A 72,089-nucleotide genomic window follows, 5' to 3' on the forward strand; every position below is an offset into this window, starting at 1 on the left:
TATATGTGTAACAAGCCCTGCAGGCATTGGCCTAATCAAACAGTGTGCATATTATTAAGGGGCCCAAAATTTAAAAAGAAGTTGTGTATGTCCATTGACATTGGGTAATCATTAGCATGGCATGCATTACTTTGCTTACTGAGCCTTAGGCTCACAGTTGTCTTATGTTGCAGGTAGAGAAAGAAATGAGTGAATGACAAAGGAGAACTGAAGCATGGTCCTGACCCTGATTTGTACATATGAACATATCAACCTTTTGTGGGTTATTTCAGTTTATCAGTGTGTTGTTTGTTATGAAGTTTGGAGTTATGTTTTGAAAACAAATTGGGTTATTTAATACTTATGTATAATATGTTTGAGACACACTTTATGTTTAATGTAACTAATGTGAAATAAGTTTAAAAAAAAATCCAGACATCCGGTGAAAGTAATTATGATATAGTTTTAAAACGTAACACCTCAGATATGGTTTTAACTAAAATAAGTGAGAGTGTTACAGGTTCCTCCCCTTCCGGTTCAGAGGTCACCATTCTTCGCGTGCAGTTTATCGTCGCTCCGTACTTTGACAACCAATCTATCCTCATAATCATATCAAAGTCATCCATCATCAGTTCAATCAGACCCACTGATAACTCCCTACTATCGATAATGCTCTAACCCACCTCCTAGAGACTACCAGTTCCCCAGTTGGCAACAAAATCCCGAATCCCCTAGCATACAAATCACTAGGTCTACACAAACGACATATCACTCTAGGAGATACAAACAAATGAGTAGCTCCCAAATCAATCAATGCAGTAAATGAAGAACCAGCACTAGAAATCTCACCTGTCACGACTGAGGGACTAGCCTCAACCTCGGTTTGGGTCAAGGTAAACACTCTGGATGGAGTGAGGCTATCACTCTTCTTCGGTTCTTCCTTTTTGGCTTGTGGTCAGTCCTTCCTCAAATGACTGATGCTCCCACAGATGAAGCATGCTCTAACTCTACACTCCCCCAGATGTCGTTGCCTGCACCATGGACACTCAGAGAAGCTTCTCCAATTATCTCCCCCACCCTGACGACCACTGAAAGAACCTCGTGCCCTCCTATCTGAACCAGGAGGAACAAAAGTATCTGGGGCCTTTCTTTTCTGCTCACTAGGGCCATTACCCCGGCTATAACCAGTGAAAGGAGGCACCGTCCTATGAGCATCGCGCCTTGTGGTGCCCTCTCTCCATGTCTGATCTTCAGCCCCCTCAGCTGTAAGGGCCTTCTCCACTACCTAGGCATAAGTGGTAGTCCTCAGATCTAATGTTATCTTAAAATCACAGGCTATCATGACGTTCAATCCTCGTACAAATTGATCCATTCATGCCATATCAGTTGGCACCAAGTCCGGCGTGAACTTCACCAATCGGTCAAACTTCAGTGCTTTTCTGTAATAGTCATTCTATTCTGAATCAGGTTAATAAACTCATCCACCTTTGCAGCTAGGACTACAACACTGTAGTATTTCTCGTTGAAAACATCTCTAAATTCATCCTAGGTCATAACGGTCACATCCATTCTCTGGAACACAACTTCTCACCAGATGCGAGCGTCTTCTCTGGCATAGGCCACCCTCTCATTCCCCTCCACCCTCATAAAATCCAGGATGGAAGAAGTCATATTCATCCACTGCTCTGGACCACCCAGGGTGTTGTTTTCTAAACCTTTAATACAAAGGCTCCCACCTGTTCTCCATCACAGGCTGGGCTGGTACTGGTGTCACAGCCTGTAGAATCCTAGAATGTTTACTTAGTTAGCTAGTTAGTAGTAGTTGTAGTATTTTAGATTTCGTGGAGTTTGGTGCAAACCGGGACTTAGTTGGAAACTCCTAGCAACAGTTATGGATTTTATAAGTTTAGCCTATAGTTTAAGAATATTAATTATAACATAAGGTTTGATTAATATTGTTGGTCCTAAATATATTATTTATTATAACCTAAGGTTTAGATAGAGCCAATAAGAATATGACATTTGTCATAAGCATGATTATTAAGGAATTAAGTATTTTGGTGATAAAATAAAGAAATAGCAGCTGTAGTGCCTACCAGAAACTGTTAGGGTCGCATTTTGACTCAGTCAAAACAGTTATCCAACCTTAATTATGCTAAAAAGTGCAATTACGTGTTTAAAATATTCACGTATGCCGATATATCAAAGCTGGGAGCTGATATATCGCCTGACGAAGGATACGGAAAACACATTGACGTTGCACGAACGTACGAACGAAGGCTCGGGATTAGGGCAGAGCCGATATATCGCCACATAGGGGCGATATATCGCCCTTAGTAACATTTTTTTTTCTTTTGTTTTAATTTTAAAAATAAACCTTAACTACTTAGACCTACCTCTGAACGTTTTGACCGAGTCTTAAGCATCTGATTGACGAATATTCAAATATTTACAATTATATTCATTATTTTTATTCAAATCAAATGGGGTTAGTTTCACTCCTTACCTCTATAAATAGGACCTAGTACCCAACCCTTCCTCTCATTCTTCAAGCTGTGATCAGAGACTCCAAGGTGCTAGTACTACCATAGAGTGATAAACACTTGGGTTGGGAAAAAAGCTTTGTCATTCTTAAGCTTTATAAAATACTTGGGAAGTGAGGTTTAGTGTATTTCGGTATTGAAGTTAGACCAATCCATAAGGTCAACTAAGGTATTCCTATTCTTTAAGTCCAGTTCTTTAAACTACTTTAGTTTTTCTTTAGTTCCTTTTATTCAGATCCTAACTTTTGATATTGGTTTTGATTAGGTTCTTAAAATTTAAAGATCTTTCTTGGTAAGTTTCTTCTTGAAGGTTTAGTTTCCACATTTATTCATTAATTTTTAGAAATACTCACCATCCTTATTGTTGGTTTTAGAAGTGTTCAAAGTCCTGCATTTGTTCTAAAAAATCCTGGTTTTGGTAAGGAAAATAGGATGGTTATTATATGCTTATATGTTATGATTATGCTATAATATGTTATGTTATTATGTGTTATGATATATATGTTTTTGGGGCTTATAGTTGCTTAAATAGCAAACCCCAACACTTTTATGTCTCTTGGGGCTTATAGTTGCTTAGCTAGCAAACCTCAATGTATTTTGAGGCTTATAGTTGCCTAGCTAGTAAACCCCATTATTTACCATGTACATGGGTTAGAATTGTGATATATATTTTATAGTATATGTTTTTGTTATAGTCTTACGTTTACGTTTTATGTTATATATATGTTAGTAGATTTTCCTTGCTCGGCATTAGGCTTACTCCTTTATTTTTAGTATGATGCAGGAAACTAGATACGGAGGCGGGAGGATTCTTGGTGGCTTGACTTGTGTATTGGGGACGAGTGGAATGAATGGGTTGCGAGTCGATCGAGGATGACGTTATTGCAGTTTTTTTTTAAATCATGTTCTATGTATTTTCCACATTTAGTTTTTTAAACAATTTTATTTAGTTTAAAATTATGTGCCCCTCAAGTGATCGAGGATTGAAAGATCCTTGGTCACTTGCTACTTGACCGAATATGTTCGAGTAGTTAATTACTCGTGAAACACATAGAATATATGGAAAATATTCGAGCAGTTGAACACTACTTGAACGTACTGAGCAGTTGAACACTATCCGGTTTTACCGACCAGTTGAACACTGTTCAAAAAATTAACACACATGCATATTTGTAGCAAGAATCGACCATGCTGTGTGTAGTCTCTTTTATTACTCGTAAATTAAAAAAGGACAAAACGTGTCTAATAACGAGTCTTAAACAACAAAAATTGTTCAAAAAATAAATGACTGGTTAGCAAATAACCAGCTTATAAACCAAACTTAAATAACAAGTTAAACAACTTGAAATTAAGCTATCACTCTGAAAGCAGTATTTAGTGATAATATATCCATAGACGCTTGCCATTCCAGTGGTTCCTAATCAAGCTTTGTTCACCCATTCTCATCCTAGCACTCCAGCTCATGTCGAAATGTCTGGGCATACCTCTCCCTTTCTTTGTTACTATCCCTAACCAAGCGTGGACCTCCACATATAGTGTCTAAGGTAAAGTCCACAGGCCCGGGTTACAAGGGTGGAGATCTCTGTCATTTGAACCCAGGATTGTTGCTGCCTCCTTCTCCTTGGGGTTTCTCTGCCTGGTACTTTTTCAACTTTCCCGACCGGAGAAGAAATTATATCTCATCCTTGAGGTGATTGCATTCATTCGTATCATGACCATAATCTCCATGGAAACGACAAAACTTATTCATGTCTCTCTTACTCATCTCTTTCCTGATGGGTGGAGGTTTCTTATCGAGATATCAAACTTATTCATATATTTCCGCCCGACTGGCCGAGAGAGTGGTGTAATTAGTGAACTGAGGCTCATACTTGGTTGGCTTTTCATTTGAACTTGACTTAGCCTTCTTTTCTTCATGGCGGTCAAAACCGTTATTCCCACGTTTCTTTCCACCATTTTGACCGTTTCCACCATTCTTAGGAGGGTCAATCGATCTGCCCGGATTGTTTATGCCATTCTCCTCTTTCTCGATTGCATCATCCAATTTCATATACTTGTTCGCTCGGCCAATAAATTGTTGAAGTGTTGAAATTGGATTTCTATGTATACTATCCCACAAAGAGCTCCGGTAAGTGATTCCAGAGGATATGGAAACCATCTTCCCCTCGTCTCCTACAGCAGTTGCTCTATTGGCTTCTCTCATGAATCTCTATATATAATTCTTAAATAAATGACTGGTTAGCAAATAACCAGCTTATAAACCAAACTTAAATAACAAGTTAAACAACTTGAAATTAAGCTATCACTCTGAAAGCAGTATTTAGTGATAATATATCCATAGACGCTTGCCATTCCAGTGGTTCCTAATCAAGCTTTGTTCACCCATTCTCATCCTAGCACTCCAGCTCATGTCGAAATGTCCGGGCATACCTCTCCCTTTCTTTGTTACTATCCCTAACCAAGCGTGGACCTCCACATATAGTGTCTAAGGTAAAGTCCACAGGCCCGGGTTACAAGGGTGGAGATCTCTGTCATTTGAACCCAGGATTGTTGCTGCCTCCTTCTCCTTGGGGTTTCTCTGCCTGGTACTTTTTCAACTTTCCCGATCGGAGAAGAAATTATATCTCGTCCTTGAGGTGATTGCATTCATTCGTATCATGACCATAATCTCCATGGAAACGACAAAACTTATTCATGTCTCTCTTACTCATCTCTTTCCTGATGGGTGGAGGTTTCTTATCGAGATATCAAACTTATTCATATATTTCCGCCCGACTGGCCGAGAGAGTGGTGTAATTAGTGAACTGAGGCTCATACTTGGTTGGCTTTTCATTTGAACTTGACTTAGCCTTCTTTTCTTCATGGCGGTCAAAACCGTTATTCCCACGTTTCTTTCCACCATTTTGACCGTTTCCACCATTCTTAGGAGGGTCAATCGATCTGCCCGGATTGTTTATGCCATTCTCCTCTTTCTCGATTGCATCATCCAATTTCATATACTTGTTCGCTCGGCCAATAAATTGTTGAAGTGTTGAAATTGGATTTCTATGTATACTATCCCACAAAGAGCTCCGGTAAGTGATTCCAGAGGATATGGAAACCATCTTCCCCTCGTCTCCTACAGCAGTTGCTCTATTGGCTTCTCTCATGAATCTCTATATATAATTCTTAAATAAATGACTGGTTAGCAAATAACCAGCTTATAAACCAAACTTAAATAACAAGTTAAACAACTTGAAATTAAGCTATCACTCTGAAAGCAGTATTTAGTGATAATATATCCATAGACGCTTGCCATTCCAGTGGTTCCTAATCAAGCTTTGTTCACCCATTCTCATCCTAGCACTCCAGCTCATGTCGAAATGTCCGGGCATACCTCTCCCTTTCTTTGTTACTATCCCTAACCAAGCGTGGACCTCCACATATAGTGTCTAAGGTAAAGTCCACAGGCCCGGGTTACAAGGGTGGAGATCTCTGTCATTTGAACCCAGGATTGTTGCTGCCTCCTTCTCCTTGGGGTTTCTCTGCCTGGTACTTTTTCAACTTTCCCGATCGGAGAAGAAATTATATCTCGTCCTTGAGGTGATTGCATTCATTCGTATCATGACCATAATCTCCATGGAAACGACAAAACTTATTCATGTCTCTCTTACTCATCTCTTTCCTGATGGGTGGAGGTTTCTTATCGAGATATCAAACTTATTCATATATTTCCGCCCGACTGGCCGAGAGAGTGGTGTAATTAGTGAACTGAGGCTCATACTTGGTTGGCTTTTCATTTGAACTTGACTTAGCCTTCTTTTCTTCATGGCGGTCAAAACCGTTATTCCCACGTTTCTTTCCACCATTTTGACCGTTTCCACCATTCTTAGGAGGGTCAATCGATCTGCCCGGATTGTTTATGCCATTCTCCTCTTTCTCGATTGCATCATCCAATTTCATATACTTGTTCGCTCGGCCAATAAATTGTTGAAGTGTTGAAATTGGATTTCTATGTATACTATCCCACAAAGAGCTCCGGTATGTGATTCCAGAGGATATGGAAACCATCTTCCCCTCGTCTCCTACAGCAGTTGCTCTATTGGCTTCTCTCATGAATCTCTATATATAATTCTTTAGAGACTCGCCCTTTCCTTATTTGATATCTTCCAAATGGTTGGCATAAACTGGTGGAGTCCGGGCAGCACTGAATTGTCTACAAAACTCCTTCGTGAATGTTTCCCAAGAGGTAATGGAATTTAGCTTAAACATCCAATACCACTCTTGGGCAGTATCTGACAATGTAGTCGGAAAAACTCTACACCGATAAATGTCACTTACCCCGAGCAGTTACATCTGGTCCTCAAATTTCCCAACATGTCTGATGGGATCTGCCTTTTCTGTATATATTAGCAGCACTGGTGCTTTATATTTTGTCGGCGGCTGGGCTGCTTTGATTCGAGCACAAATGGACTGCCTCTCCTGTGGTCTACCACATCAATCCCGGAAGGTCATTTTGATAAACCTTGCACTGCAGCCATTAGTGCGTCAAGCTGGGCTTGGATGGCTGGTGCATTTGACGAGGCTCCAAAATTTTGACTTCCCAGTCGAGCATTTCCATCTGGTGTAGTATCGTTAAGTATTTCTACTTTATCAATAGGGCGGGTCAGATCTTGCCCTTTGACTGGGACGGTCTTCCTCTTGTTGGTGATAACGTCCCTTAGATCCTTCCGGGAAGCATGTTCTCCTACCAGGTCAAACACCGTGCTCTTAGATTTTTCAGAAGGCTTACTACATGGGACATGCTCTCTCCCACTACGCTGCTGGTCGGGATGTAGTGACGGCTTTTTGGTATGGCACGGGCAGTCTTTTCCTCCTTGCTGTTCAGTGCCTTCCTTTTCTTTTTCTTTTGACAAGTCGGTCTGATGACTGTCCCCCTCGTCTCGACCATGTCCATCTTTGTAGCTAGGAGTTTTTTTTATCTCGAGGAGCTTTGCTTTGGTTGTTTATGGGCGGAGTGTGCTTACTATCCGACCGGTAACTCTCTGATCGGGAGGTTTCCGACTGGTGACCTCTAAAAGGGGTTCTGGAGTTCTCCCTTTGTGTTGATGCAGTTCTAGAGCGAACTCCGTCATCTGCCCGACCAGTCTAATTTCTTTGACTCCAGTCAGGTCCCCGAGAGTCTGTCCTTCTAGTAGGGGACTTCTGACTAGCGTTGTCCTTTCGTGCTCCCTAGATAGCTGCTCGTGCCGCGGCTTGAGCATTAGCTTGGGCCAATTGCGTACCCACTTCTAGAGCAAGTGCTGCTTCATGATGTCTCTGGTCGACTTCCTCCTGTCGTTGTCTAATCTCTTTGCTTATGGCCTCCATATCGCACCTTTGCTGTTCTAACGCAGCTCTCTGTCTAGCCATCTCTTCAGCGAAAGACTCTTGTCGGACGTTAAATTGCATCATCTCCTCCTGGAAAGCCCCCATGGCCTCCTGGAGTTGTTCGACCTCTGGAGTTGTCTCCTAAAGAAAGACCTTGGGCTCAGTGTCAAGGTTCTCAGATGCAGGACCTTCTGGTCTAACAATTTCTTATGCAGTTGACGTACTGGGCTTCCTAGGCGCCATATTGGCAGGATAGTAGTGTGTTACTTCTATTCAGGCTCTCAATGAAAGCACCAAAAATGTTGACCACGATTTTGGCCAACTACAAGTAGACGCATGATATCGCCCAATAACTCCTAAGCGGTCGCAGTAGTAATCGGGCTATGTCGTATCCACAGAGAGATAAAATACAAGTAAAAAGAAATATTAGTAAATTAGAAATAATAAAATTTGAAATAATGTAACTTTGAAAAAGAATATATATTTTAAACAGTAAATAAACAAAATCGAGGAATTAGAATCAGAAAGAAAATATGGAAGGCATAAGTCTCATTCATGCAAACATATATATATTTTAATAAAATTGATTCATTCTACGCAACTATAATTCTACACCTTAAAATATGTTCTTAATTAAATTATACTAACTTCTAATTTTAAAAACCTGTCATATTATATACCTTAGAGCGACAAAATACCAATGGCAGAATGCAGTAAAAAACATATAATATAACAAATATCCTAAATTAAATCAAGAGCCTAAATTACATAAGAAGAGCATGACTAGACTTATGTAAAAGACACTAATAAATTTAGAATAAAAATTAGAAGAAAATAAATTTAATTGTAACAAAGATATAGAAATGAAGAACAAAATAAAGAATCAATATATTAAAAATATAATGTGAAACATGAACTTCACTCTAGCCTTTCCACAAGAGAATTTAGCCTAAAATAGGCATTGTTTTCACTCAAAGAAATGAAAGAAAAATAGGAAAAAGAATGTTTTTCTCTCTAATTATACTCTCCACCTTAATTCCACAATCTCATACCCTTTTCTTCTCCATTTGGCTCTCTATTTATAGTGGAAATATGACCCAAAATCGTGTACAAAATAGTGGGAAAGTGGCATAAAAACTGATGGAAGTGAGGCAAGTGGTGTTGAGCCGTGGGGGACATCTGGGCCATGTGGTGGAAGCTGATTGGCTTGGCAGGCGGCATGGCAGGCGCGTGGGAGACAACTGCAGGCGAGTGGGACAGGTGGCGGGCTCGGGTTGCGGCAGCTGGCGCGTCAGGCATGGCAGTGGAGTGCGTCAGGCGTGGTAGGCGCATGTTAGGCGGCTTGGGCGACTCTGGCTCGGCTGGCTCGACTGGGCTGCTGGTTGTTGAAGACTTTGGGCTTGGGCTCCATTTTGGGCCTAATCTTGTCAAAAATGTCATTTTCTTCATGATTTCTTCAATTTTTATTCTTTCTTTCTTCTTTCTTTTTCTTTATGTCAAAATACATTTTATTTCCTGAAAATTAAACACAAATTAAATTAAAATTAATATTTTCAAATATAAAATATATGACAATAAATATATGATACTTTTGAACACTAATCACAATCCCCAACCAGCTTATTGCTAGTCTCTAGCAATTCAAGCGCAATTAGAAATGTCAACATGATATATTTCAGGTAAAAAATTATAAAAGAACTTAAGTATTAACACAAAATTTTAGTAACAAGTCAACAAGAGTTATCAAAAATTACTTTGAATAAATCTAGAGTTGTGAGTGTGTGCACCAAACTTGAACCTTCTTACCGCAAACCATAGCACATAAAGCCTTTGAAATTATGCCAAGTAAAAGTCTCAACTCCATTAACCTCTCATGTAATTGAAACTATTTAAAGTTAAGGATTTCTCTCATGGAGATGGAAATAAAGAAGTAAGCACTCATCAAATGGATATATATTTAAGACAAACTTTTAAATAATCATTGAAACGAAGATAGGAAATAAATTATTTGGACAACCACCATAAAGAGTACCACAAAACCAGTTTTTCGGGAATTCTAAGTTAAATAGACAATCTTTACATTTATTCTAAGAGCCATAAAATAAAACATGAAATTAATAAACACAACTTTTTTTTTCTTTTTGGACACAAGAGACAACATAATTGAAAATGATAGAACTATTGCTCTTGTGTTTTTCTTCTTTTTCTTTTTTTTTCTTTTCTTCTTTTTTTTTTTAATTTTTTTTATGAAAAACATAATAAAAGGCTCTCTAATAAGATTTGTCTATAGAAAATATTATCCCTTAAACATCATCCATTCATACCACAATACCTTGTGCAAATAATTATAACCATTTCTAAGTATCAATAAAAAAAAATTAAGTTGTTTTCTCAAGTCTCGCCTCTCACAAAAAAAATGAATTCTTAAACATGAAAAATTTCTAAGCAAATATGTGCTAACAACCATCTTACCACAACGTTTGGCATGTGCATTAGGTAAGTCTAGAGAAACTCTTAGTAATACAGATAACAAAAATTGACTCAAAAGTAACATTTTGCAAGAATAAATAAGTCATTTTAAAAAATTTGACCATGAAAATATTAGTATGACAAAAATCAACATGAACGTGCATGAATGTGCTCACCACCCCCAACCAAAATCTGACAGTGTCCTCAATGTCTCAATATATAATAAATGTAAAAGAGCAGGGAAAGAGAACACCTGGATAGCGAGCGTTGAGTGATAGAGCGAATATTGATTCTCTAAAATATGAAAAACTGAAAACACAAAATGATAACAAATAAAAATGACAAAAGGGAAATAAACAGAAAACAAACCTATGTACAAACAATTTTGAAACACTACTCAGACTTGGTAAACCGGTTCCACGAGAGTGACTTCTTCAAGCTGGGTCACCCTCTCTATTTAGTGTTTCAGTCGTTGGCCATTTACTTTGAATTCTCTCCCATCAGTTGGTCTATGACCTCAACAACACCATTGGGAAAGACATATTTCACAACATATGGGCTAGTCCACCTTGATCTCAGCTTGCCAGGGTGGATATGCAGACGAGAGTCATAAAGATGCACTCGTTGGTTTGGCTCAAATTCTTTTCTTAGGATCTGCTTGTCATGGGCCACTTTTATTTTTGCCTTGTAGATCCTAGAATTTTCATAAGCATCGTTCCTTAACTCTTCAATTTCTGACAACTGAAGCTTACGATTGAGTCCTGCCGCCTTGAGATCAAAATTTAGGCTTTTAACTGCCCAATAAGCTTTGTGTTCTATCTCAACAGGAAGGTGGCAGGCTTTACCACAGACTAGCCTATAAGGAGACATACCAAGCTGAGTTTTGTAAGCAGTGCGGTACGCCCAGAGAGCATCGAGAAGTCGTGAGGACCAATCTTTGCGGTCAGGATTAACCGTCTTTTCTAAGATTTGCTTAATTTCTTGGTTGGCTAACTCAACTTGGCCATTTGTCTGTGGGTGATAAGGCAATGCAACCTTATGAATTACACCATATTTTTGCATTAAGGTCTCGAAAGAATAGTTGCAAAAATGGGTGCCTTGATCACTTATGATAGCACGTGGTGTGCCAAACCTAGATAACACATTTTCCTTTTAAGAATTTTACAACAGTTGTGTTATCATTATTTCAACAAGGCACAGCTTCTACCCATTTTGAGACATAGTCTATGGTGAGGAGAATGTAAAGGTAGCCAGAAGAAGGTGGAAATGGTCCCATAAAGTCTATCCCCCAATGTGGATGCAAAAAATCCACCAAGAAAAAAAAATAATAGCAAGTAAACACACGATCCCGTGTTGAGATGAGTAAGGGTCTGCGAAGATGAAAGAAGTGACCCAACGAGCAGAGCAAGCTGAGTTTTAGAGATCGGGCTAGCCTAGAGCCTAAAGCCTAGAATGAGGATAAGCCGCATTGTGCAAAATGACCCCTGATGTAGTCCCAAGAGGCCACGGGTCAAATGATGGAACCTTCGATCCTCACGATATTGGCTACATCCCATACATGCCCATCTCACACATATGCACATGTTGCACCATGCCTCGTGGGGGCGTCTCGCGCGCCTAAGGGCCTCGTCCAGGTGCGTCTCACGAAGCTGTCTTGCGCGCCCAAGGGCCTTGCCTAGGTGCATCTCGCGTGAGCGTCCTCGTGGCCTCGCCCAGGTGCATCTCGCGTAGGCATCCCCATGGCTGCATGCCTCACGCAGCTGTAGCCTCCGCCTCATGGAGCCGTCTCGCGCACCTAAGGGCCTCGCCCAGGTGCGCCTCGCGTAGGCGTTCTCAGGGCCTCACCTAGGTGCATCTCGCGTAGGCATTCCCATGGCCTCGCGCCTCGCGCAGCATGGGCTCGCGCCAAGCACCCCTCAGCCACGCACCTAAGGCCTTACATCATGGGTCTCGCGCCAAGAACCCCATGGCCTCGTACCAAGGGCCTCATGCACCCATGTGCAAGGGCCTCGTGCACCCATGTGCAAGGGCCTCACGCACTCATGGTCCCGCAGCCCCCTAAAGTGTCTCGCGCCCCTAGGGGCCTCGCGAGACATGGCCTCCACTAAACACCCCTCGGCCACGCACCAAGGGCCTCGTGCACCCATGTGCAAGGGCCTCGCGCACTCATGGTCCCGCAGCCCCCTAAAGTGTCTTGCGCCCCTAGGGGCCTCGCGAGACATGGCCTCCAATAAACACCCCTCGGCCACGCACCAAGGGCCTCGTGCACCCATGTGCAAGGGCCTCGCGCACTCATGGTCCCGCAACCCCCTAAAGCGTCTCGCGCCACCAGCCTCGCACACCTGGGCATCAAGGCCTCGCACACCCATGTCCAAGGGCCTCATGCCACCATGGTCACGCGGCCCCCCAAGGTGCCACGTACCAACATAACCATCAGATACAAAGTACCCGTACGTGTACGGGTGCAGGACATACGACCATGAGGAGGACAGAAGCGTGACCCTGACATCTATATCACGCAGGTGGTGGAGGTACAGATTGGTACTGAGAGTGGAAGCACTATGTTCACACCTCTGACAACATACCAGGCCGACACCATGGCCTTCTACTCCATCACGACCTGTGCCACTACCCAGACAATGTACAGTCTTGTCCCCTGGGACCACAATGTATGAGGAGCCATTAGAGCTCCAATATAAATAGATCATTACCCCTCCAGAAAAGGGGTTGGAAAACTCATTGTACACTCAGGCTATTGTGCAATTTACAAAGGCTTACTCCATTGTTGATTTGTTCTTACTTTTCCTTATAGTTTATTCTAAGTTCGTATCTAAATATCTCCATACATATCTTTGAGTTTTCGATCTAATTTCGTTGACGAGATTTCACCGTCAACACCCAACAATCGAATATTTCTATTACAAGAATTAGGTTTAATGGCATCATATGTCGCCAGGATAAAGCACCTAATTTCTGACACCTTTCACATGATCGACAGAAATTGTTAGTGTCTTTGAACAAAGTGGGCCAATAAAGACCACACTGTAAGATTTTTGCAGTAGTCTTTTTCATAGAAAAATGACCACCACAAGCTTCATTATGACAAAAGTTCAGGACACTAAAAATTTCATCATCTAGAATGCAACGTCTCATAATTTGGTCGGGGCAATACTTAAAAAGATATGGATCGTCCCAATAGAAATTACGAACCTCGACCAAAAATTTACGTTTATCTTGTGCATTCCATGCAGTTGGAAGTTTGCCAGTCACTAAGTAATTAACAATATGAGTGCACCATGGCAACTTAGTGACTGCGAAGAGATTTTCATCAGGGAAGTCATCTCGAATGGCTGGGCCATCAGCGGAATCAAAAAATTCAAGACGAGATAAGTGGTTCGCTACCACGTTTTCAACTCCTTTCTTGTCCTTTATGGTTAGATCAAATTCCTGTAATAGAAGGATCCACCTAATTAAACGTGCCTTAGCATCTTTTTTGGAAAGGAGGTATTTTAAGGCGGAATGTTCCGTAAAGACTATGATAGGTGAACCAATCAAGTATGAACAAAACTTGTCAGTTGCAAATACTACAGAAAGTAACTCTTTTTCAGTAGTATAATAGTTCATCTGAGCATTGTTAAGAGTTCTACTTGCGTAATAAACAACGAAGGGCTTCTGTAACGCCCTGGATAGCCAAGACCGCTACACTGTGTATTTGTAAAGGTGCAGGACTTGCTAATCAAGCCAACCAGTTAAAAACGAGATTTCTAAAGTCATTAATGTACTAGGGTTAAAAGGTTTTGGTCTCAAAAGATACTTTCCATATAATTAAACATTTACACATGGGATCCCAAAAGAAATAGCGTTTAAAAGTCTGTTTACAAAATTTCCAAAATATAGATAACCACCAGCCTTTCTAAAGGCAAAACAGAAGTTTATGGTTTTCCTGTCCCTGTCTCCCCTCAACCGTGGCGGCTGAGCAACTGATCATGTACATTCTGCTCTTAGAGCTCTCCAAATCAGGGCTGATCAAGCTTGCCCTTGCCTTTACCTGCACCACGAAGCACCCGTGAGCCAAGGTCCAGCAAGAAAACATATCATATTATATAACAAACAACAATAACATTTGGATAACCCTTTAAGCATGTTCATACACCTAACATACCATAATAATCACAAAGCATGAAGATTCAACCAAACAGTCAGCTAATCATCACCCAACTATACAGCATAACAATCCACCAATCAATAATATCAAACAAATCACATAATAATCAAGGTCGACACCTTAGGTCCCACCCTCTGTTTACCCCACTGACTCTGACCCACTTAAACCGAGCTCAGTGCATAATAAGCTGTCCTCAGCTACTAGTGGCCGAGTCGCGCCCTATGCGCTAGTGTAAACTTTAGCATTCTTAGGCCGTTGGTTTACTGCTTACATGGCATGATACCATCCTTTACAAAGCATACAAGATAGGGAACCCTTAGTCCCATTATAAATCCACAACCGGATGCAATTTTCTTACCTTTAATTTCCAAGTTTATAGATTATGAGCGATGCTCCTCGAGCACGATCCGCTTCCCAAGCCCTAGCGAAAAACTTAGTCACAACCAAGATAGGGAGTACCATTAACAATCGCATTAATATTTTTGGATAGAGTTCTAGCTTCTGGGACATCGAATTTCACCAAACACGGTGATGGAATCGATCCCGAGCACCCTTGGTTAAGTTTCCGCTCTTAAAACCTCTAAAAGATCAAGATTACCCTTAAGGGTTGCGGCCCTTGAAACCCAGCCGCAACCCACCCCTGAAATAGAGGCTAGGCCTCACTGAAGACAGACACGCGCCGCGGCCCTGCCCTGAGGCGCCGCGGCGCCACTGCAGAGCCTCCTTGGCTCTTCCTCGCTTCGCAAGGCTGCAGCGCTCTAGAACAGAGTCGCGGCCCAACCCTTCGTGCCCAGAAAATCCACCATTCCTAACATCCTAACCTTGTTCAAAACCACCCCAAAGCACCCTAATTCCAAAACCCATTGATCACTAGACTTTTAACATGATTATAGCAACCTAATCCAACAGAAAACCTAGCTTAAAAACTCATTAAAATCCCATTTCGATTTCTGAAACCCAGTAGCTCAAGAACTCTAAAACCAGTCATGAAAACTCAGAATTTAAACTCTAAACTATGAATTGAAGCTTACCTTCTTTGATGAACCATTCCTTAACAATTTCTGAGCTAAAACCCAAGCTTCTCAGCTTCAATTCAGTCCTTAAACATCAAAACCGTAAACACTTTTAATACTCAGCCAAAACTCAAAATTCTAGTGCTCAGGAGTGAAATTCAGTTCTTACCTTGGTCCTGGTTGAGTTTCCCTTAGTTAGAACTGAGCTAATCTATAACGCCCTGGATAGCCAAGACCGTTACACTGTGTACTCATAAAGGTGTAGGACTTGCTAATCAAGTCATTAGTTTGGAAACGTGTCACTAACCATGTAGGTTCTAAGGTTAAAAAGGTTTTGGTCTCAAAAACTCATTTCATATATTTAAACTGTAGTAAACATGGGATCCCATACAAAACAAAGTTAAAACAAGTTTACAGACTCCCAAATGTACATGAGTAACCACTAGCCTTACTAAGGCAAAACAGACGGTCTTTAGGTTCCACGTCCATGCCTAGACCTCAACCGTGGCGGTTGAGCACCTGGCTATGTACATTCTGCTCGCTGAGCTCTCCAGTTAGGGTTGATCTAACTTGCCCTTGCCTTTACCTGCACCATGTAGCACCCGTGAGCCAAGGCCCAGCAAGAAAACATCATAGATATCTCAAACAATGATCACAGACAAATAGCTCAATAAGCATGTATTCTCATCAGATAATTAACAACAGATATTCAGCGTAAACAGTCTAACACAAGATACATTCTATCATGTATAACATTCATATCGCATGATATTCAGGGCCGACGACTTAGTCTGCACCCTCTGTTTAACCCACTGACTCTGGCCCGCTTAAACCAAGCTCAGTGCATATTAAGTTGTCCTCGGATACCAGTGTCCGAGCCGCGCCCTGTGCGCTAGTGAGACCCTTGGCACCCTTAGGCCGTTGGTACACTAAAATGGCTTGCATGGCATAATACCGTCTTTTCAAGCATCTACAATAGGGAGCCCTTAGTCCCGTCACATATATTCAACCTGGTGCAGTTTTCTTACCCTTAGTCTGTACGGTTATCGAATTACGAGCAACGCCCCTCAAGCATGATTCGCTCCCGAGCCTAAGCTTTTATCACCTAGCCACATCCAAAGCATAGGGTTTCATAAATAATCAAATATAGGTTTCCAGTTACAAAACTAACTCCCGGGACTTCTAATTCCACCAAGCACGGTGGTGAAACCAAACCCGAGCACACTAGACCACTTCCCCATACCTAAAACCTCCAAAATCTCAAGTGTGCAACCAAGGGCTGCGACCCTTCCCCAAAACAGAGCCTACTTCCTCACTGAACCACACATGCGTCGCGGCGCGTCCCCTTGGCCAAGCCTCCTTGTCTTATTTGCATGCTAGGGCCGCGGCGCTCTAGAACAGAGCCGCGGCCCTCCCCTTCAACCCCAGATTTTTCACCATTTTAAAGCTCAAAACCTTACCTCAAACCATCCCAAAACTTCCCAACTCTTAACCAATTAACCCCCATCTTCTCTAGCATGATCTAAACAACATAATTCCCAAGAAAACACAGCCTAACACACCCTAATCTCTTCCTTTCAATTTCTGAAACCCAAATGCTAAAACACACACAAACCAGCCATCAAACTCAATGAAAAACCTCTAAACCAAGAGTAGAGACTCACCTTTGATGTAGTATCACTTTGCCAAGCTGTGACCAAGCTAAGCTCCCAAGTTTCTCCTCTTAATTCTGCCTTAGAACATCACAACTAAACTTGTTTCAGCACTTAACTAATACCCAGCTAAAACCCATAATTCAACCACAGAAAACAAAGTTAGATGCTTACCTTAATCCCTGTTCTAGTGCTTGATAACTCCCTGAGCTAGACCTCCAAATTCTCACCACCAAACTCAGAAATCCCAGCTAGTTTCCCTTGGTTTCCTTTGTGTTTCCTTGAGCGTGAGAGAGAGAAAGAGCCTAAGTGTTTAGTCGATTTATTTTTCTTCTAAAGGCTTCCTTAAGTCTAACTTATCTATTAAGTTAATCCCGAGGCTCGGGGTGCCGGAACCGTCCCCGAGGCCAAAATGGTAAAATCCCCCATTATTCCCACCTAGACATCCTAACCTCAAATATATCTCCATATATTTATTTTCATGTCCCGGTAACCCAAATCACTATCCGCCATCTAAAAATACCCCCGACTTCTCCAAAGTCATAACTTAAATCTCATTGTGACTTTTCCCGCTATCTGACCCTAGAATCGTCTTGAGTCATGCTCAACGAACCTGCCCACATAATAATGTGGTTCTCACATATATCACATATCATATTACCACATATTATAGTTAATTATCACATAAACATTATTAAACATATAATTACTCATTAAATCACAATTATTCCATTAATGCCCTCCTGGCACACTAATCAAGGCCCTTAAGCCTTATTAGCGAATTTGGGTCGTTACATAATCTCTCAAAAATTCAGCTCAAATCTCTGAGTTCCAGCTGAATCTCCTTAGGTTCAATAGCTTTCTTAAGAGAGAGAAGAGAAGAGATGAGAAGAAATGTTAAAGGGTCGGTTTGGGTTTTTTTTCCACTGGTTTCTATTTTACTTAGTCTAACCTTAGTTAATTAAATCAATCCCGAGGCTTGGGGTACCGGAAACGTCCCCGAGGGAAAAATGGTAAAATTTCCCAATATTCCCGCCTAGGCTTCCTAACCTCAAATATATCTCCATATATTTATTTCCATGACTCGATAACCTGAATAATCATCTAATACCCGAAATACCCCTTGATTGGCCCCAAGTCAAATATTAAGCCCCGTTGTGAATTTCTCGCTAACTAGCTCCCTAGGTTCGCCTCAAGTCGCACGCTGCAGGTTTACCCACATAATAATGTGGTTCTCACAAATATAACATATAATCACATTTACATTCATATAACCATACAAGCATGTTTATCATATAATCACACGTTAGTTTAGTAAATTCACACAAACCAATTATGCCCTCTCGGCACACTAATCAAGGCCTTTAAGCCATATTAGTGATTTTAGGTCGTTACAGCTTCCCTTCCCTTCTTTGACCTAAGACGGCCCCTATAGCATAATTGCTAGCATCACGCATGACTTCGAATGGTAAGTTCCAATCTGGTGGCTGAATGATAGGGGCGGAAGTGAGTTTTGCAACGAGCGTTCAGAAAGATTCCTCACACTCAGGTGTCCAACTGAACACAACATCTTTTGCTAGGAGGTTTGACAAAGGGCGAGCTATTGTTGAGAAATTTTGTATGAACCTCCTATAGAATCCTGCATGCCCAAGAAAAGATCGAATGTCTTTAACAATCTTGGGGGTGGGCAGCTTTGATATGAGTTCAATCTTTGATTGATCAACCTCAATTCCTCATTCTGTCATGACATGCCCCAAGACTATGCCTGATGGCACCATGTAATGACATTTTTCCCAGTTGAGTACCAAGCCTTTCTCTTTGCAGCGTTTAAGCACAGACTCTAAATTGAGAAGGCTTGATTCAAAGGAATCTCCAAAGACTATCAAATCATCCATGAATACCTCCATACATTTCTCAATCATATCACTAAATATGCTCATCATGCATCGCTGAAAAGTGGCTGAAGCATTGCACAGGCCAAATGACATACGCCGGAAGGCAAAAGTACCAAAAGGACAAGTGAATGTGGTCTTATCTTGATCTTCTAAGGCAATCCCGATTTGGTAATACCCTGAATAACCATCGAGAAAACTATAGAAAGGATGACCCGCCACACGTTCCAATATTTGATCGATGAATGGAAGTGAAAATGGTCTTTGCGGGTGGCTGCATTTAATTATCTATAATCAATGCACATGTGCCACCCAGTTGTGACCTTGGTAGGCACAAGTTCCCCTTTTTCATTTTGTACCACTGTTACCCCTGATTTCTTGGGAACAACCTGAGTTGGGCTAACCCATTTATTGTCAGCAACATGATAGATTATGCCAGAATCAAGAAGTTTCAAGACTTCAGTCTTAACTACTTCCTTCATTGTTTGGTTCAATATTCTTTGAGGGTCACGACGTGGTATAGCCCCATCTTCCAATTGAATGTGATGGGAGCAAATTAAAGGACTAATACCTTTGATGTCAGCTATCGTCCATCCTAATGCATCTCTTTGTTCTTGTAACACATTGATGAGTTGGCACTCTTGTGTGGCATTGATCTTGGAAGATATTATGATAGGAAAAGTGTTGTCAACTCCCAAGAAAACATGCTTAAGACCCTCAGGAAGTTGGGCCAACTTTGGTTAAGGAGCTTTTTCAATGGAGGGTTTTGGTGTTTCTCGATCTTGAGGGAGTTCCTCAAAGATTGGATTCCAAAACATGGTTCTTCTAGCCTGTGAGTGTTTGAAGATTTTAGGGTTTATTTTAGACTCATCAGGCTCAAAACTTTCTAAAATTTGGAAGAGGTGATTAAAATTATTATATGTGTATTTCGCTTCGACCTCTTCCGAAATAAGTGTACCGATCAGATATGATTGGAAACACTCATCGTTATCAGGTGGTTGTTTGCTGATGTGGAAAACATTCACTTCTAGATACCAAGTTGTAACGCCATGGGTAGCCAAGACTGTTACACTGTGTGTTTATAAAGGTGCAAGACTTGCTAATCAAGTCATTTAATTAGAAACGTGTTACTGAAACTACATTTGAACTAGGTTTAAAAAAATTTGGTCTCAAAAGCTACATTTCTTATAATCAAACATTTTCTTTTACATGGGATCCCAGAAGTAGTAAAGTTATAAGACAGATTACAAAATTTTGGGATTAAAATACAGTTACTAGACACTCTAAGGCAAAACAGACAATTAGGCTTTTCTCGTCCTGTTCCACTCCTCGGCCGTGGTGGCCGATCAGCTGATTATGTACATTCAGCCCTGAAGTTCTCCATCTCAGGACTGGTCCAACTTGCCCTTGCCTTTACCTGCACCACGTAGCACCCGTGAGCCAAGGCCCAGCAAGAAAACACAATAACATAGCATAATCATCAAGCAAACAACCAGATAACTCATACAGTATAAACATGTACTCAACAGTCCAAACATTCATGTTATTCAAGTATTCAGCATGCCAAGTACATCATTTCATATCAATAATCAATTCACATATGATAACCAGGGTTAACTCCCTTAGGCCGCACCCTCTATTTATCCCACTGACTCTGGCCCGCTTAAACCGAGCTCAGTGAATATTAAGCTGTCCTCAGCTACTAGTGGCCGAGTCGCGCTTTGTGCGCAAGTATTATTTACGGCACCCTTAGGCCGTTTATCACATGTCCCATGGAATAATACAATCTATGACATCATACAGATATAGGGAGCTCTTAGTCCCATCACAAACACATAATCGGGTGTAGTTTTCTTACCTTTAGATTTCGATAGCTTTGTTCAATTCGATCCTCAAGCATGATCCCGTCTGAGCCCTAGCGTACACCTAGTCACGGTCACAAGTTAGAACCAACTCCAAACTTCAATTCCAAAACCTAGCCTCGGGACCAATCCCGAGCCCTCGGGAAGCCCTAATTCCACCAAACAGTGGGTGGAATCAAACCCCGAGCCCCCGCGCAAAAACCCTAATAAATAACCCATAAACCCCCTTTCTAGGAACAGGGTAGCGCTACAACACCCTAAAGTGGGCGCTACAGCGCTACGTCATGTTCCCGAAAGAGATTTTCATGAGACCATTCCTACAGTTAATGAGTGCATTTGCTATTGTGAGGAAAGGTCTACCGAGAATGATGGGAATTTTGGACTCTATACTCACTTCAGATTGAGTGTCCAAGATGAGAAAATCAACAAGGTAATAGAATTTTTCAATTTGAATCAGAACGTCTTCTACTATTCCCCGAGGTTTCTTAACTGGTCGATCGGCCAGTTGTAGCACCACAGATGTGGGCTTGAGTTCTCCTAGACCTAATTTCAAGTATATTGAATATGGCATGAGATTTACACTTGCTCCCAAGTCTAGAAGGGCTTGACCAAATTCTTGCTCCCCAATTTGGCATGAGATGGTGGGACAACCAGGATCTTTGTACTTAGGCGGTGTCTCGCAGTCAATTACCGTGCTAGCTTGTTTTGCCAAGAATGCATTTTTCTTGACATGGTGCTTTCTTTTAACGGTGCACAAATCCTTGATAACCTTGGCATAAGCCGGCACTTTTTTGATCACATGCAACAATGGCAAGTTGATCTTCACTTGTGTTAAAAGGTCTAGGATTTCACAATGATTTTCCAGTACCTTTCCGGTGGATTTCAAAGCTTGAGGAAAGGGTTCCTTTACTGGAATGCTTATTGGCACATCATCATCTGGAGTGGGCATTGACGTACTCATTGTCTAAGTTAACGGTGAAACCGTACTTTGACCACTTCGAGTAGAGATGTCATTAACCTCTTTGGAATTTGTATCTGGAGAGGAGGAGGCTTATGCCATGTGTTGCCCTTTTTGATGGATTAGAGGTTGAGCGGGAAGTCTACCATGCTCTTGATTTTCCAAAGTAGTGTTTAGCTTCGACATTTTGATTTTTATGTCTTTCATTTCCTCTATCATTTGTGTGAAACAAGATTTGAGCTCTTGAGTTGAGGCTATTTGTGTTTGCGCAAGAATTTGCAAAGTATTCTCAAGAGAATTACTTGACTGCATGTTATTTTGAGGAGCAATGTATGCTTTTGGCGGTTGTTGCTGCTCAGGCCTCCATTGACTCCCAGATGCTTGGTTTGAATCCTTCCAGCTGAAATTTGGATGGTAGCGCCAACCGAGATTGTAAGTGTTTGAGAAAGGGTTATAAGGCTTCTTGTAATCCCCTAAAGCATTGCATTTTTCCTCATTTCCTCCTCTTAACTCACCAAGAGTTGGGCACTCTTGCAGTTGATGTTCCACCTCTCCACAGATGAAGCATGGATCTCGTATCTCTACCTTTGCAGCCATGTGGATTCCTATACCTTCTTGAGATTTGAAAGCCTCGAATTGTTGTCTCAATGATTCAATTTGGCTTTTGACGTTGTTATCTTCCCTTAATTGGTATATTCCAGTTGATCGTGGCTTGTCCATAGGACTCGGTCCATTCCATGTGTAGGACTTTTCAACGAGATCGTCGAGGTACTCGAAAGCTTCATCGGGATCTTTTTGAAGGAATTCGCCATTGCACATCATTTGTAGAAATTGTCTTTATCCGGTTGTGAGATCGTCATAGAAATAGCTGATCAGATGCCAGCTTTCGTATCCATGATGTGGGCATTGATTTATCAAATCTCTAAACCTCTCCCAGACCTGATGGAAAGTTTCATGGTCTTTCTGGGTGAAGGTAGAGCTTTGCCTCTCAAGGCTGCTAGTCTTATAAGGCGGAAAATATTTGGCAAAGAATGCTTTTGTCATTTCGTCCCATGTTCCGATAGATCTAGGCCTTAAGGAATACAACCAACTTTTTGCTTTGTCTTTGAGAGAGAAAGGAAAATTTTCCAATCTCACAATGTTGGTGACATAAGCTCGGTTGTTGAATGTAGCCACCACCTCTTCGAACTCCCGTATATGCACGTACAGACTCTCATTTTCCAACCCATGGAAGGTTGGTAAGAGGTTAATCATGCCGAGTTTGAAATTGAAATTTGGCATATTGTTGGGATACATTATGCATGAAGGTATGGTTGTACGCATAGGATGTAAATAGTCATGTAGCGTTCTTGGTTGGACTTCATCTTGATGAGTCATCGTGGGTGGTTCAGGAAGTCTCGGTGAATCGGGAGAATTTGAACGAATGGAAGAAAACGACAAACTAGGAGAGTTTTCTAAAGCTTCTACTTGTTGTCTCACGAATCTCCCTAGTGCGTCTCTATTTCATGACTTATATATATATATTTAAGTATTATAAACGCAAGTGTGTAATAGTGTAATAAGTATACACCAAAAATGTTCCCAGGCCAATTGGGAAGGCTGCCAAGGTACCACTTTAGGCCCAAGAGCTTATCTAGAACTCCCCGATGTTCTTAGAAAAGGTTGGAGGGTAACGCTAACACAGATCTTATTTAAGAACCAATTTTTCTAAGACAAAACAAGTTTGGCTTTTACTAATTTCCAAAATTACACAAATGTTCTCAATACTTTGTTTTTTTTTTTATGATTTAAAATTTTATGCTTTTTTTCGGAAAAAAACCTAAATCTAGAAAATAAATTCTAAACCTAAAAGTAAAATAAATAAAATAAAACAATAACAAAAAAATTAAATGAATAAATAAAAAAATTACTAAGGAAAAATAAAATAAAAGAGAAATAAACAAAAAATTATACTACTTTTTTTAAATAGAAAAAAAATTCATTTACTATGCAAACCTTTAATTGTAGAATTACCTCCCCAGCAATGGCGCCAAAAATTGATATCGCCCAATAACTCCTAAGCAGTCGCAGTAGTAATCAGGCTATGTCGTATCCACAGATAGAAAAAATACAAGTAAAAAGAAAGATTAGTAAATTAGAAATAATAAAATTTGAAATAATGTAACTTTGAAAAAGAATATATATATTTTAAACATTAAATAAACAAAATCGAGGAATTAGAATCAGAAAGAAAATATGGAAGGCATAAGTTTCATTCATGCAAACATATATATATTTTAATAAAATTGATTCATTCTACTCAACTATAATTCTACACCATTAATTATAGTTGGAAAATATATATAATAAAGCTCACCTTAAAATATGTTATTAATTAAATTATACTAACTTCTAATTTTAAAAACCTATCATATTATATACCTTAGAGCGACAAAATACCAATGACAGAATGCAGTAAAAAGCATATAATATAACAAATATCCTAAATTAAATCAAGAGCCTAAATTACATAAGAAGAGCATGACCATACTTATGTAAAAGACACTAATAAATTTAGAATAAAAATTAGAAGAAAATAAATTTAATTGTAACAAAGATATAGAAATGAAGAACAAAATAAAGAATCAATATATTAAAAATATAATGTGAAACATGAACTTCACTCTAGCCTTTCCACAAGAGAATTTAGCCTAAAATAGGCATTGTTTTCACTCAAAGAAATGTAAAAGAAATGAAAGAAAAATAGAAAAAAGAATGTTTTTCTCTCTAATTATACTCTCCACCTTAATTCCACAATCTCATACCCTTTTTTTCTCAATTTGGCTCTCTATTTATAGTGGAAATAGGACCCAAAATGTGTAAAATCATGTACAAAATAATGGGAAAGTGACATAAAAACTGATGGAAGTGAGGCAAGTGGTGTTGAGCCGTGGAGGACATCTAGGCCACGTGGCGGAAGCTGATTGGCTCGGCAAGCGGCATGGCAGACGCGTGGGAGACAGCTGCAGGCGAGTGGGACAGGTGCCGGGCTCGGGTTGGCTCGGCAGATGGCGCGTCATGCGTGGCAGTGGAGTGCGTCAGGCGTGGCAGGCGCATGTCAGGCAGCTTGGGCGGCTCCGGCTCGGCTAGCTCGGCTTGGCTCAGTTGGGCTGCTAGTTGCTGAAGACTTTGGGCCTGGGCTCCATTTTGGGCCTAATCTTGTCAAAAATGCAATGTTCTTCGTGATTTCTTCAATTTTAATTCTTTCTTTCTTCTTTCTTTTTATTTGTGTCAAAATATATTTTTTTCCTGAAAATTAAACACAAATGAAATTAAAATTAATATTTTCAAATATCAAATATATGACAATAAATCCATGAAAATATTAATTAAAACTTAATTAATTTTAAACTTTAAGACTAATAAAATGATACTTTTGAACACTAATCAACGCAAAAACGACAATAAACCTTGAATATAAAATAAATAACACAAGTAATTTTATAGTGGTTCAGCCCCAATTTGTTGGTAGTAGCCTAATCCACTTGGAGTTGTGATATATGTATCCTACACTTAAGATCAGATGAACCTGAGCCAACTGAGTTTCTTAAGTATAAGTAGAAAAATACAGAATTTCTCTCTCTAGAGAATACAAGCTTTCTCTCTCTAAGCTCTCTCAGAAAATGCCCCAAGAATGCCCCAAGTAACAGTCCCAAAGTCTCAAAATTAGAGAGTCTCCAAAAGATCAGATCCCCCCAAATGATGCCATGAGCCATTTATTTATAGGCTCATGGATCGTACATGAGAAATATCCCATTTTGACGAGGTCCTTGGTTGTTTCAACAAACTTTAATTAATAAATAATAAACAAGTTTAAATTACAACAATATAGCTACTACTTCGGGATATTTGAGAGATTCCTGCAGTAGTTACGAGCGATTCGGGTTGAAGTTGTTACTGAGGTTTTACTGAAGAGTCACTAGACGGTTAACTCCTGAGATTTTGATCCGTCGATCGACCAAATCCATTCCCCGAAGTGACTGGTTGGCCAAGACACCTTACCGGTCGGCCAAAGCACACCACTGGTTGGGTAAGGCACACCACTGGTCGGGAATGTCACATCTCTGGTCGGGCATAGCACACCACTGGTCAGGCATGTCATATCTCTGGTCGGGTATGGCACACCACCAGCCGAGCATGGAAAATCACAACACTAGTTAGGCATGGCACACCACCAGTCGGGCATGGCAAATCACACCACTGGTCGGGCATGGCACACCACCGGTAGGCTAAATTTACTTCCTGACCAGTAATATCACAACTCTGCAGGTCAACTCCCAAACTTTTCACTACTTTAGTCAACACATCTATTGACTATTAATGTGTCATTTACTGACCATGCATTGCCACTTGTCCCATCCGATTGCCACGTCATCGAATGAAATTTTGGGGATAACATCCATGAGTAATAACCATTGAGAAGTCTTTCATATATGTATATACATATATTTAGAAATATATGACTTGCGAAAGCCTATGAATAGGCAGCAAGTCAAATAAGCAAATAAGATATTTGTTTTAGACGATTTCTTCTTGTTTGCTTTAACTTCGAATATCACAAAGTTCAGTCTTTTAATCCAACATATTTATCCAAAACAAAGTGAGTTTAGACAATAACATTTAGAAACGATTTTGTAAATGTAATTATACTGAATTTCTTCAATTTGGCAGCATAACTACATTTAATTTATTTTTTAAGATTTATTATATCCTCCATGGCTATATCTCACTTTTGGAGACCTTTTGAGACTTATAAAGTCTAGGTCAAAGTGGACCATAAAGAACATAAAAAATCTATTTTGATTTTTAGGAAAATTTAACTAACATATGACATGGAGAAATAAGATTTTCTTCTTTCTCCCTTGGCTATATCTCACTTTTGGAGACCTTTTGTGGCTTATAAAGCCTAGTTCAAAGTGGACCAAGAACAAAAGAAGAGAATCACTGGAGAAGAAAAGATGCTTGAAAAATTGAGAAGAAAATAGGGGCAAGCCCTAGTACTTACTTTGTAGAGCTCCCTGAAGAATGAAAACTTAATTTTCTTTCCTTGTGTCTGATTTATTTCCCCATTTTATAAACTCTATCTTACATTAAGTGGAAAATATAGTGGAGAATGCGAAGAGCAATGAAAGTGGAGATATTTCTCTCTACTAATTTGATTGATATCACCTCTCTTTTTTTTATAATAATATATTTAGTAATAATTTTTTTTTCATTCAACAATAATTTAAACCATAAACTTTATTTCTTAATACACCCCTTTTCAACGCATTTTAGTATAATCATTAAAAAAAACACATAATATCAATTTTAAAATATAAAAAATGTGCAAAATATAAGTATAGGTGAACATATTATAAATGTAGAACATTGTGATTTCAATAGCAATTCTTATTTTAATGAGATAATATTTTTATTTGATTGTATATTTCGTTCCAGCTCAATAATAAAAGTATATGATAAGAAATGATAGTATATCCTAATTTTGGATACGTATAAATATAGTCATGAGATTTTTGCAATTATATGTAAAATATATGTATATGTAAATATCTTTTTTATATAACAGGTTATGACTTTTACTATTTGAGAGTAGAATTATTTTTACCAACTAATTATGATTATTGTTTTTAAGATATTAATTTTATTATTATTTTAGTTTAGAATATATAAATAAGTAAATATTAGATAAGAAAATTAATAATGGAGAAAGAAGTCTTTTTTCTTAAAGGGGTAATTTTGTACTTCTTGAAAATTTAAGAGTTGAAAATAATGTTTAATTAGAACAGATGGGTCGAGAAAAAATAATGGAAAGACAACTTATTTTTTATACAGTAGTCTATATAAGTTAATTTTGTAAATAAAAATAGTACCATTATTTCTGTAAATAAATTTGAAATAGCATCAGAATATGTAAATTGCTCTTAAAATAATGGCCGAACAATTACTCGGTACATCTGCAAATGAAAAGATAGCTGAATATCAATATTTTCAGCTACACATAATAAAGTTCCCGATGATGCATCTGTTAGTCTATAGAGTTCCACCGTGTCTATAAAATTCGGTAGGAAATCAAACCATTTATAGTCTCGACAACAAGCCGATCCATGCGTACAAGCAGCAGCAGATAAGACCTCGTCTTTGGCCCTGTACCAACAAAATTAAGATTACTCATGAGTGTAATCTTAATGAAACTGAACTATTCCTGATTACTCATTAACTATATTTAAAATATAAGGTTTTGGAAAGAAATAAGTATGAACAGAACCCATGATAGATTATACTTGTATCCTCCGCCTAAAATCTATATACTCGTTCATGTATAAAAAAATATATGTTTTGTAATTCACTGTTAATTTGTAATTTTCACAGAGCTACTAGCATGAGATCAGAAGAGGTACTCACCCAACCCCAGTGATGAAATTTCATCTTGGCCAAAGAAATTACTTCCATTATTTCTCTGATTCAGGCTTGAATTGATCTTGTCAACAGCAGTGAGCAAATCCTTGGAGATCATAATGCAAGATATAATATTTTAGACAATGTGCGTTCAAAATTATCTTCACAGTTAGAAATCAAGTAAAATGCAAAACATTATGATATAGTCGAACTGTCATATATCTTCTGGAAATTCAATACCTCAATTTGATGCATAATATGAAGGCTATTTAGGATTTTGATCTATACACTATTGTCCCCTGACTTTTTTAGGTTCTTATAATTTCCCCAAAACTTCCACCCAATTCCGTCTAATGTGACTAACGACATGTTGACGTGGTTCTTTGTTTGCTTATATGTCTTAGCCTGTTGAACCATCTCATAGAAAGTCCAAAGAGGTTCTAGAGGAAGAGTGAGATGAGAGTTAGTTAGAGCCGTTAGAGCTGATCTTGTTATGACAGCTGGCTTTTGTAACTAATTCTAACAGCCTTCCTGGTTTGTAGTAGGCTGACTGGATTTCTGTTGTTGTGTATAATCTCACTCTTGATCATATATATAAAGACCTCAAGGTCAATCCTCTGATTCATTCGATCGGAGCTTTCTCTCTCAAACTCTCTAAAATTCTCTTTTGCTTCTGTTCTCTCTTGGTATCAGAGCAATGGCGTCCAAGCTTCATCCGCTTCAGCTGGAGCTTCCTCCTCCTCTGCTGGAGCTTCTGCAACTCGATTGCAAGCTGCGTTTCAGTCGACACTGAGCACTGTGATTTCCGTGAAGCGTCATCGATCGAACTACGTCGTCTGGAGATCTCAGGTGGTTCCTGCTGTGCGAGGATATGACCTTGGAGACTACATCTTCGGACGGAAGGATTGTCTAGCGGAGAGAGTCGAGATCACTGACGAGAAAGGCGAACGGATTCTGATCGAAAATCCTGAGTTCAGTCTCTGGATTCGAGAAGATCAACTTCTCATGAGCTGGCTCCTGTCGTCGTTGTCACCTCCGATTCTCAACTAGGTGGTGCGATGCAAAACCAGCAACGAGGTCTGGATGACTCTCGAGCATCTCTTCTCTTCAAGAAGCAGAGTGAGAGTAATGTCTCTCAAGAACCAGATCCAGTCCATGAAGAAAGGATCTCAGTCCATCTCTGACTACATGGCACAAATGGAGAGCTTATACGATATCCTCATGCTTGCCGGAGTGGAGATGACTGAAGATGACTTGATTATGCACATTCTCCAGGGTCTGCCAATGGAGTATGATGCAACAATCTCAAGCATTCTGACTCAACAGAGTTCTGCATTGAACTTGCAGGAGGTTCAATCGCTTCTCCTCAGCTAGGAAAATCGCCTCGAGTGTTGGTCTGCTTCAGCTACTATGGATCTTCATCATCCTTCTGCTAATTTTGCTCAGATGAGCACCAGAGGACGAGGAAGTCGAGGAACTAACCGTGGACATGTTAGTCGTGGCCGTGGAGCAGGGAGAAGCAACAGCGACTTGCCTAGAGGCAACAACTCCAACACCAAATTGATCTGCCAGATCTGTGGAAAGCAAGGACACACAGCTTTGAGCGGCTGGCATCATCTTGATGAGGATTTTCAGTCCAACAAATCCCCCACATCTGAGAACCAGAGCAAGAATGCCTTTCTTGCAACACCAGAAACAATTGGAGACCCTAGCTGGTATGCTGACAGTGGAGCTACAGATCACATAACTGCTGATCTCAACAATCTCAAGATGGCAACCGAGTACCATGGATCTGACCAACTCATGGTAGGAAATGGTAAGTGTATACCTATAACTCACACTGGTTCAACAATTCTTTCATCTAAGTCCTCACAACATTTACTCAAATTGAAGAATGTTTTATGTGTTCCTACAATTAGAAAAAGTTTGGTTAGTATTTCTAAACTAACTGATGACAATGATGTGTTTGTGGAATTCCACAAATCTTTTTGCTATGTGAAGGACAAAACAACAGGAGCTCTGCTGCTGGAAGGTGAGCTTAGGAATGGATTGTACAACCTTTCTCCACCATCTGTCAAGTCAAATCATCCATCTGAGTCAAGTTCACATAAGTACTCCAGTTTCAATAGTCATTGTTACAATTCTGTAAAGTCTAATAACTCCATTTGGCATAGGCACCTAGGCCATCCAAACTCTAGAGTTTTAGCTTCTTTGTCTAAACAGATTCCTGGATGTACTCTTTCTTTTAAAAGTAATAAAGATTTGGTTTGTTGTGCTTGTCAATATGGGAAAAGTCATGTGTTACCATTTGGTAGATCTGAAACTAAGACAAATAAACCCTTACAAGTCATACATTCTGACCTATGGGGGCCATCACCAATTGAATCCAATGATGGTTTTAAATATTACATTCAGTTTCTTGATGATTATGATAAACCTCCTATACGGTACACCTATGCTAGGAGTAGGGGTGGCAGTTCGTGTTATCGTGTCGACACGATTAGAGTAAACCCGTACACGACACGATTATCTTAGCGGGTCACACGTGTCGACACGATAACACGTTTAATAAATTTGTCATTTGACACAAATCTAAAACTGACACGATTAATACACAATTAAACGTGTAATGACACGACACGAAATTGACACGATTAACATAATATAAATAAATTAAAATGTTTATATAATCTTAAACGTGTCTTAAGCGTGTCATTTTCGGGTTAAGCGGGTTGACCCGAAAATGACACGTTTAATAAACATGTTAAACGTGTCGACACGATTATGACACGAAAATTAAACGTGTCACCCAAACCCATTTATTTCGTGTCGTTTTCGAGTCGTGTCATCGTGTCGTATCGAAAATTGCCAGCCCTAGCTAGGAGGAAACACAATTAATGGTCAATGGCTGGTTGAATCTTTATGGAAGTTTAGTGATTTGGTTTGATTTTTATTTAATGGCTATTTCTATTTTAATAGTTTCTGTTTTGGGTTTGTTTCCTGTTTGGGATCAAGCGTGTTTGGGTAAGTCAGGGGAATAAAAAGGGATGAGAATGAGGAGTTAGGCATGTTTGATTTTGTGTAATTGAGCGCTAGCTCTTGGAGAGAAACTAGGTCTCTTGAATATCCTGGATTGTTCTTTGTTATTTCAATAAAATTCTCTCATTTTCCTCATTCTTGTTTTATATTTTCTGTGATATACTATCAGAGTGTATCAAGTGGCGCCGTCTGAGATTCGAATTCATGGTTCTTACTAAGATGGAAACTCGTATGGAAACAGTGGAGGGTTTAATCGCCACAGAAAAATTGAAAGTATTACCTGAGTTGGAACAAGGAATGGCCACGGTGGTTAGTCGCTTGGATCAGTTGATGCATCGCCAGGAAGACCATCGACTAGAGAATATTGTGGACGGACGTGAGCAGTCTTCGATTTCTGGGACAGCAATTGGGGTTGCCGAGGCGGCAAGAGTGCTACCTAGGGGTAAGTTAGTTGAGATTGGGGGCAGTAGTTGGGATTTCGGTGGACAACGACATCCACCGGCCACCCCGAGATGGGATATTCGACCACGGCGAATTGAGCTTTCGTCCTTTGACGATGATAATCCAAATGGATGGATTCTCAAGGCAGAGAGGTATTTTTCTATTCACCGTATGACTGATACCGAGAGCTTAGAGACAGCCGTCATCAGCCTGGAAGGGGAGGCGCTGATCTAGTTTCAATGGGAGAATCGACGTCAGCCCTTCACGTCTTGGAACGAATTGAAGAACCAAATGATACGACGGTTTCAACTTCTTCCTGCTGGTTTGATGTATCGCGAATTTCTCGCTCTTAAACAAACTAGTTCTATTTGTGACTATCGTACACAATTTGAACTATTGGCATCATCACTTGAGGGCATTTCAGAACAGGTTTTGGAATCCACTTTTATTAATGGGCTCCAATCTGACATAGGGTATGACGTTACTGTTTTCGGGCCCAATGGGCTGGAGCAAGCTATGGAATTAGCCCAAAAAGTTGAAACAAAGTTGCTGACCCAACGTCCCAAGTATTCATGCAACCTCGGTCAACCGTCTGGTACCTCTTTATCGCCATCACCCAAGCCACTTTCTTCTCGTACGATCGCTGCTCAAGAGAATTCTGGCTTTCGTCGACTATCTGAGGCCGAATTACAACTCAAACGTGCCAAGGGCTTATGCTACAGATGTGATGAGAAGTTTTCTCCTGGTCATCGTTGCAAGAAAAGGGAGTTGCAAGTAATTTTGTTGCAAGATGGTGACCATGATGAGCTTGAAGAGACCAGTGATGAACCTGTTCTGGGAGATGAAGATTCGGCGCCAATTAGCCTTGAGAATCGAGTGGTGGAGGTCTCTATTAATTCTGTGGTGGGACTTACGGCTCCAAAAACTTTCAAATTGGTTCGGCAGGTGGGTTCTCAGCCAATAGTAGTCCTCATAGACAGTGGAGCAACCCATAATTTCATCTCAACTGTCCTCATTCGAACCTTGCAGCTTCCTGTTACGGAGACAACACCTTACGGGGTTGTATTGGGCACTGGCCAAGCTACTAAAACCTAGGGAATTTGCAAAGGAGTGGCTGTGACTTTACAAGGAGTTGAAATAATTGAGGATTTTCTTTCTTTAGCATTGGGTAGTACTGATATGATTTTGGGTATTCAATGGTTAGAGACTTTGGGAGTCACCCATATCAATTGGAAGTCTCATTCTATGAAGTTTACAATTGGGAACTCATCAGTGACACAAGACACTGGTTTCCCTCAAAACCATGATGCGCACGTTCCAACATGACGATGAGGGGCTAATTATTAAACTTGGAGCGGCTTCGATTTATGAGACTAAGGAGGACGACTTACCTGCTGGAATTGCTATGGTTTTGCATGAAGCTCAGGATGTTTTTGAGATGCCACTGGAATTGCCACCATTGAGAGGTCGGGAACACTCTATCACCCTGCGAGAGGGCACATCACCAATCAGCGTACGCCCTTATCAGTACCCACAAGCACAGAAGGATGCAATTGAACAATTAGTAAAGGACATGTTGATTGCTGGCATTGTCCAACCCAGTACAAGTCACTTCTCAAGCCCTGTGTTGTTGGTCCGTAAAAAGGATGGGAGTTGGCGATTTTGTGTCGACTACCGCGCTTTGAATCGTGAAACGGTCCCTGATAAATTTCCTATCCCTGTCATTGATAAGCTGTTGGATGAACTTCATGGCGCTACAATCTTTTCGAAACTTGACTTGAAATCTGGCTATCATCAAATTCGTGTTCAGCCTTCGGATGTGCATAAGACAGCTTTTCGTACTCATGATGGACATTATGAATTTCTTGTGATGCCATTTGGTCTCACCAATGCTCCGGCGACTTTTCAGTCTTTGATGAACGAGGTATTTCGCCCTCATCTTCGTCACTTTGTTTTAGTTTTTTTTTATGACATTCTCGTGTATAGTCGCAGTCTCGACGATCATGTTCGCCATTTGTCCACAGTACTACAACTACTCTCTCAACACAATCTCTATGCCAATCGTAAGAAGTGTTCATTCGCTCGTGAACAGTTGGATTACTTGGGCCATATTATTTCAAGGGAAGGGGTCGCGGTGGATCAGTCCAAGGTGCAAGCCATGTTAGAATGGCCTGAACCTAGAAACATCAAGGCTTTGCGGGGATTTTTGGGTCTCACGGGCTATTACCGCAAGTTCGTCAAAGGATATAGTGAGATAGCATGGCCATTGACGGAACAACTTAAAAAAGATAGGTTTGGATGGAATGAGGCAGCGACGGGAGCATTTGAGACTCTTAAACGTGCAATGACTCAAGTTCCAGTACTTGCACTTCCAGATTTCAATCAACCCTTTTGTGGTGGAAACCGATGCTTCGGGGTATGGGTTGGGGGCTGTTTTGATGCAAGGGCAACGTCCAATAGCTTTTTATAGCCAAGTTTTGGGTCAACAAGCGCGTCTCAAGCCTATTTATGAGAAAGAGTTGATGGCAATTGTCTTTGCTGTCCAGAAATGGTGTCCTTATTTGTTGGGACGACGCTTTGAGGTGCGTACGGATCAGCAAAGTTTGAAGTTTTTGCTAGAACAACGTATAGTCGCTCCGGAGTACTAGCGTTGGATGGCCAAGCTCATGGGCTATAGCTTTGATATTCAATATAAACCAGGGGCTAGTAATAGGGTGGCAGATGCACTTTCGATAGTCAATCTACCAGCTGAATGTAAGAACCTATTGCTTTCTCAAGGCATAGATTGGGAGGCTTTGCAACAAGAGCTGCAACAGGACATGTTTTTGGCTAAACTTACTTCTGATTTGCAGCAAGGACAACAAAGAGCTGCTAGATTTTCTTTGGACCATGGCAGATTGTTGTATAAAGGGCAGTTGATGTTGTCGAATGATTGTTCCCTCGTTTCTACCATTTTACGAGTGTACCACAATTCTCCTGTTGGCAGCCACTCGGGAGAGGACAAGACTTTCAAGAGAATTTCTGCTGATTTGTATTGGGTGGGGATGCGAAAATCAATGGCGAAATGGGTACGTGAGTGTGAAATTTGTCAAAAGAATAAGACTATGAATCTGTCCCCTGCTGGGTTATTACAACCCATTGCTTTGCCTTCGCTGGTTTGGGACACTTTGACTATGGATTTCATAGAGGGGCTGCCCCGATCTCATGGAATGGATACGATTTTGGTAGTGGTGGATAGGTTCAGCAAGTACGCTCATTTTCTATCGCTAAAACATCCTTTCACTGCTCGTACAGTGGTTGAACTGTTCTTGAAGGAAGTAGTGCGTCTTCATGGGATCCCTTTGTCTATCATCTCAGACAGAGACAAGGTCTTTATGAGTCATTTTTGGCAAGAGTTATTCAAGTTACAAGGTACGGAACTTCGCCATAGCATGGCCTATCATCCCCAAACAGATAGACAATCAGAAGTGGTGAACCGTTGCTTAGAAACGTACTTACGATGTTATGCTTCTGAACAGCCCCGTTCTTGGTGGCGCTGGCTGCCATGGGCAAAGTACTGGTACAATACTTCCTTTCATACAGCATCCCAACACACTCCTTTTAAAATTTTATATGGTCGTGACCCTCCTGCCCTTATCCGCTATAAGCAAGGAACCACTCAAGTATCTTCCGTGGATGAGTTGTTGGAAGAACGAGATGCTCAGTTAGACGATCTTACTATGCATTTGCTTCGGGCTCAACACAAAATGAAGGACTCTGCAAACAAGAAACGCAGAGATGAGCAGCTTGTGGTTGGGGAGAAGGTATTTGTTAAGCTCAAGCCTTACCGACAGAAATCTCTTGCTGCTAGGCGCAATGAGAAACTTTCTCCTCGTTTTTATGGACCATTTGAAGTGTTGGCTCGTGTAGGGGAGGTAGCCTACAAGCTGCAACTGCCTGCTACTTCCTCGGTTCACCCCGTCTTCCACATTTCTCAACTTCGTCGGGCTCACGGGGTCACTCACTCTTCGCCAGTGCTACCTCCGCAACTCAGTCCTGATCTGGAATTACTGGTGAAACCATCTAAAGTGTTGGGAGTTCGCAACAATGACAAACTGGAGGTGTTAATCAAATGGAAGGAGCTACCATTATTTGAGGCCACCTAGGAGAACTACGACACCTTATTGCAACAATTTCCTCAGTTTCACCTTGAGGACAAGGTGAAAGTTTTGGCGGCGAGTAATGATAAACCTCCTATACGGTACACCTATGCTAGGAGGAAACACAATTAATGGTCAATGGCTGGTTGAATTCTTTATGGAAGTTTAGTGATTTGGTTTGATTTTTATTTAATGGCTATTTCTATTTTAATAGTTTCTGTTTTGGGTTTGTTTCCTGTTTGGGATCAAGCGTGTTTGGGTAAGTCAGGGGAATAAAAAGGGATGAGAATGAGGAGTTAGGCATGTCTGATTTTGTGTAATTGAGCGCTAGCTCTTGGGGAGAAACCAAGTCTCTCGAATATCCTGGATTGTTCTTTGTTATTTCAATAAAATTCTCTCTCATTTTCCTCATTCTTGTTTTATATTTTCTGTGATATACTATCAGAGTGTATCAGATTACACCAGATTTAGTTGGATTTATCCCATGAGAACTAAGTCAAAGGCTCTTAGTATCTTTAAGGTGTTCAAGATTTTTGTGGAAAAACAATTTGATCTACCAATTAAGATTTTTCAAAGTGACTGGGTTGGGGAATTCAAGTCATTTAAACCTTTCTTTGAACAATTTGGGATTCACCACAGGAAACCTTGTCCCCATATTCACCAACAAAATGGGAGGGTAGAAAGAAAACATAGATATGTGGTTGAATTAGGCCTCACTCTCCTAGCACAAGCATCCATGCCTCTTAGTTTTTGGTGGGAATCTTTCCAAACTGCTGTTAACCTAATAAACAAATTGCCAACAACTGTTCTCAAAGGGAAAACACCACACTACAAACTATTTCACTCTAAACCTGATTATAATTTCCTCAAAGTGTTTGGCTCAGCATGCTACCCTCATCTTAGGCAGACACAAGCTTGAGTTCAGGTCATCAATGTGTTTGTTTATAGGTTATAGCAATGAACATATGGAGTACAAGTGTTTGCATCCTTCTGGTAGAATTTACATTACCAAGAATTGTGTTTTTGATGAAAATCTATATCCCTGTACAACACTATTCCCTTCTCAATAGTCTCACTCAAATTCCAACACTGTGAGTCAACTACCTACTATAAAATTCTCCAAAAACTTATCCACTTGTATCCCACCCCCTAGTACATCCACTCCAACAGCTGAACCTACAAGCAGTGAGCTCCCCCCCTCTGCAAGCACTTCTCCAGCTGTGTTTCTACAACCACATGACTCATCTACATCTGAGTCTTCCCACACAGGCCATTCATCTCATGACACATCAACTGCTAGTGCTAATAATCTCATATCTGAGCCTGTTGTGGCCCAAGACAGTTCACTCTCTCTTGACTCTTTTCATACTGAACCTGCCATCTCTCATAACAGTACAAGTTCACCAACTGCACAGAGTGGTTCTTCAGCCTCCAGTGCTTCTCCACTAGCTCCAGCACATTACAGACTAGCTACTTCATCTACTCATCATATGACAACTCGGGTCCAGTCTGGTTTTGTGAAACCAAAGGTCTTAGTGGCTTCCAAACATCCAGTTTCTATCCATCTTGGTCTCAGAGAACCAATTTCTCTTGCTGCAGCTTTAAGCGATCCCAAGTGGAATAAAGCAATGTCAGACGAATTTTATGCTCTAGTTCGTAATAAAACTTGGACTTTGGTACCCTATCACTACTCTCAACATATTGTAGGGAATAAATGGGTTTACTAACTGAAGTTCAACCCAGATGGCACCCTTCAACGATACAAAGCTCGGCTTGTGGCAAAAGGATTCCACCAAACCCCTGGCATTGACTATGATGAAACGTATAGTCCAGTGGTGAAACCCACTACAGTACGCACAAATCTTACTCTAGTTGTGCACTTTGGATGGGACATTCAACAGTTAGATGTGAACAATGCGTTCTTGAATGGAGTTCTTCAAGAAACTGTTTATATGACTCAACCTCCGAGGTTTGTGGACCCTCAATTCCCCACTCATGTTTGCAAACTCCACAAGGCAATATATGGACTTAAACAAGCTCCCAGGGCTTGGTTTGAAAGGCTGAAAACTGCTCTGGTGCAATGGGGTTTTCTCAGCTCCAAGTCTGATGTGTCTCTCCTCATATATACCTGTAATTCAAATGTCATTTATCTTCTTGTTTATGTAGATGACATTTTAGTTACAGGTAACAATACATCTCTCATCACTCAACTTATCACTGATTTGCATGGGAAATTTGCTCTCAAGCAATTGGGGTCTCTCCATTACTTTCTCGACATAGAAGCTTACAAAGATTCCACTGGCCTTTTTCTCTCTCAGACTAAGTATATCAGTGATTTGCTATATAGGACCCAAATGGAAGGTGCTAAGGGGCACTCCACTCCTGCTGCACCAAGACACACCTTGTCCAGGAGTGAGGGGGAACCATTTCCAGATGTGTTTCTCTACAGAAGCACAATTGGTGCTTTGCAATATCAAACCATCACACGACCATATATTGCCTATATAGTTTCAAAACTGAGTCAGTTTCTTCAAGCACCTACCACTGAACATTGGAAAACATGCAAACGTGTGTTGAGATATCTAAAAGAGACTATGTCCTATGGGGTTTGGTTTAAGTCTAACAACTCTAAAACTCTGTCTCTTCAAGCCTTTACAGATGCGGATTGGGCCAACTGTCCTGATGACAGGAAATCTACAGGGGCCTATTGTGTGTTTCTTGGACCTTGTCTTGTCTCTTGGAGTTCAAAGAAACAGCAAGTTGTAGCTCGGTCTAGTACAGAGTCTGAGTATCGATCTCTAGCTCACACTGCAGCTGAAGTATGTTGGCTGGTTGCTCTGTTGAAAGAAATGCAAATACAGTTGCCTAAACCTCCAATTATCTGGTGTGATAATCTTGGGGCAGCCTCACTGGCAGCTAATCCAGTTCATCATGCTCGCACAAAACACATAGAAATCGATGTGTATTTTGTTCGAGATATGGTTCTGAACAAAGCCATAGACATACGATATGTTCCCACTTATGATCAAGTGGCTGATGTCTTGACCAAGGGACTTTCAGTGAATCGGCTTCGAAGTGGATTGGTTTCTTAGACTTCGAAGCAAGCTGCAAGTAGAGAAATCTCCCTTTTGCTTGAGGGGGAATGTTGAACCATCTCATAGAAAGTCCAAAGAGGTTCTAGAAGAAGAGTGAGATGAGAGTTAGAGCCGTTAGAGCTGATCTTGTTATGACAACTGGCTTTTGTAACTAATTCTAACAGCCTTCCTGGTTTGCAGGAGGCTGACTGGATTTCTGTTATTGTGTATAATCTCACTCTTGATCATATATATAAAGACCTCAAGGTCAATCCTCTTATTCATTCGATCAGAGCTTTCTCTCTCAAATTCTCTTTTGCTTCTGTTCTCTCTTAGCCACATTAGCAACACATATATAATTTAAAATTAAAAAAATACATTTTTAAATCATTACGCTAAAAATAATTTAAATTAAATCAAATCTTACAAAATTAATTTTTTTTATAAATTATGATTTATTTTAAATTTATTAATTTTTAATAAAAAAATATATTTTTAATATTTTAATTTTTTTTAAATATACATGTGGTGCTAACGTGACCAAGACACATCAGCGGACAAAGAGCCACGTCAACATGTCGTTAGCCACATTGGACAAAATTAGACTGAAATCCCACTTTACAGCACTATGAATAGTTCGTGGAGAATCTTTAACAATCCAAAAAAATTGGGAGTCACAATAATATATAGGTCATAATTCTGGCACAAAAATCCTAAATAGCCTTATATGAAAGACAATAGACAATTTTACACTAGTTATTATCAGAACCATTCATCACGAAACAATACCAAAAAGGATTAACGAAGGATGTATCATCACCGATCAACTTGAAATATCACTAGAAATTTTCCTGCTCATATGCTCCTATCCTATTAGCACTGTTCTAACTTTCTTGTCCACGAACTTTTTGTATAAAATTGGTACAATGAAAAAACCTCACTGTAGATTCTCTTACTATTTTCATTCATTAGTATCCAGTTTAGAAGTTTTCATAATCTTGAGATGTATTCCTAGGATTAAAGAACAATTCTCAAACCAAAGATCAGATAATTCACTACTTGCTTTACAGACATAAATCACAGGACATAATAAGGCGAACTTCATACCTCCCATGATGCTAGACCTTTCATGTAGGAAGGAAGATTCTCGTAATCATCTTTCACTAATTTTATTGATGAAAGAGCTTTGACAGGCTTTAAAACATCGTCATTTTCCTCTAAATATATAAGAGAAAGAAGGGGCAGGAAAAGTTATAGATTAATCATGGACAAATAATGAACTTCACACGAAATGTAGTGATAAAGATATAATACCATCATCGAAGTGCATTTTCACTTTGGATATTCCCAAGGTTGGATAATCTTGCTCCTTCAAGTCATGTGACCGGTTTCTGTATAGTGAAAGAGTACATAAATAACCTCTGAAGACCAGAAGTAATCACAGACAAGATAATGATAAAACAAAAGAAAGAAAAAGTTCCTTTCCAAGACAATGAACTTTTAAGATTTTGAAAACTAACCTTATGGGTTCTTGCAAATACACATCTAGATCATCAATCTTATTATTTTCTGCATCAGAAAATCGAATAAGAGAAAGGTAAATTTTGGGAACGCAAAAGGTGCTCCTATATTATCATTATCACCCTAAAAAAGGGCTCATTTTTAAGAATTTTCAAACCAAAAAGCAAGCAACTTACCTTCGGATGCTAAAGAAGCAAGGCAAACATTGGAAAGGCCAATATTCTTCAAACTCAACGATTCATCAAACCTATTGAACAAGCAATTAAGAAAGACAGAGAGATATAGTAATGTTTCCTAACCAGGTTTTCCAATTCAATCAATATCTTCAGTGTTAGTCCAAAATTCACACACTGTATTGAATTCCAATCTAACTTCCTAGTTGTACATAGCATGAGCAACATAGTTTAAAAAAAAACTCGGTATCTGGATTATACTGAATTTTGTTATAAGAGGATACAAATCGTCGTCGTCCAAAGAAACATGTCCACGGTTCGAACTCATGATCTTCGAGTATGTATCAAGCGCAATAGATGAATTGGTGTTTAGAAGCTCATCTTCATCATCCATCTCCAATTCTAAAATCAGAATTCAGAACCAGTATTAATTTATTCATTATTTATTTTAACATTTAATCCATAATTACAGAATCAAATACGGAAATTAAATATTAAAAGACATTGTAGGGGATAATTACCGGGGACAAACCCTAAGGGCTTAAGATGATCTTGGAGCTCAAGAAGATGTATTTGATTGTTCTTGTAGACCTCGTTACAGTGCCCTAATAGTTCCTCAAAAGATACAGTTCCCAACGACATCGATTCAAGCAGATTAAGTTCGCCACCGGCACTCGAAACCCTCCGATTGAGGCATTGTATGAAGGTAGAAGATGCCGAATCTTATATATAAACATGGATATGTGTAGATGAAATTGTGTTTGGTTGCTGAGAAAGTAAAGTGAAAATGAAATAGAGAGTATTTAGTAGTAATAGTAATACCGAGAGGGATGGCGCGACGGTTAATAGACTGCTTGAGGGCATCGCAGCTGCTCTCCAGATGGTTGCTAAACGATGCTAAACTTCTGCACAACCTATCTATTGATTCTTCCATTCTCTCTCTAACAAATGAGCGCGGGAAATCTCTTTTTAGAAGAGGTTTAAATTAATTCAATTATCTTTCTTTCTATTAAAAAAGATTGGATGCTGATGAATAGGATAACTCCATGAATTAACTATTTTTCACCGTATATTTATAACCATAACCCCTCATTAATGTTTCTCACATTAATGACCTTATAAGCACTTAAAAAGACATCAATACCCTTCAATAGATATTAAGTTGTTCTCTCTTTTATTTGTCTTGCACGTACCTAGCCGCCATGGAAATGATCTACTCTCACAAAATATAGCAAACACATATTCTCTCTCAAATCATCAAATCTCAAAGGTCATCACCATTTTTTCACACCAAAATTTAGAAAGTGACGTTATCTCCCACATCTATTTTCTTCTCACCCAAGTTGAAGAAGATTAAATAAAAATCATCTCCCAAACTTGAAGAAGATTGAACATTTGATTTGATAATGAGTAAGTATTTTTTTATTTATAGGTTATGGGTGTCTTGTGTAATAGTTTAAATAGAATTTTGGAACTACTATACACTAAAAATCTGTGAAAAGAGATAATTTTATGTTGAGATGACGAATTTTCGAATGATTTTCGCGATTTAAGTAACTGTGTTCACACTTTGTTCACACATTATTCACACTTTGTTCACACTTGGTTCACATTTTCGCAATTTAGGTCACTGCGTTCACACTTTGTTCCCACATTATTCACACTTTGTTCACACATGATGCATACTTGGTTCAGACTTGGTTCACGAGTACTTAACACATGATTCACATTTGGTTCACATACGATTCACACTTGGTTCACACATAATTCACACTGGGTTCACACACGTTTCACACTTGGTTCACACATGCTTGCTTCACACATTTATTTCTTGTTTCTTTTGGCTAGTTTTACCTAATAACCTTTGGATTTCGAACCTTTTGTCATATGTTATACAGGTCAAACACATATAAATATTGTGGAGTTATATAATGGATCGTGGGAACAAGTTTTGAACGAAGGTTGGTCATTTAGTGCTAAACAAAGCAAGGGTATGAAGGTGCCAAAGACTATCACTTACAATAGTCTTGTTGATCAATTGTATACTTTAATCGGAGCTGACAAGTCTCGTATTGATCTTGACTTAAATGTAATCTATCATTTTGGAAGTAAAAGTATCCCTCCATCTTTAATTAGTAATGATGATGATGTTGCTTTTTTTCTTGATGAGATAGGAACATCTATCAATCATCGGACACCCCTATGTGTGTCTACTATAGAGAAGAGAAGTAATGATCCTTTGGTTACTAAAACACGTGAGTTGTATACTATTCCTCCAGTTGAAACCAAAGTGAATGATGATTTTTGCATTGATGGCAATGAAAATAGTTGTGATGATGATAATAATGATGCAGATGGCAATGAAGATAGTTGTGATGGTGATAATAATGATGCAGATGGCAATGAAGACAGTTGTGATGATGATAATAATGATGCATTAAGCTCAGATGATAATGAAAATATTGATAAGTCTACCTGCAATGATGTACTTGTGAAGCATAATTTACAACAGTCAACCTCCAATGAAGTATTGAAGAGTCATGATTCCTCAAATAATAGAGGTCGTAAAGTAAGACAGGTTGGCGAAGATAATCTATGGAGTACTCCACTTTTGTTGAATCAAGGGGAAAAAGGCTCTACTTCAGCCTCAACAGCTCAATTACTGACATCTTCTTCGAGTATCAATTCATGGGAAATAAAAGAGGGTCAAATATTTGAGAACAAGCAAGAGTTGAAGATGAAACTCCATCTTTATGCATTAAAGAAAAACTTTAAGTTTAAAGTAAAGAAGTCTGCGAAAAATATATGGTGTACAGTATGTGTTGATGATAAATGCAAATGGAGGTTGAGGGCTACAAAATTGGTTAATTCCAATATGTTCGAGGTTCGTAAATTTTTCGGTGAACACACATGCTCATTGGATGTTCGACATAAAGATTACCGTCAGGCATCCCCATGGCTTATTGGACATGTCATAAGGAGAAAATTTGAGGGTGATGATGTTAATTACAAGCCAAGGTCAATTGTAAAAGATATGAGTTTATCATATGGAGTTCATATGAGCTATGCTAAAGCTTGGAGGTGTCGAGAGCATGCATTGGCTTACATAAGAGGTACACCAGAATCATCATTTCAGAAACTTCCCTCATTTCTATACATGATGGAGCAAAAAAATCCTGGAACTGTTACTCATTTGCAGATGGACAATGAAGGTAGGTTCAAATATTGCTTCATGGCCTTAGGTGTTTCTATAATGGGGTTTAAAACATATATTCGCCCAGTTATATGTGTAGATGGAACCTTCTTGACTACTCGGTGTGGAGGTACTTTGTTATGTGCCATGGGACAAGATGCTAACATGCAAATATATCCAATTGCATTTTCAGTAGTTGACTCAGAGAATAATGACTCATGGTTGTATTTTCTACTGAGGTTGAAGGAAGCGATTGGTGAAGTGGAGAATCTAGTATTCGTGTCTGATAGACATACTAGTATAGCAAGTGCCTTGACTAAAAATTTTCCTGAGGCACACCACGGTGCTTGTATACATCATGTTAGCATGAATATCCGTGCGAAGTTCAAAACTGACCATTGCCATGAAGAATTCTTCCTTGCAGCGAAAGCTTATAGAAAGCGAGAGTTTTTACGCCATTTTGAGAAGATTAAATTCAAAGATCTTGCAATTGCTCAATACTTAGAGAATCAAGTGGGTTTTGAAAAGTGGGCTTGTTCTTTCTTTCCTGGTCATCGATATAATTTAATGACTACAGGTATTGCCGAAAGCTGGAACAATGTCATTGCTGAGGCACGTGGGTGGCCAATTACTTGTCTCATGGAATTTATGAGGCACACTTTACAAAAATGGTTTTTCGAGCGTCGAACTGCAGCATCAGCGACTACAAGTCCTCTTGCCACAGAAGTGGAAGCTGATTTGCGAAAGTTAGCAGACAAGTCCACTACCTCGTTCTCTTTTCCGTCTAGTCAGTATGAAATAACAGTATTGGATGGTGATCTTGATGGAGATGTCGACCTGAGGAGGAAAACATGTAGTTGTAGAAGATTTGATTTGACAGGTCTTCCTTGTGAACACGCTCTAGCTGGTGCTCGAGATCGTGGCATTAGTCCATATAGTTTATGCTCCAGATTCTACACAGTTGAAGCATGGTTGTCATCCTATGGTGGATCTGTATATACGCTGGGTAATGAAGAATCTTGGGTGATACCAAATGACATAGGAAGTATGATGATAGCTCCTCCTTTAGTGAAGCAGAAGGCTGGTCGTCCAAAGAAGAAACGACGTTTATCAAAGGGTGAGAAGAATAGCAAACAACATAGATGTAGTAGATGTGGTGTCCTGGGCCACAATCGAGTGACGTGCACCATTGTTTGTCCCCCGCCGTCTAGACATGCTTAGTTTGTACTTTTATTGTTTTACTTTGTACTCTTCAATTGCGGAATTTGAATTTTTAGATTGGTACAGTAATACGACTTTTTGTGTTAAAATTTGTTGTTTCGGACACACCTAATTCATATTCACACATAATTCACACCTAATTCACACATAGTTCACACATTATTCACACATATTTCACATGCGGTTCACACATAATTCACACATAATTCACACCTGGTTCTTTTTTATTCTTTTTTAAACCAATTACCCATTTCTTAAAACGTCTCATTTGCTTTTCGTCATATGGCTGTAGGGGATTAATTTCACAAGGATCAGTTACAATTGTCTATGCTTTCTTTTTCTTCTTAGTTGGATCAGTAAACTCGGAACCAAAAATTCTTTTCGTTGGAACCCTCCTTCTCTTGAATTCCACCCCAGCCATATCTCCAGGAGATACCACCTTACAGCTAGGGCTATCTTCTCCAACAACGTGCTCCATAATAAATGTACGGTGTGGTGAAGCAAGATGCTCATCTGATAATGAATCCTCAGAATCACTACCTTTACGTTGCGAGAGCACTAATTCAATTAGATAATCCAACTTCTCCTCCATTCTTTGTTGGTTACTTTTCAAAGTGTCAATATCAGCTAACAACTTTTCATGGTGGGTGTTAATTGGAGTTGGTATCTCTTTCTTGTCTTGCTCGTGACGATGCCCATCTGCTACATCGGGCTTTGTGGGAGATTCCTCACGTTCTTCCCTTTCAAACTCCAATTCCACATCATCGTCTACAAAGCTAATAACATGTCCCATGAGTAGTTCATCTGGTCCTTGAATAATAGAGTCATGAAATTCTTTCTCTTCGGGTCTTGGATTGAGCGTGGCCTTCACAAGATTCTGCAACAAAATAATAAATTAATAAGGTATAAACATTACTTATAAATCACAAACTCAAATAAAATCTTAACGACTTACACTTTTTTTCTTAAATACACCTTCAATATCTTTCTCTTTCAGCATTTTATGCGCTGACCAGCTAAGCATTCTTGGAAAGGCCAGGGGTTGTTGATCAGCAAATGCAGAGAACTTTGTGAAAATTTCATAGGCCCAATATTGCAGAGCAATGGCATAACCATAAATTGTGTACTGAGGTGCTGGTCTTTTTCTCTTTTGCTCAACATTCTTCAAGTATTTATTCCTTAGCCTTTCCATATCTTTTGCCAAGCCGAATAATGTCTTCTCGTACGATAATCTCCCCCAAGGATAGTTGAAGAAGTCATCTTCATTTTCCACGATGGAAAGGACATCAATAAAGCATTTCTTCTTTGGTTCACTAGGTAATAAAAGAGAGTCTACCAAAAAACATAGACCTAATTTCCATACGTCTTCTTTCACATCGCACCTTTTGAATCCATCTTCCAACTCTTCAGAAGACAAACATTCTTTATTGTTCAAGTATGTCTGGAGAAGTCTTTTACTCTTGGTCATTTCTTTATACTTTGCCTGATCCGGAGAAATTCCACAATTCAATCCAGTGATCAAACCAAATTCACTAATTCCAAACCTTGTATTCTGACCACAAATATTAAAATTCAAGCAGTATTCGTTCTTTCCTCTACCAACAACTCTCCTAAGCAGTAACTGGTGAATAATAACTCCAGAATATTGTAGAGGCGGAGCTAAGAAGAATTGCTTGAATGGTGACTGTTTTGCTCGTTCAAACAAGTCAAATGTCGTGAACTTCGCTATTATTGTACTCATAATGCTCCCTCCCCTATATGCAGCCTTTGCTGGATAATGCCTTTCAGTAGGAAGCATGAGGAGTGACATCTGAAAAGGTAAATTAAATAAGCGCTTAATACATAACTCAGATATATTCACACTTTCTTCACATACGGTTCACACATTATTTACACATGGTTCACACATGGTTCACGCATAGCTCACCCAAATTCACACCAACCTCACATAATTCACACACAGTTCACACACAGTTCACACATAGTTCAGTCCCGATTCACACATATTTCAATCCTGATTCACACTTAATTCACACCCAATTCACACATAACTTAATAAGATAAAAGTGACAAAGATTTATCTATTCCACATTTAAACAACTTTTACAACAAGAGTAAAAATATATATTTTCGGTAATACATTTGTGGGGTCATATAAAAATTTACTATTGAGGTACATTTTATGTACACTAGTTTAGAAACTCTACAGCAACCAAATCACACCAAAACCAAAATACCAAACACTGCAGCAATGACAAGTGAAGAAAACACAGGGGAGTTCAGAGCATAAAGGTCTCCTAAGTTCATTTTGCTAATCTTGCCATCTCAATTCGATATTCTCAAAGAGTTACAGAGCTTCTCTTCTCTCTTTTTCTCTATTCTCTACCTTTTTCACCAGCCATCTACCGTACAAGTTTTCCATAACTCAGCCAATCATTTGCATCAGAGGTGTAATGATTAAAACACATCAGAAAATGATTGCCAAACCAATTCTGCAGCCCCACGTGTACCAACTGCAAATTCTAGTTGTCACCTTAATTTTAAACCACCTTGGCTGCAATTGTAGAACCAAATGCAACTCTGGCCAGCATTGCCATAAGCTATGTCTTACTCTTGACCACTTAGTACATATGGTAACTAATGTGAGAGACATCCTTAAATAACAGTTATTATAACTAAAACAAGCCTAATCATAGTGCATACCCCACAACAACCAGAATATTATTTCCTCAAAAGTTCCCAAAATACAGTCCCATTCCTCATTCTAGTCAACCTTTTCTTGGTTATATTAAAGAAATATATGTATATATATATTCATGATTTCAGCCAAGGCCATACCATAATACACATCACTTATAAATTATTTCAACACTTCAAAATAAGACAGTACAATTTGATATTGACAGTATGTACAAGTTTCTCATCATACTCTTGCCTCACTACAAGGAAATAAGTCTAATAATGGCTTATTATAATCAAGAAAAGGTTCAAGAATCACTTTTAATAGGGTTAGTTAGTGTAGTTTCCTTTTATAATTCACACATTATTCACCATAAGTTCAAAACATGGTTCACACACCATTCACACCAAATTCACACATGGTTCACACATCATTCTCACATTGTTCACCATAATTTCGGAACATGGTTCGCACATCGTTCACACACTATTCACACCAAATTCACACACTATTCACACTAAAATCACACATGGTTCACACCAACTTCACTTCATACATGGTTCACACCACAATCACACATGGTTCACACCAATTTCACACATTGTTCACACTGAAATTACATATGGTTCACAACAACTTCACTTCACACATGGTTCACACTAAATTCACACCACAATCACACATGGTTCACACCAATTTCACACATTGTTCACATTGAAATTACATATGGTTCACAATAACTTCACTTCACACCAAATTCACACTAAATTCACTCCTTATTTCCCAATTAAAACGTGCCTCAAGTAGTTAGAAATTTAACCAAAGTACAAACTCAAAATAAACAAAGGAGTCATAATAACAACAAGGGATCCCAACAACAATACCTTGGGCTAGGGTATCGGGCTTGCAAGGGGAGTGTGGGGTCTTAGGTGTTGTAAACCTTGGGCTCCGGCGACGTGGGCTCGACGATATGGCTGAAATGTGGGTGGGTTCGACGTCGGGACCAAGCGAAGGGGATGAGTTCGTGGGTTCGGGACCAAGAGTGTAAAAGGGGCTGGTGGCTGTGGAGATGATGACGCAAGTGGGAGGAGGGACAAGGTGGGTGCTGGCCGGAGTACCACCGCAGCTTCGACGGGAATAAATCTGGGTTTGAGAGGGAGGGTTTTCAATGGACGGGAAGGGGGAAGGGGAAGAAACTGAAAGAGTTTTATTTGGGTTGTTTAACAAAAGGGGTAATTTTGTCTTAAAGGGTTAAAAATGTGAAAAACTTTAACTAAGGGTTAGAGTTATAAATATAGGGCTGAATAAGGTTAGTTCTTGGAGTTACCCGATGAATATGAGTTTATTACAACCAGTAATGAGTAATGAAAGTAACATACTCAAATGAAAGTAATACTAAAATGCCACATAGTCCCAGCATTCTTTAAAAATATAGATATCAATACAAAATTATTTTGTTCGTCACCCCAGGGCTGTCCTTGCGCACAGGCCGCCGGTCAAGTTTGTGCCTAGGCTCCCAATTAAAAATGTCACATTTTCTTTTTTAAAAATATCATTATTTTTCTATACAGAAACATCTCCAATTTTAAAAAATATCAATTTACATTTAATTTTTTTTATATAAAAATACCATATTTTTTATTGGGCTTCTAAAGTTCAGGGCTGACCATGTTCGTGTCATCTGTTACTTTAATATAAATATGTTAAAAAAATGTTTTTTTATTCAATTTATAATTTGAAAATTCTTTTTAATTATTATTTTAAAGAAATATTCAGTGTTAGTAATAAAAAATATAAAAATAAATTTAAATTTATATATACTAAACTATAAAAATTGGTTGTATTATTATAGTCATTAAAAAATTAATTTGACAAAAAAAAATAGTTCAAATACTTTTTTTTGAACTAAATTGAAACATCAAAAGTTAATTGTAATTTTTTTAAGATTTGCTTAAACATAGGGACCAAAATGTTATATTTATTTTCTGCATACATGATGTTATTGGTATAATTACGTTTTATAGTATTTAAATACCTTTGTTTGATAAATAATTTCATTAAAATTAAAACAAAAGAAAATTATGTTTGACATTGTTTTTTGTTTTTTGTTTTCAAAATTGTGTTTTCAGAAATGAGAATAGAAAACAGTTTTTGTAGTTTTCAAAAAACAACAGGTATTTGGTTAATGTTTTCTAAAAATAATATTTTAGTTTTATTTTTTAAAAAAAATCTTAAATAAAAAATTAATAAATATATTTACAAAGAGAAAAATATTTTAAAAATTTGTAGTAAATAATGAGATAAACTAATGTGAAAGAAAAAGTGATGAAAAATAAGGAAAGAAATTTTGAGGATAAAAATTAAAAAGAGAGAAATTGATGCAAGAAAAAAAAATGATGAGAGAGAAAATGATGATATATGAAGTGATGAAAGAAAAAATAATGAGAAAATAAATTATGAGAGATAAAATAAAGAGATCAAAAGTGAGAAGAAAGAAAGTGATGTTAGAGAAAGTAAGTAGAGAAAAAGTGAGGGAAGATAGATTAATAAGAGAGAAAATGATGTGAAATAATAATAATTAAAAATATTATGAGAGAAAAAAATTGACAAAAAAAAATTGAGAACAATTAAAAAATGTTTTGTAGTTCTCAAAATTTTCTGTTTTCTGTAACTTTGTTTTAAAAATTATTTAATAAAAACAATGCCAAACATTTTTATTGGTTTTCAAAAAATAATTTTTAGATTTTAAAAACAAAATACTGTATTTTAATTAAGGAGTCAAACACCATCTTACACTGAAATTTTTTCTTTTTATTACGATTAGTGGGGTAAAAAAAATTATAATAGTCTTGATTAACAAATTATATAAACTAAAGTTGTTACAAAAATTTACCATGAAAATCAGATTATAAAAATAAAATAGTTAGACAAAGTTTTTTTATACAAAATTAATAGAATGTCCCGTATAAACAAAATAACCAATTTTTATTAAGCTATATGACATGACTTGCGAAAAATCACAAACAAATTATCACAATGTAATTTTAATAAAGTAATATATTTAAATAATTAATGGCATAGTTTTTATATTAAGAAATGCTATATTAATACAATGGATTTATATTACATTATTAATACTATATTATACCGCTTTTTGGTTTATATTATAGAGATTCTATTTTAATATTTATTTTAATATAAATATAAAAAATAGACTAAATTCTGATAATGGGGTATATTTATAGTAACTGAATTGATTGGGGTATACCCATTTTGGTTTTGTCAAAAAAAACGGTGCCTTTAATATATAATTTTTTTTTAATGAATAAAACATTGTAGTAAACGTAAATAGTGGTCATGTTTGTCATACTGTTTCGAGAAAATAAAGTTTATTTTCAGTAAAATATACTTAACAGTTTAGCCAAAAAAAAATAGAAAACTTGAAATGTATTTGTTTATTTTATTTTAAATAAAAACATTCTAACAACATTTTTGTGGTGTTTGTTAAGTTATTGAAACAAAAGTGTTTATTAAAGTAGCTTAGAAGGTTTAATTTATGCATCAAACATAACCAAGTTTATTACAGGAAAGCTCTTTGTAGTAATTTTATTGGGATCAACATATTTTATTACTATAAGGAGGTTATAACTTAATAAAATTATATTTATAAAATGTTGGAAATATACACATATTTAAATCTAAATTAAATAATAATTGATAAAACATGTTAGTTTCGATGTAAAACATTGATAAACGAAAATGACATAAAGGTAAGGCTACAATGTACATATTTATATAATATTGAAAATATACAAAGTTATTTTACAAATCTAAATTGATAATTAATTTTATTATGAAATTTTAGTATGTAAAAGATAACATATATCTATAAATATATTTAATATTAAGTCAGTTATTACTATGTGGAGGTATATTTTCTATAGACGAGACCAAGAAATATTATAACTTATTGTTAGATTAAATGAAATATAGGCATATGAACAATCACATACATGTAGGCGGAATTTATATATAGATTGAACATATACAAATAGATGACCGAATATTGTATACCTCTAGCCATTGCAATTGATAATTTCGATCTAGCTTTAGATCTACAAAAGAAAAATAAAAGAATTAGAACGAGTACTCGGGCTTCCAAGCTCTCACTAACTCTTTTAGATGGAGTTACTAATAGTCAGAATGAGCAGTGAGCTTGAGACCGGTACTCTATATTTATAGAGTGAGACCTACCATCAGAGTCTCTGCCACAGATTGAGATATTCTCTTAATCAATTGGGATATGCAAAATCGGGTAACAAATAATGTTGACCATTAATTAGAATATTTTATCAATAAATAAAATATTGAGTTTGATAATATTAAATCAATTAATTGTAACAAATTGATTTTATATACCATTTAAATAAATATTCTAACATTCTCCCACTTTGTCAGCATTTAAATTAATGTATTACTTAAGCCCGACGATTATCCCTGTTAGATAATGAACACATGAACCATGGCGATAGGTCCTCTTTTTATGACGAGTATTATCTTCCATGTATTACAATATATTTATTACATAACAATGTAATTTATGTGGCTTAAACAAATAAACCCTATGTTTATTCAGGTCCTATAAAAATTTCTCAAATAAAATTAAAATGCGCATAAATATGAGAAAACATCAAAATAAGAGTTTCATTTATAATAACTCCAGTTTGTACAATAAATTTACAAAAGGGAACCAAGTCCCATGTTCACTACATGATCCTTGAATTTATGAGGTGGCAAGCCTTTCGTCATAGGATCAGCAATCATTAATTCAGTGCTAGTGTGTTGAATGACCACTTTATTTTCTTTAACACATTCTCTCATGGCTAAGTACTTGATGTCGATGTGCTTGCTTCGACTACCACTTTTGTTGCTCTTAGCCATGAATACAGTAGCTGAATTTTCGCAGAACATTCTCAATGGCCTAGATATGGAATATACAACTCTAAGGCTTTAAATGAAACTCTTTAGCCATACACCATGCGATGTAGCCTCAAAACACGAAACGAACTCGGCTTCCATAGTAGAAGTAGCAGTCAAGGTTTGTTTGTTACTCCTCCATGATATAGCTCCACCAGCAAACATAAACATGTAACCAGAGGTTGATTTACGTGAGTCAGTACAACCAGCAAAGTCTGAATCTGAGTAGCCAACTACTTCCACGTTGTCGATTCGTCTGAACATGAGTTTGTAATCCTTAGTACCCTGAAGATACCTCATAACTTTCTTTGCAGCTTTCCAGTGGTCTAACCCCGGGTTACTCTAAAATCTTCCTAACATTCTGACAGCAAATGCAATGTCGGGTCTTGTGCACACCTGAGCATACATCAAGCTTCCAACAGCAGAAGCATATGGGATGTTCTTCATTTCTTCTTTTTCAAAATCATTCTTTGGACACTGGCTCAAATTTAATTTATCACCCTTAACGATAGGAGCAACACTTGATGAACAATCTTTCATCCGAAATCTCTTTAAAACTTGTTAATGTAGGTTTCTTGAGATAGACCTAAGATACCTTTGAATCTATCTCGATGGATCTTAATGCCAATGACATAAGACGCATCACCCATATCCTTCATCTCAAAGTTCTTTGAGAGAAATTGCTTCACCTCATGTAGCATGCCCTTATTATTGGTTGCAAGAAGAATATCGTCTACATATAAAACAAGAAAACAAATCGTACTTCCACTGACCTTCTGGTATATACATTGATCCATGACATTCTCTTCAAATCCAAAAGAAGAGATGACATCATGGAATTTTAAATACCATTGGCGGGACGCTTGTTTTAAACCATAGATGGACTTCTTAAGCTTGCACACCAAATGCTCACCATCACTAGAGGAGAATCCTTCTGATTGTTTCATGTATACCTCCTCCTCTAGGTCACCATTTAGCAAGGCAGTCTTCACATCCATCTGTTGCAGCTCTAAATCGAAATGAGCAACTAATGTCAGGATAACTCTGAGGGAATCTTTCTTAGATACCGGAGAAAATGTCTCCGTGTAGTCAATTCCTTTTGAGTGAATCCCTTAGCAACGAGTCTTGCTTTGTGTCTCTCAATGTTGCCTAATGAGTCTTTCTTTATTTTGAAGACCCATTTACACGCAATAGCCCTCGCCCCATTAGGCAACTCAACAAGATCCCAGACTTCGTTGCTCTTCATAGAATTATTTCTTCATTCATGGCATTGTACCACAATTCTGATTCTTTGCTATTCATAGCTTGTGAAAATGTTTCTGGATCATTTTTGGCTCCAATATTGTAGTACGATTCTTGCAAATACACAATGTAGTCAATAGGTATTGCTGATTTTGTTGTCCTAGTGGATCTTCTTAAGGCTACACCAGCAGACTCTTGGGGGGCAGGTGGTTCAGCTTGTTGTTCAACAATTATTGGCAACTCTTGAACAACTTTATCTATTTGAACTTCATCATTTACTTGTGGATCTTCAACAATTGGTTGTGGTGGTTCAACATCCATTTGGATTACAGGGGTGTTATCAGCCACAATCAATCTTGCTCTTAAGGTGGAGGGTTTTGAAGGATCTTTCTTAGAACCTAAGTCCTTGGATTGATCACTCCCACTAATCAAGGCATTTTCAATAAATTTTGCATTCCTTGATTCCACAATCCTAGTGCTATGAGATGGACAATAAAACTTGTAACCTTTAGACCTTTCAACGTATCCAATAAAGTATCCACTTATGGTCCTTGGGTCCAGTTTCATTTCTTGTGGATTGTATACCCTAACTTCAGATGGGCATTCCCAAATGCGTACATGTTGCAAACTCGGTTTCCAACCTTTCCGTAATTCAAAAGGAGTTTTTGAGACTGCCTTGGTTGGAACTCGATTTAATATGTACATGAATGTCTTTAGAGCTTCAGTCCACAAGGATTTAGGAAGTTTAGGGTTGCTGCTAAGCATACTCTGCACCATGTCCATCAATGTTCGATTTCTCCTTTCTGCAACACCATTTTTCTTGGGTGTACCAGGCATGGTATATTGGGCAACAATCCCATTTTCTTGAAGAAACTTTGCAAAAGGGTCAAGTGCTTGTCCATCTTCAGTGTATCTACCATAATATTCTCCACCTCTATCTGATCTCACTATCGTAATTTGCTTGTTGCATTGTTTCTCTACTTCAGCTTTAAATATCTTAAAGACATCTAACACTTCGCTTTTGTTATGAAGTAGGTAGATAGACATGTAGCGTGAGTAATCATCTATGAAGGAGATGAAGTAAATCTGACCATATGAGTCCATGTCTGGACTACATATATCAGTATGTATGATTTCTAATAGGTCGGAACTCCTATGGACACCACTTTTCTTAGACTTGGAGGTATGCTTTCCCTTAATGCAATCCACACAAGTATCAAAATCAGTAAAATCTAAGGTATTGAGTACCCCATCTTTCACTAACCTTCTAATTCTATTAATGAAGATATGTCCCAATCTCCGGTGCCATAATGTAGAGGAATTCTCATTCATAACACATTGTTTATTGCCAACGTGAATGTGCACAGTATTATAAGTGGTATTTGTAACGCCCCAACTCCTGGGACCGTTATGGTGTGCCTTGTAAACAGTGCTAAACTCGCTAATCGAATCATTTGGCCAAAACGTGATCTAAGTATGATTAGCGGTTCAGGGTTTAAACATTTTGGTTATGATGTAACGTTTCATTAGAACGTTTAATATATACATTGGGATCCCAAGAATACAACTCAGAGTTTATTACAGAAAATATTTACAACAGGCCGTTCTAAGCGGCAAAACAGGGTTCAACCCTAGTCCCACTTTAAACCTCGGCCGTGGCGGACGAGCAGCTGCATATGTACACGTCATCACCTAAGCTCTCCAACTCAAAGATGGTCCAGCTTCCTCTTGCCTTTACCTGCACCACATAGCACCCGTGAGCCGAAGCCCAGCAAGAAAACATAACACTTTTCATAAACATTATCAAATGATTATCATTATAATCACACTGAACATAAAGCTTTCAAACCAATGGGTGAACATCACATGATTCTAGTGGGAGAGTGGCTGTTAAGTAAGCCACTAGCCTCCAAGCTCTCTTTTCTAGCGGGAGAGTGACTGTTAGGTAAGCCACTAGCCTCCAAGCTCTCTTTTCTAGCGGGAGAGTGGCTGTTAGGTAAGCCACTAGCCTCCAAGCTCTTTTTTCATTCACCGACCCTTAGGGTCGGTCAGGCATTAATGCTCCTTGAGTCATTTAATGCTAGTAGTCGATTAGATCTAATCTCTGTTGGCTTGCGTGATTCATGCTAAGGCCGTTCTGACAAATAAGTCAGCGCTACCTGACCTGTGTCCAGTATCACTGCTGAACCTGACTAATGAGTCACAGCTTCACAGTTAACACTGACACTTTTGTCGATTCTGACTGAAGAGTCAGTCCATCGTGACTAGTGCCCAGTACCACTGCCGAACCTGACTAATGAGTCACAGCTTCACAGTTGATACTAGCACCTTTTGTCAAATCTGACTAATTAGTCAGTACCATGCACAAGTAAGCAATGCTATCAATATGTATCATATGCCAATTATCCAAGGGTAGGGCATTCAACATGCTTACTAAACAGTTGCTAGCATAATCATGATCATGCACAAACTCAGAGACTCAAGCTCTGGCCAATCTCATATTCATCACTCATGGCATGCCCTAATCATATGTTTCTCGTGCATCACATGCATCACACTTAATCATCCAGCATGCCTCAACAACAATCATATGCAAATAGGCAAGATTGCCAAGCATTCATTATGCTATCAACATTTACATTTAAACATCCAACATGCATCAATAATAACCATGCATGTCATACTCAATAATCAACCAACATGCTTCAATGATAACCATGCATGTCACATATACACAGGGTGCAGTTTTCTTACCTCAGATTCGAGCTAGTACCAATATAAGAACGATCCTTGAGAACGATCAACCTTTAAGCCCTTAGCGGTCACCTAATCATAACCATATATGGAACACCATTAATAACATGATAATCAAAGGTTCCACACCAATATCTAGCCCCCAAGAGATCAATCCAAACTAATCCAAGTAGTAGGGACACTCCCGAGGCCCATAACTAAGTTCCCGGGGTCAAAACGAGCAAACGGGGTGAAAATAGGGCAAGGGCTGCGGCCCTAGCACCTTGGGCCGCGGCCCCCAGGGTTCTCTGAGGCTAGGGCTGCGGCCCAGGCCGCGGCGCCCAGCAAGGCCAATTTCCTGACACCTGCTTTTTCGAACTAGGGCCGCGGCGCTCAAGAACAGGGTCGCGGCCCCCAACCCTGGGCCATTCCCAAACGCGTTTTAAACACTCCAAATCTTCCAAAAACATACCCAAACATTCCCCAATCATCAAATCAAAGTTCCCAAGCTTCCCAATACTTCAAAACCCTCAAAACCCAAAGCTCAAACCAACCAAAAACTCAACAATTAACAAAGTCCAATTATAAGCTTAGAAACTTTAAAAAACTTAAAACTTAAAACTTAGATTACCTTCGATTGGGTTGTTTCTCATCAAATCCTTCGGTTAAGAAGCTTCTAATCTTTCCTAGGATCGCTATGCCTCGACCCCCGCTTGATTCCGACTCCTAGAACTCAAGATTTCTTCAAAAAGGCTCAAACGGTAAAACAGACTGTTTTGAGAGAGAACGAGAAGTTTCTAACGTACGTTCTTATCATCAAACTACTTCAAGCTTAAGTAACCTCAAATAAAACCTAGTGCTCGGGGTCCCGAAAACACCCCCGGGGACACTATAGTCAAAACTTCCAGAATTTCACCCTGATCTCAAATATTCCCAATCTATCACCAAATAAACATTTCTATTACCCCAAAATTGACCCCGTTATGATAAAACCGCTAACTCATAATCTAAGATCATCTCATGCCGCATAGCTCGAATATATCTCCATAATAATGAAATCTCATTCACAAATTACAATATGCACCCAATAAGCCAAATTACCAGAATGCCCTTATCATTATAAGTACACCTGTATGCATGCATTTATCATCATATAGTAATATAATTCACATTAACATGCATATATTCATTTTATAACATATTAAATCAATTATGGCCCTCCCGGCCTCCTAATCAAGGTCCTAAACCTTATTAGGAAATTTGGGGCATTACAGTATTGTTTTGTAAATTAAGGCAGTAAAGACCATCAGACAAAATACCATTTCCAACACATTCAAATTTATTATATAAATTAAAAGATTTGTCTGAAAATGTAAAGGAAAAACCAAAAGGTACAAGTCTTGAAATGAAAATCAAGTTTCTAGAGAAACTTGGTACATAAAATGTCTTTTCCAACTTTAAAACAAAACCACTACTTAAAACCAAATGGCTCCAACAGCCTCCACATGTGAGCCCATCTTGTTTTCGGATAAGATGCTTTGCTCACTTCCCACTGGCTTCCTTAGGTTTTGTAAACCCTACAAGGAATTTGTAATGTGAATTGTTGATCCAGAATCAATCTGTTGACGCGGTTCTTCGCCAACAGATAATTATACGAATAAACGGGATGGATTAGTGCTAAATAGTGAAGCGTAATATGTAAATATTTATATTCCAAACTGGTGAAATTAGTATGGTGGGAAGGTTATCACTCCTTTCCTTTTAGGTGGTTCGAAGGTTAAAATCCCTCTAGTCCACCAGTCAATATTATTGATATCTCTCGAGTATTCCTTACAGAGTGTTTCTTTATAATCAAAAGGCCAACCCCTTGCAACGCCCAAGGTCTCCATATTTATAGGGAGAGGATATCTGGGTGTTGGTAAAGGGGGTCATCCCGAGACTTTCTTACCCATCATGTCACCTCTGTGACACTTATGATTAATTCCTAAAACTTGACAATGAAGTGTTGTCTTATCAATAGGTAAGGGGGATAATGGGCCGCATGGCCTAAACCAGTCGTGGGGTGCCTGAACACGCACGTTTATGTTGCGTGTCCGAGAATTCAGGAATGGAGTAGACACGTGATGTCTAATATGCACACGTTTACATTGCGTGGTTGACTTCACAAATGGTCGGGGGTGCCAGATCTATGCCGCACCTCGAGCTTGATGTAGCGCCAACTCGCGATATCCATCCTGCTGACCCGTTGCCTTCGAGTATACTTGCTAACTCTTTGATTAGCTCGGGCTAAAGAGGTGAAGACTCGTAACAGCAGCTCCGGGTAGACGGTTTCCACGTGGCGAATTGAATTATGCCCTTTTCCAGCTCACTAATAACTCGTGGATATTTAGGGCGTACATTTGCCCCCCAAGCCCCTGCTCGTGACACGTGACGTCATCTGTGGCCACAGTGGGGGCTTTTAGGCTTCTTTTTCGACTCTTCATGTCCCGCCCATTGCGCTGGTATCGGACACGTGGAGCATTGTGGTTGGTGATGGTCCGACTTTCGAGAATCGCATGAAATGGCCTAGCCTATCTTCGGCCGTCGTTTCATCTTTCTAGTTGTGACCCTCGTATCTCGCATTAAGGCGATCGAACGGCCCTCGCTCCTTTGCCTTTTACGTATATATAAGGTTGGCCACCTTTCGCATGAGCCACCCTTTATTTGAAATTTTTTCCTCATCTTCTCTCTTCTTAGCCTCAGAAGTCTTTTTCCTTCTGGTTATCGCCCCAGAGGTCTCTACATTACCGAATCGGCACGCTTAGGGGAAGATCGTGCAAAACAGAGGTCTCTGGGAACTGTGTTCTGTTATCTGACACGATCTTCTCTGGTAGCCCGAATCGGCAAACAATATTCTTGACCACGAAGTCGAGGACCCTCTTTGAAGTGATCGTTGCCAGGGGCTCTGCTTCTGCCCACTTTGTGAAGTAGTCGATAGCCACCATCGCGTAGCAAACTCCTCATTTTCCAGTGTGGAGGGCACCAACTAGGCCAATCCCCCAGACCACAAACGGCCATGGGGACGAGATCATCTTCAGCTCGACTGGAGGAGCCCGGGCAATTGTGGCGAATCGCTGGCACTTGTTACATTTTTGGACGTATGACATCAAGTCCTTTGACAGAGTGGGCCAATAATACCCTTGCCTCAATATCTTCAAGGCCAGGTTTTGCCCCTCAGCGTGATCTCCGCAAAAGCCCTCGTGCACCTCCTGCAAAATGGTCTTCACCTCGCTTGGCAGAACACACCGTAGAAGGGGTAAAGAGAGGCCACGCCGGTACAATATCCCGTCTATCACTATATACCTCTGAGCCTGGTAAAGTACCCTCCTTGCGTCGCTTCGCTCCTCGGGTAACTTCCCTGTTGTGAGATACTCGAGGATGGGAGTCATCCAAGTCGGTCTGGTGTCGATCATCTTGACCTCCGCCCCGATTTCCTCTATGCTTGGTCTTTCTAAGAACTCTACTGGCACCAGCCCCAAAGTCTCTGCCTCCCCGGAGGTGGTGAGCCTTGACAGGGCGTCAGCGTTGGCATTCTGCTCCCGAGGTATCTGCTTGATTAAGTCGTGCTCAAATGCGGATAGCTCTTTCTTTACCTTGGCCAGGTAAGCAGCCATCTTGGTTCCCTGTGCTTGGTATTCTCCTAACACTTGGTTTACCACGAGCTGGGAATCACTGTAACACTGGACAAAGTTGGCCCTCAGCTCCTTGGCCACCCTTAGCCCAACCAATAAGGCTTCGTATTCGGCCTCGTTGTTGGATGCTTTGAATCCGAATCATAATGCCTAGTGGAATCGATGTCCCTCTGGGGATATCAATATGATTCCAGCCCCGGAGCCGTTCTCGTTAGACGAGCCATCTACGAAGACTTTCCATGAGGCTTGAGCTGATTCTTCCACCGGGTCTTCTCGGAATCCTGTGCATTCTGCCAAAAATTAGCCAGGGCTTGGCTTTTTATAGCAGTTCGCAGCACGTACAGTATCTCAAATTGGTTGAGCTCGTAGCCCACTTCAACAGACATCCCGATGCTTCAGGTTTCTGAAAAACCTGCCTTAAAGGATGATCGGTTATGACGTGTATTGAGTGGGACTGGAAATACGGTCCAAGCTTTCGGGAGGCCGTAATAAGGCAGAAGGCTATCTTTTCCATCAACGGATACCGGGATTCAGCTCCGAGAAGCCTCTTGCTGATGTAATAGACTGGCTTTTGAGATCGGTCTTCTTCCCGGACCAGTACAGCGCTAGCCGCATCTTCCGTGACAGCAAGGTAAAGGAAAAGAGGTTCTCCTGCTGTTGGTTTGGACAATACGGGAGACTCGGCTAAATGTGCTTTCAGGTCGAGGAAGGCACATTCGCATTCCTCGGCCCACTTGAATTTTTTATTTCCCCGGAGCAGGTTGTAGAATGGCAAACACTTGTCGGTAGATTTGGAAATAAATCGATTAAGGGCTGCCACCCTTTCTGTCAGACTTTGAACGTCTTTTAACAACCGGGGTGAGGGCATCTCGAGTAGCGACCTGATCTTATCGGGGTTCGCCTCTATTCCTCTGGTATTGACAATGAAACCTAGGAATTTTCCTGACGCAATCCCGAAAGTACACTTTTGGGGGTTTAGCCTCATGCCATATTCTCTCAAAATCTTAAAGCATTCCTCCAGATCGGAGACATGGTTATTGATAGTTTTTTACTTGACCAACATATCGTCAACATACACTTCCATATTTTTCCTGATCTGATTGGTAAATATCCTATTTACCAACCTCTGGTACGTAGCTCCTGCATTTTTCAGCCCGAAAGGCATGACCTTGTAACAATAAACGTTAGTTGGGGTCATGAAGCTAGTGTGCTCCTGGTCTGCCGGATTCATGGTGATCTGGTTATAGCCTGAGTACGCATCCATAAAGGACATGAGCTCATGCCCCGCCGTGGCATCTACCAATTGGTCAATCCTTGGCAAAGGGAAGCAATCTTTGGGGCAGGCTTTGTTTAGATCGGAAAAGTCGATGCAGGTCCGCCATTTCCCGTTGGGCTTCGGGACCAACACAGGATTGACGACCCAGATCGGGAACTTTGCCTCGTGGATAAAGCCTCACTTTAAGAGCCGGGCTACTTCCTCCTCTAGGGCCTCAGCTCGGCACGCTTTTATCCAAGTGGAGGGTGTGCATGACGACGCTCGGGCTGATCCCTACCATGTCTCCATGAGACCAGGCGAACACATCTAGATTTTCTTGTAGAAACCTAATCAGCTCCGCCTTCCTTTCGCTACATAGGTTTTTTCCCGAGTTTTACCACCTTCGAGGGTTCTTGTGGGTCGATATTCACCTCCTCAAGCTCTTCGATGGCCTAGAGCTCGGATCTATCCTCGCCTATTCTAGGGTCGATATCATTATTTAAGATGATACTCTCCCCTCTGGCATTCTGAGGTTTTTCTATCTCAGGAATAGGTACAATTTCTTGAGATTCCTCACTCCCGCCCTGGATGGTCATTGTCTGCTGCCCGGGTCTTGACTTTCCCTTCATAGAAATGTTATAGCATTCCCTGGCAGCGAGTTGATCACCTCGGACTGTGCATATCCCCGTGGAAGAGGGGAATTTTAGTGCGAGGTGGCGGATGGAGGTTATGGCTTCAAATGCTATCAATGTAGGTCAGCCCAGAATAACATTGTACGTGGCGGGACAATCGATGACCACAAACTCGAGGAGTTTTGAGACAGTCCGGGGTCCCTCTCCCAAGGTAATCACCAGCTCGATTATTCCTATTGTTGCCGACCCTTCTCTGGAAAATCCATATAGCATCATGGAGGTGGCTTTCAACTCAGTGATAGATAAACCCATATTTTCCAGCGTAGACCAGAACAGCAGGTTCAGCGAACTCCCATTATCGACCAGTATCCTCCTAACTCTCTGGTTGGCGAGCTGGGCGGCTATGACCAGAGGGTCGTTATGGGGGAACTGGACGTGACTAGCATCTTCCTCGATGAATATGATTGGTTGCCTCTCCAGTCATTGCTGTTTGGGCAGATGCTGCTCTGGAACGAACTCCACTCCGTTATGAGCCTTCAACTCATTGACATATCTCTTCTGGGCACCCCTGCTCATGTCGGCCAAATGGGAGCCTTCGGAGATCATGGATATCTCTCCTCCTATCACAGGAGGAGGGGTGTCCTAATTTATCCGGGGCCTGGGCTGACTTACCGGAGCTTCTGGAGCCGGTTGACCAGCGAGAACTCTATTCTGCGCATACTAAGCCAAGGGTCCGGCTCTGATGAGAGTCTCGATCTCATCCTTCAAATGCCTACAATCGTCAGTGTTGTGGCCAATGTTGTTGTGAAATCGACAAAACTTGGAGGGGTCCCGCTTGGCCTTCTGGTGCTTTAAAGGCTCCGGCTTTTTCCAGGGAAGGCGGGCAGAGTTTGCTAGGAAATTATTCTCCCTAGTGTTTGTGAGCTCGGTGTAAGTCGCGTAGACTGGCTTAAATTTTTCCACGGGCTTGTTCTTCTTTGGGCCGTGCTGGCCGCTATCGCTGCTCCCTTTTCTCTTGCCTCCACCCAATTGGTTATTCTGTGTAACGGTTTGAGTCGTTTTCATGACATCCGTTCCCACTCCAGCGGACTGATCAGGGGCTTGGCTGGTTCCCGCAACCGATGCTCGTGCCTCCTCCAGGTTTATCCATCCCTGGGCCTTGTTTAGGAATTCGTCCACGGTGCTGACACCTTTTCTCTGTATCTCTTTCTTGAGTCCGCCTCCAACGAGGATCCCAGTCCTCAAGGCCATAAGCTTGGAACTATCGTCCGCGTCCCTGGCTTGATCCGCGACGTTTGCGAACCTGCCCAGGTAAGCTTTCAAAGGTTCCTCGGGCTGCTGCTTTACGTTTGCCAGGGTGTCGGCTTTGACACGGGCAGCCTGAGAAGCTCGGAATGCCCTCTTGACGTCAGCAGAAAAGGTTTTCCACGAGCTGGTGGACTGCTTTTTATTCTGCTTGAACCATTGCCTGCCCGGCCCAGTCAAGGTGGAAGGAAATATCAAACACCTTAGCTCGGGACCGATGTTGTGGGCCATCATCAGGGTGTTGAACATGCCCAAATGATCCGACGGGTCTTCGTCTCCATCGAACTTGGACAAGTGGGGCATACAGAAACCAGGTGGATATGCCGTGGCAGCTATGCTGGGGGCAAAGAGCTCGAGTTCGTCCCCCGAGTCGTACTCATCTTTTTCCTTTTCCATTAAGAGCTTCTTCATCAGCTCCTCCAACTAAGCTAGACGTTCTAGGTTTTGGTCCTTACTTCCTTGGTTGTTCTGGGGCTGTTCAACAGCTCCAGTTCCACTGTAAGCATTATGCGGGTTATTGTCCCTCCAAGCTTGAGCTAGGTTAGGCGAGACATTCCCACTGTCACGTACTTCCGACAGACCCTCCCCTTGGTGAGCACGACTACCATTTCTAGCTGGATCTCCTCTCTGAGAGTTGAGGTGATCTCGAAGGTCGGCCCTCGGGGTGGCCCGAGGGCTTTGAGCCGAACTCAAACGATGGCGCAGGTCTTTTCCGGACATGCCACTTCGATGACTCCTGGTCCAGTAACTCCCATTTGAAAAACTCGGAGCCCGCCGCTGAGGGTGAGGATCCGGGATTTCCCCGTGCGCTCGGCTGCGATGGGAAGGACCGGTGGAAGGAGGATTTCTCCTGCTGCTCCCATGAGCCGGAATGTCTCGGACTGGACGGGGAGGAGATGGGTATCTTATTGGTGACGGGGGATGCCTAACTGGTGACGCGATCCTAGTCCCGTCTGGGTGGATTAAGCTAGGTCGCGGCCGCTCCACTCTACCATTCCCCGCGTCTTGCGCTCGGTGGTCTGACCGTGGTGCAGGACGGCTGGCCGGGGCAGGCTGTCACAGCGAGCCCTCCCCAGATCTCCTCCGCGAGTTGCCTCGGGCCCTTCTGGGTGCGTTCGAGGGTGGAATTGAGCTAGGAGTTGAGGTCCGGACCGATTGGCTGAATTGCTGATCGGCCCTAGGAAGTTCCTCAAACATAATTTCCTGGTGGTGGTGTGACATGGGAGTAGAATTCGGAGTCGAGATTTAGGCCGACCGGCTGGGCCTGGACCGGTTATCCCGGCGGGACTTATGAGTCCCACTATGCCTCTTTCCGACGTTAGCGTCAGTTGTAAGAGGGGGTAACCGGGCCAAGACCTCTTCGATTTGCTTTTTTGCTTTTGATAGCTGACTTCTCAACTGTGCATTTTCCATCTCTATCGCCGTGTAGAAATCCGGGTTTGGATTTGGCGGCCGGGGAGCCGAACTTCCAGTGTCGCCCTGGCCCATTGGCTGTTCTCCCAGTCGCTGCTGAACCTCGGGGTTTTGTTCATCGGATATGGCGGCATGGTGGGCCTCCTGCCCATCACGTTGATCCGCTTCATTACCATGCCTCGAACGAGTAACCACCATGGTCAGGTTTCTGCAATAGCACCAATCTAAATCCTCTCAACGAAAGCACCAAACTGTTGACGCGGTTCTTCACCAACAGATAATTATACGAATAAACGGGATGGATTAGTGCTAAATAGTGAAGCGTAATATGTAAATATTTATAGTCCAAACTGGTGAAATTAGTATGGTGGGAAGGTTATCACTCCTTTCCTTTTAGGTAGTTCGAAGGTTAAAATCCCTCTAGTCCACCAGTCAATATTATTGATATCTCTCGAGTATTCCTTACAGAGTGTTTCTTTACAATCAAAAGGCCAACCCCTTGCAACGCCCAGGGTCTCCATATTTATAGGGAGAGGATATCTGGGTGTTGGTAAAGGGGGTCATCCCGAGACCTTCTTACCCATCATGTCACCTCTGTGACACTTATGATTAATTCCTAAAACCTGACAATGAAGTATTGTCTAATCAATAGGTAAGGGGGATAATGGGCCGCATGGCCCAAACCAGTCGTGGGGTGCCTGAACACGCACGTTTATGCTGCGTGTCCGAGAATTCAGGAATGGAGTAGACACGTGATGTCTGATATGCGCACGTTTACATTGCGTGGTTGACTTCACAAATGGTCGGGGGTGCCAGATCTATGCCGCACCTCGAGCTTGATATAGCGCCAGCTCGTGCTATCCATACTGCTGACCCGTTACCTTCGAGTATACTTGCTAACTCTTTGATTAGCTCGGGCTAAAAAGGTGGAGACTCGTAACAGCAGCTCCGGGTAGACGGTTTCCACGTGGCGGATTGAATTATGCCCTTTTCCAGCTCCCTAATAACTCGTGGATATTTAGGGCGTACACAATCCACCATGTGTTAATATTAACATTAGCCATATTAGATTCATAACATACGAATAAAATTGGATTACCTTTGTCGTCCATCCATTTCTTGAACTTGGCGCATTCCTTTTTTCGCATGTCCCTTCTTTTTGCAGAAGAAACACTTGATGGAATCCTTCTTTATTTCGCCTTGGGGAGGCACTTTATTTTCCCCCTTGTCCTTCTTGGATGGTTTGCGTTTCTTCCCTTGGGTGGCCATGTGAGCACTTTCACCTTGTTCCTGAAGGAGCCTTGCTTCTTCTTGAGCACACATGGTTATCAATTCATTGATACTCCATTTGTCCTTCTGTATGTTGTAGGAGATTTTGAGAGGCCCGTATTGAGGTGGAAGATTGTTATGGATGTAGTGGACCAGGAAGGTTTCAGGAATGACTACATCGAGCTTCTTCAGTTGAGCAGAAATGTCCCTCATCTTTGAAATATGTTCTCTAACTCCTTTGACACCAGTGAGTTTTGTGGATGAGAATTGGTGGATGAGGTTGTTGTAAAGTGGTTTGTCCGAAGTGTCGAACTGCTCATCGATCAGTTTGATCAAGTCTTTGACTTTCTCAGGTTGCTCCACCGATCCACGCATTCCCAGAGGGATCTTGGACATGATGAACATGATGCTGAGGCGATTGGACCGCTCCCATTTTTCATATAGTGCGATCTCATCAGCACTGCTCTGCTAGTCGCAATGATTGCAGCAGGTTCATCCTTCCTTATTGCATAGTCCATATCGGCGCAGCCTAAATGAAGAAGAACTCGTTCCTTCCAAATTTTGAAATTGTCACCCCTAAGCTTAGGAATTTCGGTAAGGATTTCAGCGAAACTAGAGGAAGATGAAGAAGCTGCATGAATAGGATTACAAACTTAGATTTTTAAAGATTGAGGCTTAATGAAGTCATGTTTAACCAATGTATAACATGCTGAAGAAGAAATTTTATTAAACAAAAATTGCATGTGGGCTAAATTTTTAATTTAATAAAATTGGATGTATAGGATGATAGATTATTCAAACGAATTTATTTGGGATAAATTAATGTTTGATACTTTTATCTTTATTAAACTTTATGATAAAACTATTAAATTAATTATCATAACTCCTATGGGTAAATTAAGAAAATTAATTTAATATATTATCTCAATTAATTATATAAATATAATAAAATCCCTGTGGGGTAAAATTATTATATCTATATAATCAATCACAATTTATGTCCATTATGTGATCCTTTCAAATTAATATATAATTTTATATAATTAAAGATGACGTGGCTACTCCCTAATTATTTAAAATTATATGGTTCACTAGACATTATGTTTTAGGCTCTAGGAAGACCTAAGAACAATTTCGTTATAACATAATAGGCAATCACAGAGAATAGTGCTCCTAGTGTGGTCGTCCGAAGATCATTAAAAACCATTCTAGATTGAGCATTTGTCTCAGTTTCATGCTTTCTTATATCAACCACAAAATTGTTTATGAATTATTCATAATTTTATTCACCCTAAATGTTTTATGAATAAATTATAAATATTAATATGCTAAATATTATTCAAGCTATCTTAATGTTTGAATATAATCTAAATATATATAGCAAAATTATGGAATATACAACGTATTTAAAATTATAAAGTCATACATATAAAATTAAAGATAATTATACTTAGAATAAATTTGCATGAATAATAACAAAATAATCATACAAGTTAGCATAATTAACTATATGTACGAAAATAAATACGATAATTTCATATATATGCTTGGCAGAAAATATACATGCTAAATAAGACAATAAAATTATTTATTGATTCGGTGAATTAATAAAATAATTGCACAAACTTAATTGTAAAACAAAAAGTAATTACATTATTAAAATAGCACAATTATTTAATATTGCATGAATAAAAGAAAATAATCATACAATAAATACACCAAAATCAAGTAATTGCACATTTTAATTAATTTCCAAATATATAATATACCAAAATTATATATTTTAATTAAATTGGCAAAAAATTAAAAATGATATTTATTGTCTAAATAAGTATTAAAATCAAGAAAATAATAAAATTCCAAAAATATATCAAAAATGTAATTTTCAGAATTTTTTTTTCTTCAATTTTTTTTTAAATCTGTCATGTCGTTTTCCCCTTAGTGTTGTCGTATGACTCGTCAAATGACAGGTTGTTTTTGGCGCTGTATGGTGGAAAACAACTTGTCGTTTTTCCACCTTCTTCAACATCTATCCGGGTTAATTTGACCTGGTTGCAGAAAAATGGGTCCTTCGGACGTGGTTGTGTACCTGGCTGGAAAACCTCATTTTGACGTCGATTTTCAAGATTTTAAAGATCAAAACTCGTGTAAATACATAGATATAGATATGAAGATTCATAGCCTTATTTTTCATAAACAACAACTTAAAATCAAACATTAATATCAAAGAAAAAGTTAGACTATAACCAGGTTCTTAAGGTTTCAAAAGTTGTTTTGATTTTCAAAACTTGTTTTTGATACATCAAAACATTAGAAAATATAATCTTAAGAGTTCCTAATACTCAAATAGATCGAAAATACATATTTGAATAAAAAAATAAAAATATGAACGTGTATGTATATGGTCATTGTTTTGTTTTTAAACTAGTTTCTCAAATAAAAAATTATTAGAAATACTTACCAAAAGATTTCTAATGCAACTAAAATTGAGAAACAAATTTGAATTAACAATCTCCAATTTTCAACAATATATAAAACTATATATACAAATATATAATATATGTGTATAGATGAAGACATAGGCATATCTATAAATCATAAATATATATATATATATATGTATATAAAAATAACAAGGCAGATATATACCTAACTCTTGATACCAAATGTTAGATTAAATGAAATATAGGCATATGAACAATCCTATACATGTAGGCGGAATTAATATATAGATTGAACATATACAAATAGAGGATCGAATATTGTATACCTCCAGTCATTGCAATTGATAACCTCGATCTAGCTTTAGATCTACAAAAGAAAAATAAAAGAATTAAAATGAGTACTCGGGCTTCCAAGCTCTCACTAACTCTTTTAGATGGAGTTACTGACATTCAGAATGGGCAGTGAGCTTGGGACTGGTACTCTATATTTATAGAGTGAGACCTACCATCAGAGTCTCTGCCACAGATTGAGATATTCTCTCAATTAATTGGGATATGCAAAATCGGGTAACAAATAATGTTGACCATTAATTATAATATTTTATCAATAAATAAAATATGACTTTGATATATTAAATCAATTAATTGTAACAAATTGATTTTATATACCATTTAAATAAATATTCTAACATTTATTACAATGTGAAATTTATTCCTATTTATAACTGGTCTCAAGTTAGGACTAAAGTTTCTTATGACTATATGAAAGTTATTCCAATATAAAGTAACACTTTAAGTTTTAATGTATTTAGTTTAATTTATGCATCAAGCTAATTGGTTATGCATCAAACATAATCAATTAGTTTATTATTTGGTTGTTTAGTTGCATTAAACAATTAGAAAAAAACACAAGGTTTAATTTATGTGAAATGATTATCATAATAAACTATTATGTTTATTTCAGGTGTGTTCATTGTTTCTTTTTGTTGACCCAGAATTTGGTTAACTGACACGGAGTCAGAATATGCTTGATATGAATGAATGTGTTGAGAAGAACGTAATGACAAAAAGTAATAAGAACACGATATTTTTATAGTGGTTCGGTCCCAGGATCTGGTAATAACCTACGTCCACTTAGACTGTTATTGATATAGGAATCAAAGGAGTGATCAAAGAACAAGGGTTCAATGAGTTTCACTAACCTCTCAAGAACAATACAATATTCCAAGGAGAATTACTCTAATCTCAAATAATTCGAAAGCCAAAAGTCCCTTCCTTGAGCTATCTTTTCCTATTTATAGGCTCAAGGGGAATTACATGATTTAGTTGCCAATATTCTCTCCTAAATAATCGGATATTCAGGAGATTGTGTGAGTTAAATTCGGGATCTACAAAGATCTTTACAGTAATATGACATTGCATGCGGAACTATCGACCAGACTGGTCACAGGTAAGATTGGGCTGCTTACTGCTTCTAGTACGTCCTCTGGTCGATACCCTAGCAGAGCTCTTCCAAGTGTCAGCCACGTGTCCAGGGATCACTTGCCACGTCATCAATGCTAATTTTTTGGATAACACTTTTTTGTTTATAATCACTACAATTTTGTTTTTGTTTATTATATCTAACAAAACTAATTAATTTATCTCTCAATGTTATTTCAACTTATTTAGGTATACTTTTTTGTTTAATTTAAATTATTAGTATATTTTTTGTTCCTTTGTTTTGAAGTTAATATACCAATGTGTTTATCGAATGCATTAATTTTACATTAACACATCTGAATTTACCATATAAATTTATAAAAATAGTTTATTTTATAATATTTATTTCTTAAAAAAAATAATAAATAAACAAACAAACATTTATCTAAAGTTTTGTTTTATGTGTTTCATTACATAGTTAAAATACAACAAAGTTTATTTTTATGAGGAAACATTTTAATAATAAACATTTTGGTTATTATTTTGATTATTTAATGGTATTATTTCAGTTACCTTCACAGTCGCTTGAGCCTCCTGCGAAGAAGAAGAAGAAAATGAGGGTGGAGCTTAGGCTAGATCTAGGAAGAAGAAAAGGAGGAGGTGGAGGATGAGTTGCAGTGGTTTAGGTTAGATATGAAGTTTTCAATTTTTTTTTTTAATTTTATGTTAGGTTAGATTTAGGGTCTTAATGACTTTAATTAGATTTATGATTTCTAATTGAAATTATTTTATTTTTATTTAAGTTTCAATTTGATTAATGTTGTAATTTTATGTTTTTGAGTTTGTATTTAGCTTTAATTTTGAGTTTTGTTGATTATAATGATTTTAAATGTTTTAATTAGTTAAAATAATTTTTTATTAATTTTTAAATTATATATCAATTTTTTATTAATTTTTAATTTAATAAATATTTTATTTCAAATTATTAAAAAAAAACTAATTTGTAAAAGTAGGGGTATTTTGGTCATATTCAAAAAAAGTTTGACCACAATTGGGCTTAGGGTATTATTTTGTTCTATTTTGCAAAACACAGGGACCAAATTGTCATTTAAAAAAACAGATGGTTCGATCGGTAACTTTCGCACAACACAGGGTCTAAAATGGTATTTATCCTATTTCGTGTAGGTTTCGAGTCATGTTATCATGTCAGACCCATTTTTTCACTCCTATTTCTATTATGTTGTTATTTTCCCCAATCAAAGAACAATAGAAATGTATATTTATACAAAAATTTATTATATTTCTCTAGTATTACACATTTTTAATTTGTTTGAATGAAAAAAGTTCATGATAACGAAGCAAGTGAATGGTGTCTGTAACGCCCCAACTCCTGGGACCGTTACGGTGTGCCTTGTAAACAGTGCTAAACTCGCTAATCAAGTCATTTGGCCAAAATCGTGAACTAAGTGTGATTAGCGGTTTAGGGATTAAACATCTTGGTTAGGGTGTAACGTTTCACTAGAACGTTTAATACATATATTGGGATCCCGAAAATATAAATTTCAGAGTTTATTACAGAAAATATTTACAACAGGCCGTTCTAAGCGGCAAAACAGGGTTCAACCCTAGTTCCACTTTAAACCTCGGCCGTGACGGACGAGCAGCTGCATATGTACACGTCATCACCTAAGCCCTCCAACTCAAGGATGGTCTAGCTTCCTCTTGCCTTTACCTGCACCACATAGCACCCGTGAGCCGAAGCCCAGCAAGAAAACATAACATTATACATAAGCATTATCAAATGATTATCATCATAATCACACTTAGCGTAAAGCTTTCAAACCAATGAGTGAACATCACACGATTCAAGAGGGAGAGTGGCTGCTAGGTAAGCCACTAGCCTCCAAGTGCTTATTTCATTCATC

General features: G+C 39.2%; 3 protein-coding genes and 1 non-coding gene across 4 annotated transcripts; 2 read left to right on the plus strand and 2 right to left on the minus strand.

Annotated features, from left to right (window-relative positions):
- Positions 1-22,771: 22,771 nt before the first annotated feature.
- On the plus strand, positions 22,772-22,878 carry LOC133828093 (small nucleolar RNA R71). Its single transcript, XR_009890735.1, has one exon. It is a non-coding gene; the product is annotated as a small nucleolar RNA R71 (small nucleolar RNA).
- Positions 22,879-27,726: 4,848 nt separating this feature from the next.
- On the minus strand, positions 27,727-41,724 carry LOC133823514 (DNA repair protein RAD50). Its single transcript, XM_062256328.1, has 9 exons — positions 41,530-41,724; positions 41,229-41,429; positions 40,992-41,109; positions 40,711-40,781; positions 40,534-40,582; positions 40,328-40,404; positions 40,121-40,230; positions 28,327-28,426; positions 27,727-28,068 (listed from the first exon to the last, which is right to left on the minus strand). Exons 1-9 carry the CDS (start codon positions 41,639-41,641, stop codon positions 27,974-27,976), a joined length of 933 nt encoding a protein of 310 aa, XP_062112312.1. The 5' UTR covers positions 41,642-41,724; the 3' UTR covers positions 27,727-27,973.
- Positions 41,725-42,700: 976 nt separating this feature from the next.
- On the plus strand, positions 42,701-45,121 carry LOC133825496 (uncharacterized). The gene is made up of 2 exons (XM_062258427.1): positions 42,701-43,106; positions 43,155-45,121. Exons 1-2 carry the CDS (start codon positions 42,701-42,703, stop codon positions 45,119-45,121), a joined length of 2,373 nt encoding a protein of 790 aa, XP_062114411.1.
- A 325-nt stretch (positions 45,122-45,446) lies between these two features.
- LOC133825497 (uncharacterized) lies at positions 45,447-47,718 on the minus strand. Its single transcript, XM_062258428.1, has 3 exons — positions 47,671-47,718; positions 46,077-46,931; positions 45,447-45,998 (listed from the first exon to the last, which is right to left on the minus strand). Exons 1-3 carry the CDS (start codon positions 47,716-47,718, stop codon positions 45,447-45,449), a joined length of 1,455 nt encoding a protein of 484 aa, XP_062114412.1.
- Positions 47,719-72,089: the final 24,371 nt, after the last annotated feature.

This window comes from Humulus lupulus, chromosome 3 (genome assembly GCF_963169125.1).
Source record: "Humulus lupulus chromosome 3, drHumLupu1.1, whole genome shotgun sequence".
Classification (NCBI taxonomy): domain Eukaryota; kingdom Viridiplantae; phylum Streptophyta; class Magnoliopsida; order Rosales; family Cannabaceae; genus Humulus; species Humulus lupulus.

Bases quoted from the DNA above. Each gene is read 5' to 3' on its own strand.
- LOC133823514 (XM_062256328.1), bottom strand. From the start codon at position 41,641: ATGGAAGAATCAATAGATAGGTTGTGCAGAAGTTTAGCATCGTTTAGC. The intron at 40,231-40,327 runs GTATTATATCTT...TTATATATTTAG, and splicing joins GAAAATGCACTTCGATGATG to AGGAAAATGACGATGTTTTA. The intron at 28,427-40,120 runs GTATGAAGTTCG...ATGATCTCCAAG, and splicing joins AAGGTCTAGCATCATGGGAG to GATTTGCTCACTGCTGTTGA.
- LOC133825496 (XM_062258427.1), top strand. From the start codon at position 42,701: ATGAAGGTGCCAAAGACTATCACTTACAATAGTCTTGTTGATCAATTG. The intron at 43,107-43,154 runs GCAATGAAGACA...CATTAAGCTCAG, and splicing joins TGATAATAATGATGCAGATG to ATGATAATGAAAATATTGAT.
- LOC133825497 (XM_062258428.1), bottom strand. From the start codon at position 47,718: ATGGCAATGCTGGCCAGAGTTGCATTTGGTTCTACAATTGCAGCCAAG. The intron at 46,932-47,670 runs GTGGTTTAAAAT...TTACCTTTTCAG, and splicing joins GTTCTACAATTGCAGCCAAG to ATGTCACTCCTCATGCTTCC. The intron at 45,999-46,076 runs GTAAGTCGTTAA...ATTTTGTTGCAG, and splicing joins GTGTATTTAAGAAAAAAAGT to AATCTTGTGAAGGCCACGCT.